This window comes from Paramisgurnus dabryanus, chromosome 20, assembly GCF_030506205.2.
Source record: "Paramisgurnus dabryanus chromosome 20, PD_genome_1.1, whole genome shotgun sequence".
Lineage (NCBI taxonomy): Eukaryota > Metazoa > Chordata > Actinopteri > Cypriniformes > Cobitidae > Paramisgurnus > Paramisgurnus dabryanus.
This window is the reverse complement of record NC_133356.1, coordinates 13182244-13243191: the sequence shown is the minus strand read 5'-3', so window position 1 is coordinate 13243191 and position 60948 is coordinate 13182244. Positions and strand designations below refer to the sequence as shown.

Below are 60948 nucleotides of genomic sequence, written 5' to 3'. Positions count from 1 at the left end.
GCGTACCTACCTTACCAAAATAAACAGTGCAATGACCCTTTAAGACCCTGTTTGCATCTCATGACAGCTGTTTGCATCTCGTGGTAAAGCAGTAAAGTTACAGATTTTTTGGGGGGTTTTTGGTTTTTGCTGATCCAGGCAGTTTTTGCTGTTGTCGTTTTAAACATGTATTTAGTTTTGTGGCTCCTGTGGTTGTCAATTCAGCAGAAAAGTTCGCCATTCTCCCTCTGTTTACAGACAAAAGGTGAGCGCATGTGAACGCGCCGATGGCGTATGTTGTCTGCGTGAACAGGCTGCGCAGTGGCATTCAATACGGATGAGGGACAAAAAAAGGTAATGCACGTTCGGACCGAGATCTATGATTGGTTGAAAATTTTTTGGTCCTACGCCTTTCACAGATGACATACATTTCTATAAATAAAACTGAATTGAATTAATAAATTGAGATAAAAAAATCACTGCTACCTTTAACGGTGCTGTACACATACTGACAAGTTCCCCCACACTCCTCTGCCCCCTTACCCTCACACACACACACTTTCTAATTTTAAACATAATTCACTCTACTCCTGTGTCATTACTCAGTGTTTCTGAGTTTAAAGTTAAATGGCACTTCCTTCAGATAACTGATAACGATCTCCAAGTGCACATGGGACCTGTTTACACTGGCACAGCTGATGGATCCTGTGAATGCACCTGCACACACATGCTTATACAAAACACTCTCATGTTCACCATTAAAGGTTTGTTGCACACTGAGAGAGAAAGTGTCTGTGTGCGTGCATGTGTGTGTGTGCAATCCTTGACATCAATCTGGCTACTGACTGAGCCCATACAGATGGGACTGATTACTACGCACACTCTCCACAGGTAGAACACACTCGACATCAAACATCATACACGCATACATACATATGTACTGTACTGTACGCACTACATCACACTAAAGGACACACATATTATATGCTCTTCATCAGACTTTAAAGCATGCCAGCTTGCACACACATGGACATATTCATTGTACTTTCTACAAAGAAACTTTTTGTTTTCGGGGAGAGAGTTTAGCTTTGAGTTACAGTAGGGTTAGTTTTATAGTACTTATAATCGGGCTTATTTGATCAGGCTTATTTAAATGCTCTTTAGATATGTGTATATACTTTTGTGTCAGTAGTCAGTAGTAGAACTGTTATCATTTAGGAGTGTTTTACTGGTTTCTAATGCATGACAAAACCACACCAAGCTCCTCATTTTTCATCTGGTAACTGGGCGCATAAGAGCATCAAAACATGATTTACAAGCGCTGCTATTGCCAACAGTATAACCATTTATTATGCTCTACATGCATGCCAAGTTCTGCGCAAACACACGCATACCACCAGGCCTTTGATGATCTGAGACTTACATACTCTGAGCTTATGGTTAAAGATTTATTTTGTTAACTTACTGATATCTATACTGGTAGGTTTAAACTCAACACGAGGGTGATCCATGAACTATCGCTATTGAGCTTTGATACACATAACCTCAGGTGAAACATCCTTAAAAATGAAGGAGCTTCACAATGCCATAGAAGAACCATTTTTGGCTGAATGGTCCCATAAAGAACCCGTAGGACCTGAAAAATCTTTCTTTTTTCCAAAAATTCTTTGTAGTGAGAAAGGCTCTTTAGATTATAAAAAAGTTTAAAAGAAATGGTTCTTGTAAGAACCTTTGACTGCATGGTTCTTTGAGGAACCAAAAATGGTTCTTCTATGGCATCGCTGTGAAGAATGCTTTAAGCACATTTATTTTTAAGAGTGTAAATTAGCTCAAAATAAATGATTGCAGAAATTTACGTAATCTGCCTTGCTGTCAATTCTCTCATCATGTCTCAATTTCTTTTCATCAAATTCAACTTGAATCTGTCCAGGTATCTTGCATTGGCGGCCGGTGACTTCTCTTTTCGAGGGTGCTCGATGCGAAGTTCATCACAACATGTATGTAGCCCGTCATGTGTGTGGTTCGTAATTTCAAAATATGTGTTCTGCACGTCGAGTGATCCTATGTGCATCACGTGTCTTGTCAAAATAAGTGCATGCTGCAGACGCGTCTAAAGGGTTTATGATAAAAGAGACGCTCGCATTTGCCAGATACTCGCATAATCTCATGCGCAATCAGAGTTTACTGTTAAGGGAGTGTCTTGCGTGTTTTTTGTAAACGTGAGCGTCTCTTTTATCATAAACAGTTTTGACGCGTGTGCAGCAGGCACTTATTTTGACAAAAAATGTGATGCACATGGTTCCCATGACGCAACAAACACATATTTTGAAAACACAAGCAACACACGACACTCCAAACACATATTTTGAATATGCGCCCCTCGGATGAGCAGTCACGAGCCGCCACTGGTATCTTAGCATGTAATTGGCTACATAAAAAAAGCTTTCACATTAAAAGCATCCCTGTTGCCTTTAAATAGGAACTCTTCTGCATCTAAAGAGGAGGGGAACTCGAGGACCAGGATTGGGAAGCATTGATCTAAAGCACTGTACTCCATTAACGACTTCATTCCAGTTTAATTACAGTAAACCCAAATCAAAGCATGCAATAGCAACTGAATTTCTACAGCAGTGATGTCTGCAAGATTTAAATCCTGATATACATGCATCAAACACAAGTGATTATACATGATACATTGATTGAAATTGTGCCATTTTATAAATATTTGGGTGTCTCTGTTGATGCTACTTTATCTTGGAGAGCACATATAGAGTATATCTGCTGTAAAGTACAGTACAAAATATATAGCCTGGTTAGCCAGACCTACATCAAGATGTAAGGTCTGGCAACTCTTCACACAAACGGCTCAATGCAAGGGGCGGGATATAAGGTTGTCCCTCAAAATGCCTCTGCACGCAATAGGATAGCGCTATGACGGATCAGAGCAACGAAGAAGGTGACGTAGTTACCGTAACCAGTCGGCAAAACTCCAAACACATCTTTCTTGCTTAAAAAGGACTTCAGTAGGGTTTATTTGCTCTTCTCTCAAAGAAAAACATAAGTCTAAGTCCTCCAGAGTCGCGGCCAAAGCCGCTTCAAAAGATAGCTGTTCGCCAGCAGCAGCAGCCATTCTCTGTTTTCAAGTAGGAACCGTTGCAGCTCTGTCGTCATCATGTTAAGCCCGCCCCACAGACGCTACACACGATGTGATTGGCCTGACCAAATTTTGGTTTTTGGACCGGTTAAGTGTATTGTGAGTGCCTAGACTAAACCCTGGCAGCAAATATATTTTGCGGCCGCTAGGGTGCGTCTAGATTTCTAGGCTACAAAATATATATTTTCTTGGGGAATTAAATGGGACATACCATATGAATCTGAATTTTTTCATGTTTAGGTGCTACAAATGGTTCCCTGGTGCTTGTATCAACCTAGAAAATGTGAAAAAGAACAACTCAGTAACTTAGCTTAGGTAAACCATTCTCTGCAAGCATGTGAAAAAATAGGTCATTGAAATTTGGCTCCCCTTGTGATGTCAGAAGGGGATAATTCCGCCCCTTAATCTGCACTATCCAACCACAGCACTGCGATTTAGTGCAGAGAACAATTCATTTGCATTTTAAAGGACACACCTACAAAGTGGCAATTTTAACATGTTATAATAAATAATCTATATGGTATTTTGAGCTAAAACTTCACATACGAACTCGGAGGACACCAAAGATTTATTTGACATCTTAAAAAGTCTTGTGAAATGTCCCCTTTGAGGTCCTTTGGAGCAAATAAACAGATCTTGCTCTTGATTTTTTTCAATCGGTAATACAAAGTGTTACACAATATATGTGTATGATATAGTTGTCTCTCTGTTCAAACCAAAGCTAGATTGGTCAGATTGATATCGGTGTGTTCTAGATTGTGGGCCAAATGCTGGAGCCAAGTTTTAATATGCTGTATGAGAAAAAAACACTGTCTCTGACAGAAGAGATCCTATCGGATCCTTGTCATACTTTAAAGAAGAAATATCAATTGTTGTCATCAAAAAGAAGACTCAGAGTACCATACTGTATGTTAAAACGAATAGATTGCGGAAATCTTTTACCTAATAGTTGAATAAATGACAAGTGCGGATCTAAGTAGGCCTGAGGATTGAAGGAAGGGGAATGTAGTTGGATGTGTATGAGTTTGTTGGTATTGTTGTCACTGAGTAATATTGTAAGACAGAAAACGCTATGGGCTCATAATTTTGAAAGGAATTTCAATAATAACGTGGAATTTAATTAAATATATTACTAATAAAATTGACATTACATAATACCAAACATATATTTTCAGAGTCCAAAGAAAAAAAAAACAGAAACATTTTAACGCTCTCTCTGCCTCTCACTCTCTTTTTCAAAATATTATGCTTCATTCTTTTCGTATTTATTACTTAAAACTGTCACATTTAAATGAAGTAAAGAAAACAAGAGAACGCAGGATTGAAAGGGAAAATGGGATAGACTGCCGTGAGAACTCAGCATTGCTGTCATTTATTAAGGGTGAGACTGTTAGGGTTTGGTCTTATTCTATATGAACCAGCTATTAAAACTGCTTTTTACACACCTAATAGTTGCTGGCTGACATCTGTTGAAAGTAAAATCAACTTTGTGAATTATGAGGTCATGTCTATCGTAGACAATATAAAAGTTTTGACAGACGAAGGCGTTATTTTGAAAGATGATATGTTTTCCTAAATCTTTCCTTAACGCCAATTTCTATAATTAATGTTTTCCCAAACCTCTCTACTTTAATACAGTATTTTATGTATTTTCTGCTTGTATAGAGAGCTCACTCACTAACTAGATAGTAAAGTTTGAAGACAAACTTTATGTTGGCTTGAGAAAGCGTAGCCTGAACGTTTAAAACGGTTTGACATAAGTTTAGTTTAGTAGGCTATCTGGCTGTTAGTATGTTTAAGTATGAAGGTAGCATGATTAGCATGAAGCTAGCATGAACCTAGCATGATCAGCATGAAGCTAGCTTGATGCTAGCATGATTAGCATGAAGCTAGCATGATTAGCATGAAGCTAGCATGATTAGCATGAAGCTAGCATGATTAGCATGAAGCTAGCATGATTAGCATGAAGCTAGTATGATGCTAGCATGATGCTAGCATGATTAGCATGAAGCTAGCTTGATGCTAGCATGATTAGCATGAAGCTAGCATGATGCTACCATGATTAGCATGAAGCTAGCATGATGTTAGCATGATTAGCATGAAGCTAGCATGATGCTAGCATGATTAGCATGAAGCTAGCATGATGGTAGCATGATTAGCATGAAGCTAGCATGATGCTAGCATGATTAGCATGAAGCTAGCATGATGCTAGCATGATTAGCATGAAGCTAGCATGATGCTAGCATGATTAGCATGAAGCTAGCATGATGTTAGCATGATTAGCATGAAGCTAGCATGATGCTAGCATGATTAGCATGAAGCTAGCATGATGCTAGCATGATTAGCATGAAGCTAGCATGATGCTAGCATGATTAGCATGAAGCTAGCATGATGCTAGCATGATTAGCATGAAGCTAGCATGATGTTAGCATGATTAGCATGAAGCTAGCATGATGCTAGCATGATTAGCATGATGCTAGCATGATTAGCATGAAGCTAGCATGATGCTAGCATGATTAGCATGAAGCTAGCATGATGCTAGCATGATTAGCATGAAGCTAGCATGATGTTAACATGATTAGCATGAAGCTAGCATGATGTTAGCATGATTAGCATGAAGCTAGCATGATGCTAGCATGATTAGCATGAAGCTAGCATGATGCTAGCATGATTAGCATGAAGCTAGCATGATGCTAGCATGATTAGCATGAAGCTAGCATGATGCTAGCATGATTAGCATGAAGCTAGCATGATGCTAGCATGATTACCATGAAGCTAGCATGAAGTTAGCATGATTAGCATTAAGCTAGCATGATGCTAGCATGATTAGCATGAAGCTAGCATGATGTTAGCATGATTAGCATGAAGCTAGCATGATGCTAGCATGATTAGCATGAAGCTAGCATGATGCTAGCATGATTAGCATGAAGCTAGCATGATGCTAGCATGAAGCTAGCATGAAGTTAGCATGATTAGCATGAAGCTAGCATGAAGTTAGCATGATTAGCATGAAGCTAGCATGAATTTAGCATGAAGCTAGCATGATTAGCAGGAAGCTAGCATGAAGCTAACATTTATTGCGTTGCTAGGGTACTAAGTTTGGTTGCTAGGGAGAAAATTGGCATCCCATAATGATCACCCTTCAAGCCACAAGTAAAACGGTCCAACCCCCGTGTCTCTACAATGTTCTGATGCGGAGATATAAGGCTTTGTTTATTCCGTTGCTAGGGTACTAAGTTTGGTTGCTAGGGAGAAAATTGGCATCCCATAATGATCACACTTCAAGCCACAAGTAAAACGGTCCAACCCCCATGTCTCTACGATGTTCAGATCCAGAGATATAAGGCTTTGTTTATTATGTTGCTAGGGTCTTCATATTTTGTTGCTAGGGGCGTGGCTTAATACCTCAATAAGAATCCTAAGAGACTGATTGGATGCCTGAGTAAAATGAGCCCACCCCCATGTCTCTATGACACTCTGGTGCAAAGATATCCATCTGGGCTTTTTATAATGGTAGTCTATGGGAGATGTTGCTAGGGTACCCAAAATGGTTGCTAGGGGCGTGGCTTAATAGCTCTGGGCTGATCCTAAGAGACTGATTGGATGCTTGAGTAAAATGAGCCCACCCCCATGTCTCTAAGACACTCTAAAGTGAAGATATTCCATCTGGGACGCTTTTATTCCCTTTTATGGGCATGTTTCCTGCCCCATTATAAGTCAATGGGAAATTTTGGGGGCCTCTTACATCCCAGGGGTACAGCTTACACCCCATTGTGAGGTATGTTCTTACACAGCCTGTCAGCCTCCTTAAATGTGGTAAGCCACAAGTTTCTACCAGTTTCTCACTCGCAGCTTTGACCCGTCAAAGTTTGTCTCAATGTTAAGTCAATGGAAATTTTGGGGTGTTTCAGCGCCCCGTTTAGGAATTCGGAAGGTCCCATCAGTTAGAAAAGATATAGCACACCTCGTCAGATCAGACCGAAAGTCTGTCCAAAGTTTGATGGCTGTAGCTTGAAAGCTCTAGGACGAGTTAGAGTTAGAAATTTTAGTCTCAGAAGAAAAAGAATAATAATAATAATAATAATAATAATAATAATAATAAGTTTAAGTGCAACAACAGTATGTTGGCTTTCTCAAGCCAACATAATTAGACATACTGAAGTTAGATATAAATTTGAATAGAGAATCCAGTTAGAACTCGTTCCCTGTGTTTTTCTTAACATAACATTTTTGATTTACTGATAGCTAAATTAAATCCTATTTGATTTGAATTCTGCACACCAACACAAATGTGTGTGTTTCTAATGAGGCCTCATGAAATCATGCAATTTCCCCCTGTAGCTGCACTCTAGAGAAACGCTTTTCGTCATTTCACAAGTAAGGGGCTCGGAACAACTGATGCAAAACACCAATTTAATAAAACATAATTTAAAACGATGGATCTCAGGTTACTTTGAAACACTGCCAAGGTGACAAACTAAGAAAGGAAGGAAAAGAAAAAGAGAGAGAAATGTTGGAAATGTTTCAATAAAACGTATGTTCCAAGTTTAAAAGTCCCCTGTGCTTGTAGGTCATTTTGCTAAATAAAAGCAAAGAGGAAGAGAGAATTTTCAATAGTCCATAAGAGAATTCTCACATTTCGTGAGCTCACAGACATGCTATTCTGAGCAATGGAAGTAAAAAAAATCTGTGACAAATCTATTCAGTGATCTTTGAACATGTATTTCACATGTCTGTTAATCCCACCAGCCTATAACATGACATGTGAATGAACAAGTGAGAGGGCAGTTGTCAATCCCACCGCAACAAATGTAGTTAGCACTTGCTATCCAACATTATCAACTTCACAAACAAATATGGGATAGTGCAAGACTAATCTTAAGAACAATGAGGATGGGGAAAACAGACTTTTATAAAAGACTGATTTATTAATTAAAAGCCTAACCATAAATAATGTGGCTAGCAATAAATTAAAGTTAGTAACAGACAGCTGAAGCTTTCAGAAATCGTGTAATAATATTATATTTCTATTAAACAGGCCATTCATTTTACACTACCATTTAGACAACGGTTTACTATGTTGGATTATGTAACGACGTTGGAACTGTCGTAAATTCGCCATCTAGTGGCGGTCAAAATTAACTTGTTTGTGAAGCCTTTGATGTTTCGGTTTCCGGTGACACAGCAAGAGTAATCTCTGTTATTAACCATTGTGTGATCATTCAATCAGTAATTGAGAAATATCTACTCGTATAGGAAACAATTATGGGATAGATTCAGACATGCAGGTATGTACTTACGCACATGAATGCATAAAAACCATAAACTGATCCAAAACTGCAAAACGCCGCCTTTTGCGCAGCACGTGTGAAGCTCCACTGGAAACAGTTTAAGGGCAGGCGGGGGATGACGTAGAAATTAAGAAAATTATTATATTAATTTGCATCATTATGTTTTAACAGTATTTAAAAATGAACTTGCATACCTAAAATAACAAAGCAGAATAACGGTGTTAATCAAATGCGGCGATTGTCATTAAAAAGTACCGCGAGAGTGGTTAACACGGAAGCTTTCGAATCTCTCTCGCGGTACATTGACGTCATTTGCTGATCGTTCTGCGCATTGTCGCATGAGGTGACTCGGACTGCACTGTCAGACTGCACTGTCAACAGCCAAAATTCAAATATGGAATAACAAAGTGTAAGGAATTAAACTAATATAGATAATAATTGATAAAAAATGAAAAAGGAGTAAAACATAAATAAATAATAATAAAATAAATAATTAACTTAAAAAACATTGATAATACATGGGGTTACAAGTACTTATTGGGTACAAAGATTTGGTATAAAGATGTCTAGGATGAGATTTGGACACACTGGCTAGTACTTTATTTCTTTTAAAAAAGCATGCTGATGGAAAGTGTAGTGTTACTGTAGTGATGCTGCTAAGAGACTGTAGAACATGTTATAGAACACTGTATTAAGTTTAACCAGGAGAGAGAGAGAGCAATTAATTCAAGAGATGGAGATAGAAAGTGAACATTTAAAAATAAAAGTAATTCTTCAGAAAAGGTCAAGTAAAGTTTGTTTTAGGCCTTTGTTTCATTTTTTTGGAAGAAACTGGTCTGATTAGGAGAATATAGAGTAGGTCCTGTGTATATGTTTGTGTGGGGGCAAAGGAGAGTAGTGGCTCACTGCAGAACACGACATCCAAGGGGCGGGGTTGGATCCAGATCTAGGGGGCGGGGATGGATTCAGATCCAGGGGCGGAGCTGGATCCAAATCCAGAGATCTCTTCCCACTGCATTTTGATTGGACGGCAGTTTTACCACAAGACACGTCATACACGTGTTGTTGCGTTACCATTTCCGCATTGAGTCATAACTAAATTAAGTTATTATTTTGACAGAAAAACAAACTTTACTTATGACTACAATAAAAGTAGTGACTTTAAGGTGAAATGTAAGTGTTTTTGCTATAATGTTTTGGAGTAAAACATTTCGGGCACTACGAGTAATCTTACCACATGCAGTTTAATACCTATGAATGTATACAGGATAAATATGCATAATTATTAACATATATATGGCAAGTTATTTAGAAATTAATAAATTGAATGTTTACCTTGTAGGGACTTTGAACTTGTTTTAACGCGTCTTTGCTTACAGCCATTAGGAAATAGGTTTCCTAAACATGTTTTACGTTTTTAAAAAAAGTGCTAATAAAAGATATCAAATAAATGTGTGTTTTTATGTGTAATAAGTGGGATAATGTACAGCCATGCGGGTCGCAAACATATAGGGTGACCATACGTGCCATTCTTCCCGGATGCATCCCGTCCAGGATTTCGCTGTGTCTTCCGGAAGTCGTATTTGTTGACCGCATACGCCATTCAGTTAAAAACATAAGATATACAATCGTAGTTTCATTCTTACCTTAAAATGTAACGGTTGCTTTTCTGTAATAATAATAATAATCCTTTATGATGTATGCGGTCGACAAATACGACTTCCGGAAGACGAACACAAAATCCTGGACGGGATGCGTCCGGGAAGAATGGCACGTATGGTCAACCTACAAAGATATCCCTTCAGTGATTTTACCCTGTCAGGAATGTGTCCCTTACCTCCCCTTACACTAACTGTGATCATTACTTACAAAATTATGAATCATTCTCGACTATATTATTAATCAAACGTACACTTAGAGCAAACGTTGGCAACCACAGGATGCAACTAATTGCGGGCTGCAACAACGCAAATACACTGGTTCATTTGGCGGAACAAAGTATATAAAGTGGGATGTTGTGTTCTGCAGTGAGGACCATCTCGCAAATGAGGCGCTGATGAGCACACTTCAAAGTGTAAAAATGACAGATGGGACACCCTACGGACTCGTAGACTAAGCGAGAACGCGCAATTTAAGGCCACGAGACTGAAAGTCCACATGAAGTGCACCATTTAAGACAGGGCCATGGTTTGCAAACATTTCAAGTTCTCTGATGAAGTGAGGAAAGGAGGAGGGGGGGTTAAGAAATCTCCACATCTAAAAGTTTTTTGTACACCAAACTTAATTTGTTTGTATTCGAGGGGATTCATACCTATTATAATACTTGACATTTTACTATAGCCTACAAGTGAGCTCAAAATTGCTTTGTGTTGTTACAATTAAAGAAAATATGCTCAGTGGTTTAAATTTGATACCTTTAATGAACTCAAACGCTACAAACCTCTGGCATATGTGTATTTTTGATGCGCCAGTGAAACATAATGTTGAAAAGGAACCTATTTGTATAAGCATGCGATTAATTTAACCTAGGCATATAATACGAGCTCTATACATTGTAATGACATATTGTGAGCCTCAAACGCTGTTGTTTCCTCGTTCTAATGTAAACCTTGTGCATGCAAGACAGCTGGAAAACAGGCCAACAGTCGAGCCGTTACTCCCCCAACATTAAATTACACATTAAATTAATTACAAAGTTGTACAATGCTAAAACTAAATTGTGATTGCTGAGTTACGGCTATATGCTAGTTAATGCTGTATCACTGATCTATATAAATGACTGGATTGCGCATGACGTCACACTTGTGAAGCCACCGCGCCGCCATGTTGGTATACCCAAACGTTCTATTAAATCAATGAACGTTATCAGATTTTAATGATAAAATATCACTTTACTCGTCTTCGTTTTTATATGTGAAGTTACCCTGTACACAGAGGCGTCATGCCCATTCAAACTGAGGGGGCACCTGCCCCCTTGTTTTTTTTGAGCCAATGGATTTTGCATCCAACCTCAAAATCAAATAAGCGTCCATTAATCTGTTATTTGACTTTTAATCTGTTTAATATGCACAATATTATACATTCTGTGCTGCATCCATGTCACTTTTCGGAGATTTTCGCCGTTTTGATAGTGTTCTGATCATGTTACATTACTTTTATTCTGGCGGCAGCTGGCGCTGCAGTCAGAGCGCAGTCGCAGACGTCATCAGCGTCTGGCCGCGCTCACGAGCTCTCTGCTGTTGCTGGCTAGCTGCTGCATTTGGCTATCTGAGGAATTAAAACGTGTTAGAAACGCTCACAACATTTCCAAACCCCAGTACGGTAATGTGCAGTTAACCTTCTCTGTGTAGAACATGTCTGGTTTTAAATGTGACCGTCTCAACGTTATATTAGTAGAGATTCATCTTCTTGGCACAATGCCAAAGTTCACCAGAGTTCACGCGGGCGCGGAATCTCACATGCTTACATGAGGTAAAATTTAATGCAAAAATTTAATCCGTTCCTCTAATAATTTTATCTAAACATATAATTTAAAATCATTATTGAACATTAAACTCAATCACGTGGATAGCTTATGTCATTTTCGTTGTTTATATACTTTATGGATTTAAAATTACATTAATTTTATATGATAATGTAGTTGTTGTGCAAAATGCATTAATGACACAATTAAACAAGCCATTAAGACTTAAAAAAATAAAACATGCCGTTTCAGATGTAAATATGATGCAAATGTGTCATTATTCCGATTGAATATTTGATATTAAAGTTAGTCATCAATCTTATTTGGGAGGTTTTTACATGAAAGCGGGGGTTTTCAGATTGTTAGAAATGTAAGTGCCATGGAAAAGTCTGAAAGCTCTATAATATTTCGTTTGATGTCTGTGTATGCACAAATTTCTGTGAGCTGTTGACACTGTGCCCCCTTAAAAAAAATTGGTGCATGACGCCCCTGCCTGTACATTATTACAATACAAACGTCCAAAGCATGTAAATAGTTATTTCCTGAAAGTTGTACATTTTGCGTTTTAATCAGTTATTATACATTCATCTTTATTACAGTATCAGATCAGCAGACAGACCGCAGCATATTTAGTATTAATGACAATAAACGTGCTCATTCTGAAATCTAAATAAATAATCATGCTTTGTACCGTATGTGCATGCAATAATTTGCTAGTTTTGTAATTATGTTGTATAAACGTACAAGTTACCTAAACATATTTAGAGAAATAACGCTGACCGTCACTGTGTAGCTGAATGTCAAAAAAAACTTTATTTATACCCGTGTCATTAACAAATGCAACAGACACACTCACCTTAACGTTTTTTTATAAATCCATTATCCTGCCCGATTGAAACCTACACATTGCAAATAACACCAGAATTAACAAATAATTAACGTACACATATCCTAAAAATTAACCTTGTGTAACTGATACGCTGTAAAGGGGGTCAATTTTGATCATGATTTTGAATGGAAGTCAATGACGCTCTCTGCCGGTTGGGTATACCAAGATGGCGGCTCGAACTCTGCGCTGGCTTCACCACACTCAGTTACGTCAAGCGTTCTATGCGCAATCCAGTCATTTATATAGATCAGTACAATTGTTGTTATTTTCTTTTTCTGTTTAAAAAAAAAAAAAAAAAAAATTTATATAGATCAGTGTGCTGTATGCTAGCATTTAGGCTGAAGTTCTATTATTGACGCTACAGTTTCGTTTTTCATGAATTTACCACTCAGAGATGACCATTAACAATCTACAATTGATTTTTCCTCAAATACAGGCTCAAACATACAGTAAGGTCTGTTTAAACATGCACGCACACACGCACGCACGCACGCACGCACGCACGCACGCACACACACACACACACACACACACACACACACACACACACACACACACACACACCTATTAAAAGAGCTGCTCTGAGAAATAGAGCATCAGAGCCAATCAAAGCAGAGCTCAACATTATTATTCATGACCCTTTCAAAAAAGGTAATAATAGACCATTGTATTTTAAGGCCAAATCCTAGGATTGTAAATGAACATGTAAAACTGTCTCTGGATAATTTCTGCACATAATAAAGCCACATACCCTCTATGTCGATATCAAAGAATAATTATCATCATATCTCAATGCATTATTTGACACCGTTAATTCCAATAACAAATGTTCATTCAGTTCCAGATCAGCATCAAACATTAGACCCTTTATCGAAAGATAATAAAGACTGAAACTATGTTCCAACAAATTTCTACAATGTAACATTTTAACCCTTAGCTGTTGCTACTACTAATCCTAGATAATGGATAACATAAACCAACCTGTTAACAGTTGTTTATGTGCCATGAAGATGTCGAAACAGCTCAGGGTTGGTAAAAAGACATGGAACAGCTATCCCTGGTCTCACCCAGAGCAATAACACTAAGCCAATAACACTGTCATAATATCAGAGAAAAAATAATATTAGGTGGAGAAACAAATCTGCTAAAATGCAACAGCCAAACCTCACAGTTAAATCAAATGTGCTGAGAGACTACTTGGTCTCTTCAGATCTTGCTCAGTGTTTACAATGATGTGAGGCACCAGGGTCAATAATCAATGCCAAAATGTTTAGTACCGTTACCAAAATGGCCCTGATGGGATTACACTGGACCTTTCGAAGGTCAAAGGCCAAACCGTATAAAATAATTTTTGTACAGAGTTTAAAACATGTCTACAGAGTTCAAAACAGCGTTTTGCTTTTGGCTACATTTTTGGCTAATTTAACGCTTTGAAGTAAACATCTGGAAAACATCTAATGCTCAAACTGTTGAGCTTCTACAGGGTACGACTAATTTTAATTATGCAAATTTGAGGAACCATTCCTTTAATGTTTATGTTGTTTTTGTTCATTTTTCCAGCTTATGGCTCCCTGTTGGAAACCCAAAGTGTGACTCAGGGTCCATCGGCAGATCTTAAATCATCAGCAGATTAAAAGAAACCAATCGACACGTTAAAACCTCAACTGTGAGACTTTATAATAAGTGCAGTGGATTTTGCTGTTTTCCCAAGCACAGCTGAAATGCTCATCAATAGCTCCCCTAATGGTCTAAAGTAAGTGTGTGCACACACTTCACACACACCTTGCTTTCTAAAGTTAAGGTTGACATACAACACCCCAACCGATTCCTAGTTTTATACATATAGAGACTTTTTCACTTTGTGTTTAAAAATAGACCAGTCAAAAATCTGATTTCTCTTGAGGCTTGGTGGGTGGGCAGAACAGACCTTTACACACACACATTTATCTAAATCTATCTAAGTGTGTAAAAAAATGAAGTATTTTTATAATCCTTTCATAGACTACAGTGTGAATAGAAACTCAAACGGAGTCTGGTTCACAGTCATGACCTCTGAACTTATTCACAAACTGCACAATCCAGAGGAAACTTTTATTGCTTTTCATAGCTTAAGAGATTTTGTGGAGTACTTAGTTGTTTTACTCAGGTATCGACCTTATTTCAAATGTTTCTTTTACAATTTCTTAGGAGAAATAGAAATATACATTTATGTACGCTGTAAATAATTTCTTGTTGCACTAAAATTTTTACTTTTAAACAACTTGATTGTTGAGTAGTGAGAAGTTGACATAAATAAAAATTGAAGTTAAATGAGCTTAAGTTATTGCAAGTTTATTTTTATAGTTTATAGCAACTTCTAACTAAGTTAACAAAAAGTTTAAATGACTTATAAATTCAAGTTGTTTAAACTTAAACATTTAACTGCAAGGAATTTTTACAGTGTAGACAGACAATTTGCATAACTATATTCTCAATTTAATCCGATTGCTGTCTAGGAGGAGACAGTTAATATAATGAAAGCATCTCAAATGTGATTATAGAAAAATGCTTGTGTTTCTCATAATCATGTGACATGTCAATGCAAAAACACAATTCCTCAGGTAAACATTTTAACCGCTTAACACATCAGTTGTGGTGCTGCATGTTGACTGAAAGTATCTGCTTTCATGAGAAATGTGAAGTTTAATGTTGTTCTAAAAATGTTATGAACATCATTTGCATAAATCTGGGACTGTGAGTGTTTTGTTGAAAGCATCAGCTGTTTAATTTATGGAAATGCCGCTTCATTCCTCCCCTTGAGTTTGTCTAAGATCTGATAACACTGCTATTTTACAGCTTTATTGAAATGTTTTGCATTCAGCCATTCTGGTTCTCTGGCACAGAACGTTCCCTCAGCTCACCCAGAGCCTGACCCGTGCTGACATATCTGCTCAGCCGTGATAAAAACATTTATCACTGACCCTACAGAGGTCAGAAAAGTGACTAAGGGTGTTGCACATCTATCCTTCGAGCTCTCTCGCTCTCCATCGTTTTACCCCTCCCTCGCTCTCTCTCTCACCTCAGTGTCTCTCCTTTAGGTTGAAGAGAAGGGAAAGAGACCTCAGCCATAGATTGTTTGTTTTCACAAAGTCCCGCGGATATTTTTTTAAAAGGTCAGATGCTTCGACTGATGTTATTTCTGTTCTTTACATGGTTGGTAAAGATGAAACATTAAGTGAGAGAGATATACAAGAGCAAACATGAAGAACTCTGTCATAACTGCTGGCCGCTAGAAAAAACATTTTAGCTTACTGTATATGTGCACTTTGGTCGTGACATTTTGATAAATATCGAAATGTAGAAATAACACATAACCACTACATTAAAAAGCTATTTGTTTAGTAGGCTACTTGTTTATCTAATACATGACAAATTAAGAGGATAATGTTCTCCTTATCTTGTGTATGGGGTTCATTGCATTTATCGGACACATTATGGTCAGTAGTACTCGACTGTGTTTGTGATTTTGCAATTAGTGGTGTAATTTCCGAATGATCGAACAGTGTGGTGCAAATGTGGTTTTATAATCATCACCATTTCCTGTGTATTATTTTTTCTTGATAATTATATTACATCTTACTACTACTTATTTAAAGTAATATATAAAGTAATGTGTTTTGCACTAAAGGAAACTTATTGATTCAATGAAATGTGAGGTTAGATCACCAAAACAACTGGATTTTCTTAAGGAATTTATATCTGTTAAAACAAGTCCTTCTGTGGAAATGAGGATAAAGATATAATGTAACAATCAAATTAAAATCGTCCATGATTTTGTTCATGCTTAATCGATGCTCTAATGTTGGCTTAAACTCAGGGGTATGAAACTCAATAAGGCAGGATTAGGATAAGAGCATTGGGCTCATAAATTTCACCGTAGACTGTTTGTAATTATTTAACAAAAACTTTGTAAAAGCAGAAACAGGCCAAACGTAAAGCCTTCGGTTCACACCCTTTGCTTAGGGAACTGCGGCCTCATGCATTCTTACTAGAGTCTAAACCCTTTGATGTGAACTCTTAGGAAAAAAAGATCTGAACATATTCACCTGTTTCGGAAATGCAACATGCCACATTCATTGCATTTAATAATAACATCATACCAGGCTAAATCATATTGTTCGTGTGTCTTTCTGTCAAATACATAACCATTTCCTCCATAAATACCGTGCGGCGTGTGTCACCATTGAAGATCTGTTAAAAGATGATCCTTCCTAAGTCTAAATACAGCCGTTTACCCCGCAAAGCGTTAGAAGTGCCTATGAGCTCTTTCAATTATCTCAATCACCTACAAAGCCATCTGAGCTTAAACACAACGGTTTCACGTAACCGTGATCGGTTGAGAGAAGCTACACCTCTGTTCTTCATTAGCTATTAAAAGTCTGTTGTTTTTGTAAAAGGAATAAGTGACCTAAAGGGGCTTCGTTATGGCTTTGCGGTTTCAGTTTGAACGTAAAGCCGTGCTGGATTACCTCCCGGAGACACACCAAGCCCCATTCCATCCAGCTGACTCACAGCCCAGCCCTATACATCTCCCTCTCTCTCTCTCTCTCAAATATATGAACAGCTGTGATTGCTTTTATTATGGGGGAAATATACATGCTAATGTGTGGGTCTGATTTCTTATGCATGCCAGTCACAGCTGAAAAATGAAACGGGAAATGAGTAAAAAGGACAGAATAATCTGACCACAATTAATAAATATATAAACATGGAATTTGAAAATCCGCAATGATTTCATGAGAAGTAGTCATGGTAACCATGAAACTTGACTTATTGAGACTGGAATCCATGTGACTGGCATCTGTACATGCATCATGCATTTAAATGGAAAGTAATTTTAACTCTCTGTGTATTAAGTGAGGATATTTATGTGTACAAGTTTTACAATCCATTTCCACCGAGTGTGATAGACACAGGCAGGGCAGGGGCCTGTATTTAGACAGCCGTCAGCAGTTCAGACCTTGAGAGCAGCTCTTTGACTTCACTGACTTTGAAATGTTAAACTTTCAGTGGCTGAAGTGTTTAGATTAGCAAAAGTGATGTAAATAACCGTGATGAAATATGTAAGTGAGCTGTAAACAGTTCTTTTTATCTTTACTCAGCCATGTGTGCGCGTGTGTGTTCGTGAGCGTGCACACGTTAACACATTGTGTGTAGAGCCGCGCTTCAAACATGCGCACCCTGCTCTCGCACCGACTCTGTTCTTTACAGTTTGTTTTCTTTTGCCCTCCAAAAATGTAAATGATGTCTCACTGCTGTTTTTTATTATATGCAGTGAAGGAGTGGGCGCATGGCTTCTGTGGCAGGGTTTGCTGATTAATTTCCTGAGGTCAGGGCTATTGCGCTGGGCTCAGTGATGCAACATAGACTCACAGACAGCCAGAATTTTCTCATAAAGTCAACAGAGCAAATTCAGCCGGATTAAACTGCATAGGCCTTTTCACTCGACACTTCACGTATCTCTGTGCAACTCTTCCTGAGCCAAGGGACAAAAGTTGATTGCAGTTGTTAACTTTGGTTAAAGGATAATTGTTAGGATGTTTATGTGTAAAATGCATTTCATATCATCTTCCTTATCTATAAAGTTAAGGAAGAGTTATTAATACCTAGAGAAAGCATATAAAACATCATTCCATTTATATACACATAGTTTCTATTTATAATTTTTACTTAATTATTTACCAGGCTTTTCAAACACATCAAAAACTGTATCACAAGTGCTCAGCTTGTTGGAGTTATACCTGGTTTAAATTTAACTCTGGTTAGACCTTAATCTGTTAAAGACTTGGGCTTACACCCAAATTGCTTAGCACTAAGCACCCAAACTTTTCAGAAAGGTAGATTAGGTAAGATGAGCTCCTCCACTACAGCCGGATTGTAATTTTACGTTTTGTGGCCACCAGGTGGCGCGTATTGAGCGCTTAACGGACGCGCACCGGGGCTCTGTCCTGCTCAAATCCAGTGAACGCGCATCTGCTGCTCACACAAAGGACCTGCTACCAGCATCTCAGAAAGCAATTTATGCGCACAGACAACACTACAAATCAGTATGTTAAATTTGGAAGATGTCTATTAGCCTACTTTACATTATTTCCAACATTAAAAAAAAAAAAAAAAATCAGTTTAGACAAATTTACACAAGAGCAACCGAAAGAAACATGAAAATGTGCAATACCTGCAACAAAATTAAAACTAATTTTGTTTTAATTTCGAATTGCTTGTCTCTCTTTTAAATTTGCACAAAAATATGAAATTGTTTAGCGATTTCTTTCACCATTACAGTTTACACTAACGTAGGTGTGTTTGACCCCGGGAGGAAAAGTTTATAGCAAGAATTTCCACCGCACTTCACATCGTATCAAAGACAAGTATCCTTCTCACATTTACTTTTTCCATGTAACAAAAATGAAGCACTTAATCTGTCTTCACTGAGGTCGGGGTGACAAACTGACTAATGGTTTTGGGACGTTTAAAATCAGTCTCTTATTTCTTTCTCACAGAGTGCTGAAGTTAAAAGTGACAGCTGTATATTTACCTTAATTAATACAAAGCGACGCTTGATTTGTTGCTGGCCTAACCTCGCTCAGAAGCTCAGAATATTAAAACAATATTTTCTTGACTTTCTATTTTATGTTAAAGCTATGCTACATTTGTCTGTTTTGTTACACAAAGTTTATCTTTGTTTTTGTAATTATTAAATTATCATTATTAATAATAAAACTGCTGTTGTGCAAAAAATGATAAATTCTTATACATTGGGCCTACATTTTGTTTTACTCTACAAATTTTACATTTTATTTCGTTCAATATGCGATTGGTCGAAGACGTACAAACTTTATTTCCAGGATAAAAGTTTACTGTCTGTATTAAGTCTACACATTTATGGTGCTGCTTTGGTCCTTTGGCGTTAAGCGCTGCTGTATCAGTGGAGGAAACTTCACTCACTTCAGTATATTGGGGGTTTGGCTGTATGACGTCGCGGGTTGGGTTACAATAAAGAGGCGGTTTGACTTAGGGACCACAAGACAGAGCAAGAGAGTAAAAGAGTGAGAGAGAGTTTGTACCCCGAGTAACCAAATTCTCGCACAGCACAACCGCTGGAGCACAACTGTGCGCACTTCGAGGGTTTTCCCGTGTCTGTGCTGCGAGAACATGCTGAGGAAGACGAACATTTCTCCGATGCGCCGCACGCTTTCGCACTGACTTTTACAACTTTTGCTGCAGTCGCTGTGGAGAGACTTAAGTGACTCTAAATCGTTCTTGGGATCGTCCTGTTTCACCAAAATATCTGGTAAATACTTTTTCATATTTTGTAATAATTTAACAAGCATTTACTCTGAGCAGATTGCAATAAATAATATGTGTATTGACAAGTAGGCGTAAACAAGACGTGTGTAATGTTCAGCGAAACTAAAACATTGATAAAATGTTCTCTTAAATATTGTAAGCGCAATTTGAACACTTTTGTGGTTCAAAGAGTAAAATTACAATAGTAATTGACCTAATGGCGACGTATTGCAGTGACATTATTAGAATAATTTGTTGCTGAAAAGAAAAGCATGCAAGACCACAATGTTTAAAATGTTAAGCTGTAATGGTGATGTGCTCAGGTCAGTGATCAACAGGTGGGATGCCTCAAGAGGTGCGCGAATTTAAACTTTCGTTAGTGAAATTTAGTATTGATGAATTTAAAATATTTGCTTGCCAGAATACATTGCTTTCGCTGTATTAAACTATATTATTAAAAAAGGAGGTTTGAGAAATCTGGGTGTAGAGTTGGGAAATCCTTAAAACCTGCTTTCAGAACAATCCATAAGATGTGTTTTTATTTTAAAAATTGTAACAAATACGATTTCGTTTTTGATAGCTTACTACAAACTTTCGATTTTATCACGAGCCTAAAACATGCGTGGCCTTGTGTGGTCAATGGTTTGCGTCTTAAATGAACACACACTTGTACAATGATGCTCGGTGCTGAGAAAATCTGGAGTTTTTCGTTTTTAATGTTTAGTGTATGCTCTTCAGATTCAGCACAGCTTCCAAAAATAAAAATTTAATTTTTTTAGAAGTATGAATGTTAATCATATAAATACTGTTTGACATTAATAATACGAAAGCGAAATAATTTATTTTGAAGTCACCATGACTTATACGGTTTCTTAAATTATGTTTTAAGTATTTATACAGTGATGTGTTTATTTTAGAATGGATAATAATTTATTTTTACATTAAAACTGTCACTTTGTTTTAACATTAAAATAAATTAACAAAACACACCGAAAAAAAACACAATATTTATAAATAATGTCACGACGCTGGTTTAAAGTATTATGCTTAAATGTTTAGTTGTAGTTGACCTGGTTAATTAATGTTAAAAATGATCACAGCGTAATTTACTGGATGACCCCATTTGATATGATGGGAAAGAGCTTCTGTTAAGAAAACATTTCTCAGAGTTGACCAGAGTTTTTGTATTTCAACATGGAAAATACAACGAATTTCAAAATAACACTAAGCTTAAAATAATGAAACTAAAATAATATAAGCATATTCAGTTTTGTACCCGTGACATTTTCGGCTTAATTAACAGCTTTTCTGTCACGATGTCTCAGTCTATATCTGGCACAATATGTTCTGGTCATTGTCGATAATATAATATACAATATTTTAAAATTCTACAGTGTCCAAATTTTACGTATTGTGCAGTTAATATGGCTTTACATTAAACTCAAAAATCTTTACTGCAGGTAGGTCCTCGCCAAAATAGTTAAATATATTTGTATATTTAGTCAACTTTTGTCCACGGTGTTTAATGAATGGTTTGTTTCCCTCTCTCCAGGGTTAAGTGATCACATCCTCTCGGGGGGCTGTGCGGAAAAAGAAAACATACACTTACTTGATAATCGTTGCACAATTGACCAAAGGCCCGTCGTTAACGCACAGATCCCGAGACCATGATTAATTCCTGTAATACACGTCGACATTTCTCTGTGATCTCCATAAGCGCGATGGGCGCACATTTACACCTACCGAGTGCGCACTTCTGAAGAGATAAAACACTGATGACCTCCGCGCGCTCATTGAGCCACCGATGAAAGCTTTCAAAGCGATCACAGATATTGATAGGGAAGTTACTGATAGATGATCATTTAACAGAAGCCACTATCAGTGCGTAAATTGGGTGCGTTTGAAAATATAGGCCTATTCTTGGCTGCTGAATAGAAGAGCACAGACGTGTATGTTTTTTTTTATAAGGGACAAACTTTATAGTTTTGCTAAAATATTTAATTAATTGTGGCGTGGATGTGTCACACTTTTCCGCCTACGATCTACACCCCTGGATAAAGGGAGGTGGAACTGAGCAAATTGTGGTGTGATTTTTGAGACTCCTTTCATCACCTTTTCTAGACGTCTCTGGCCTCACAACCCTGATTCTGCCTGGCGTGGGGGGCAAAATCTGGTGTGATTTATCCTACTTATCCAGACACCGTGCGCAAATCCGGCTAATTAGCCGACAATGTCGCGGAAAAATGTCCAAGCACTTGTAAAGTCTCAAATTATACACTGCAAAAATGTTTTAACAGCTTAAATTTACTTTTTAAATTTTTTTCAAAGTATTTTTTAATAAAAAGTAATTTACTAAAGTTCTTTAAAGATTGGGGTGTCTGATGGATACCCCACTGACGTTTAACGTTTAAGAGGACAGTTCAGGTAACAGATTTCCCCTCTACCGCTCGTTTTAGAGGTATGTGGACTTCAAAGGGTTAAGAGTAAGAGCCTGATCTCCTCTAATGACCCCTGTAAGTAAAAGTCAATTACTTCTGCGCCATGATCAGAGCGTCCATATCCCCGGGGAGCTTTGAGCTTCACAAAGACTAATTAGAGCTATTTCACTTTTTATTTACCACAGATCAGACTCACAATTCGCATCCTGAGCATTCAAGACTCAAATACACACGTTAATTGTCACCAGTTACTTTCTGAACAAAAATGCTTGAAAAAAATAGTTTCTTTCTTTCTAATCCGGTTTAACTTTTGAAACATCATCACTGTTTAAACTTTATACAAATTGTGCACCCCTTTTCCATTATTACCTGAAATCCTTATAGTGGCGTTTTGTTGTCACAGTAATGTAACACACAACACAGCAGTTAAATTCACATGGTTAAAAAACTGTGAAAAACATCTTCCAGACTACATGAGTAACACTGTAAACACACCAAGCCTGTTCAAGTGTGTGTGTGTGTGTGTGTGTGTGTACATAAAGTTCATGATGAGACAAAGAGCAGTTATTGTGCTTTGTGTCTGTTCTCATCAAACCTGATTAAACAGCCGAGGCAGGTATGTCACCTGCTGTCTTTCTCTCGTCTTTATGGCCATGGGCATATTTTTGGCATGCAGAAGACGCCTACGCCAAAACGTACATGTGCACACACAAACACGCTCACAATCACAGGCACTCATCTGGCAGGCTTGAGCAATGCTCTGTGTTCATGTTGGAGTGTTATTTATTCAATATGTCAAACACGAGGTGCCTTGCTTGACAAGTGCAGTTTATGTCCTGACGCGAGTGTGTGGGTGTGTGTGTCTGTTTTGTTTGGGGAAGTTCCTTCAGCATGTACGGCCCTGAAACGATTTTTCCCACAAAGCAAGGCAACTTATAAGGTGTTTAAACAATATAACCTGTGAACAGATTCTCAATTTTTGCATTTTAGAGGCATTTTTTCTTTGTGATGTGAAAATCTCAGGGTTCATATGCGGATATGATAAACGTTTAAGGATTTTAGCTGTTTGGACCTAAGGCCCTTATGACGCAGTCATGCGAGTGTTAGCTGATGTTTCCTCTCCACTCATTTCTCTCTCTTTTTCTCCAATAGAAACTTCCTGTCATTCCTGGAATTCTCCACATCCCGTCTATCCGTCAGTCATGGGCAGTAAGACACTTCCAGCACCAGTTCCTCTTCATCCCTCTCTGCAGCTGGCAAATTACTCCTTCCTTCAGACATCCAACGGGCTGCATCTGCCTGCCGACCACATGCCCAGCATCTACAGTTTCAGCGCCCTTCATGCGGTCCAGCTGCACCAGTGGACTCTGGGTTACCCTCACTTCACTTTTCCGCGCTGTACCATCTCCAAGCTGCCCGGCCTGGTGGACGCCCGCTTTCCTCTACCCTCGATTCCTCTGTTCCCCCACCTCGTCCAGCCCGCCAAGCAGGATTCCCCTGGGCCGAACTCTGGAGCATCTGCAAAGTCCAAACCCCGTTTTGACTTCGCCAACCTGGCAGCGGCCGCCACGCAGGATGACGCCCTGAAGGCAGAAGATCTGAGCACTAACGGCGGCCACATGCGCTCGCCTTCATTAGGCTGCCTGCTGGATGTGGCCAAGCTCTCCTCGCCAGAAAGGAAGCCCAGCCGAGGACGACTCCCGTCCAAGACGAAAAAGGAGTTTGTGTGCAAGTTCTGTGGCCGTCACTTCACCAAATCCTATAACTTGTTGATCCACGAGCGCACGCACACAGATGAGCGGCCCTATACTTGTGACATCTGTCACAAGGCCTTCAGGAGGCAAGACCACCTGAGAGACCACAGGTAAAGACGCCAATCTTAAATTATACATATAGTAATAGAAACACTGGCCCACACACAAACTCTTCGCTACCTCACTGTACCTGGTAATACCCTCCTACTGTCCCAGTTACAGAACATAAGAAATAATAGGCTACGTGCTTTTTTACATAAAGTCAAGGAATGAGTTTCGCCTTACAAAGCCTCAAGCACAAAAGATATGCAGACAAACAAATCAGTTTTTTATTTTCATAAACCACACCTGCCTTGGTGATTTATGACATTTGATATTCCAGGGCTATAAGAATGATTTAAAGTAGTTGAGACATGCCGCACAATCTTCTCACAATTCTTAAGTAATGATACAACCTTGGCTCTTTTCGGACTAATAACGATCACAAGTTATACATCACGTATGTGTTTTAATTAACATTTGCAAACCCAAAACATTTGTCATGAGAATATGGCTAAATATTGCAATAGCTCGGTCACGGCACATTTTTGGGCAGCATACGGAAACTTAAGATATTTAATCCTAGAAAAGCTCAGACAAAACCCATGTTGTTTACATTGCAAAAAATGTTCATGTCCGTTAAGCAAACCACACCCATTCTTACTCATTTTATCTTTATCTTTCTTTCCCCAAAGGTACATCCATTCCAAAGAGAAGCCATTTAAATGCCAAGAGTGTGGAAAGGGTTTCTGTCAGTCCAGAACACTTGCCGTCCACAAAACATTACACATGCAGGTCAAGGAACTTAAACCGGCCAAGATAAAGTGAGACCAGCTGCCTACATTGATGGGACAATAAAACTGAACCTAGTGATACCAGCCAATGATGCTGACATTCAAAGACCACAGATTGTACATCTGATGGCTGTGGACCTATGCACATGGCTTAACACATCAAAGATGGATTAGACTTGACCAAAGATCTTTCTGAAGACCACCATATCCTACAGCCATGATGCCTTAATGTTTGACTGATGTAACAGAATGGATGAAAAGTCACGGACTCAGCAGAAGCTAAAACATGGATATGAGAATGTCAGACTGATTTATGTTTAGGAAAGAAACCAGATGAAATCCAGACCAGCGACACCAAATAGAACAACTAGTGAGATATGTGATTTTAGTCTGCACTGCTCCGTTCTGAACAAACTATTGTTTTATTTTTGTAAACAGTGGGTTTTTTATAGATATGATGACGTTGTTGTTGTTAATGATGAAGGTAAACTATGGAACCTATGCAGTTAATGGGTGCCTACAGCAGCTCTACATTTAAAATCCAAAGACATTTTCAAATCATGTAATTCCTCCTTTTGTACAGATTCCCTTTTGTATAACTAATATTTGGCACTTTAATCTGAGTATTGATTATTTACATATATCACTGGATTCGTTAAACTTATTTTTGAAAATAAATAGTCATTTCCTTATCAAAAGCATGTTTATGGTAGTCAATGCAAACTCGACACCAAATGCAAAATTTCCACCACACAAGGAGAAAAGACATTGCATTGAAATTTATTCAATTACATCTTAATTGAAGAGTACAGTTTACAAATAAAGGGGATTTGTCTTTACAGACTACAATTCAACTTTAAGCAATAAACATGGATAAACACTGTGCTCCACGCTTAACTTAACAAATAAATAAATAAATAATGAATGATTGAACGACATCAGGGATTGACTCATATTTGCCTCAGGAAATGACATCTGCCGCCGTGTTCATTAGCATGCTGATGAACGAATGAACCAATTCTTTTAAATCACTTTAACTTTGTGTATTCAGTGTCAGTGGAGGGCACAAATGTGGACGTATTAATAGAGATGAGAGAAAAAAATCACAGTTCACAGATTAAAGGCTTTAAAAAGATAAAATAACATTCAAAAGAAGGATTGAGTATTAGGCCAAATTCACATGTGAATGTTTTTTTTAAATCCAATCTTTTTTTCTCCCGTAATCATAAAGTCGTCCCAAGAAATGTGTAAGGTATAAACAAATGGCAGAAACAAAAGGGGCGTGTCGTAGTAAGGACGCGTGTGTCATTGCAACATGTTACCTTATATACAGTACCTAAAATATACAGATTGGCTGTACACACAAAGACACAAAGGCGTCAATTTCAGATTTATCCAATCCGGGACCAGGTTTTAAAAAATAGCGGATGCAGGCTTCCAAAATGCTAATTCAATAAAACATTTGTATGTACACAGCTAAACGTGGCTCGTTGTGTTCTCAGATCCTGTGGCTCCACAACTAAACAAGGTGAACTCGGACTGAACTGTTTAAACAGAACTGAGCTCCAAAATTATCCCTGGAAAACAACAGGCAGACATCAGGGAACAATACTGTAAAAAGGTTAATGACAGGCAGTTTCTTACAGGCCCAAATGAATTGGTTCATTTCCGAAATAAAGTTTCTCAAGCCGTACTCGAACCCACACACATGATGAGGGTGCCAAACACTTTCACAACATCTGTGTCGCAGCTCTAATTCTACAACCAGAGCATGTCTCCTGGGTTTGTTTGTTGGAATTTTAAAGTGCGCATTTGTGTGCCGTGTGTGCTTGTGTGTGTGTGTGTGTGTGTTTGTGAGGGTTTTTGTATGATGTGAGTTTCCGTGTACTGTCATGATTATTTTAGTCCTTACATCATTTGCTTTGGCTGAAGTATGCATAAGATTTAATATTCTTCTCAGAATCATTTTATTGCGTCATTATAATTCAACATTTTAAGAAGCATTTAGATTTTTTTATGTATTTATTAATGAAAAGAAATGTTTTGGTTAAAGTGAAAGGTAAGGAAAGAAGCATTAAAGGATTAGTCAATTTTCTTAAAACCAAATCCAGATAATTTACTCACCACCATGTCATCCAAAATTTTGATGTCTTTCTTTGTTCAGTCGAGAAGAAATTATGTTTTTTGAGGAAAACATTCAAGAATATTTCTCATTTTAATCGACTTTAATGGACCCCAACACTTTAAAGTTTTAATGCAGGTTAAAATTGCAGTTTCAATCGATCATAAGGGTCTTATCTATTGAAACGATTGTCATTTTTGGCAAGAAAAATACAAAATATGCACTTTTGAACCACAACTTCTCGTCTTCCTCCGGTCGTGTGACGTGCCAGCGCGACCTCACGTAATTGCGTAATGATGTCGAAAGGTCACGTGTTACATATATAAAACGCACATTTGCGGACCATTTTAAACAATAAACTGGCACAAAGACATTAATTTGTATCATTTCACATACAACAACGTCGGAACGGTCCTCTTTCTCCGGACTTGTAAACACTGGGGCGTAGTTTTGCATGCGTCATCCGTGACCTCTTGACGTGATGACGTTTTACGTGAGGTCGCACTGGCGTGTCACACGAACTGAGGAAGAAGAGAAGTTGTGGTTAAAAAGTGCATATTTTTAATTTTTCTTGCCAAAAATGACAATCGTTTCAATAGATAAGACCCTTATGCCTCGTTTGAGATCGTTTAGAGTCCTTTGAAACTGCAATTTTGAACTGGATTAAAACTGTTAAGTGTTGGGGTCCATTAAAGTCCATTAAAATGAGAGAAATCCTGGAATGTTTTCCTCAAAAGACATAATTTCTTCTAGACTGAACAAAGAAAGACATCAACATTTTGGATGACATAGTGGTGAGAAAATTATCTGGATTTTTTTTAAGAAAATGGACTAATCCTTTAAGACATACAGTATACAGTACAATGATTAAAAAAATATATTCAATTGATTTTAACTGTAACCTACCCAACAAAACAAACATTTGCCAGTGTTTAAAAAAAAAAATGTTTAGAAATTAAGGCGAAGCATTTTCAACTGCACGTTATGGGTAAATGTTTTATTATACATAAACACATCCTTCCCTAAAGTTCAACCTTTCTGTCACCATAAAGAGAGAGACAAAAAGTAAGAGACAATACTTCTTGTATAAATACTGTAATCTAAAACACAGCCCGCTAACCTAAGTAAAAAATATCTCCAAAGCAAAAGTAAATATGTTTTTCTTTATAATTACATACTTCCCAAGTTGACTGCAATCTCAAAACCGCTGTAACAGTCAACTTTCTCTTCTCAAGACCTTGAAAGCTCTGAGGATGATCACAGTTTAATATGGGACGGTTTGACGGGTTACGATATTTCACGACCTATCAGGACTTTTGCTTTGCAAATGCTTTTGGTATTGTAAGCTTTGGAAAGTCAGGACCGGTTGTTCATAAAATCTCATTATAGTGTTTAAAAGAAAATCAGACTGGAGCATAAAATGGGTTTTGACAGACGTATACGCCTGTTCTGACATTTATCATATACTTTAAACAAACAACAACCTCTATGATGCCTCAGATATGGTATGAATTACAACAGCATAGCAACGCTGCTTGGTTCTGAACCAAATTCATGATCTTACCGCTATAATCACTGTTATAATCTGTGCAAGATTTTTTTTTAAGAAAGTCAACTGAGGGCTAGGGAAAGTCACAGGATGAGAAAGATGGGGGGATAGAGAGAGAGAGAGGCTACAGGATGGAGATGTGCCCCGTCCTTCATTTTTGTGGCTGCCCGGAACACATCAGTCCATCAGCATCTCAAACTGACCCTCCACCAGAACCAGGGACATGCAATCACGCACATATACGTGCATATTACACCCCATGAGTGAGAGCTGGCGCAAATGGAACAATTCCTGTAAATCAAAATATTCATATTTACAAAGCATCTTCGCAATGGCGAATTTCTGGACACAAGCTCACACAGCAGGGAGGTCATTCTGACAATTGATTTAGGGAGATGTCCATGGAGGTCATGTGGAGGGGCAGACAGTGGCTCTATGATGACACATTTAACACACACAGGAGCAGGTGACACATACACACCCAGATGAGTCAGGAATGGACCACAGTGCACAGAAACACACACGTACATGCACAGGATAGGGTGAAGTGCAGGGCAGCAGGATGGAGAGAGGACACATTGACAGACAGACGGACATACACACAGGCCTCCTGAGTCCATGGCTTCCTCAGACTGGAGGAAGAGGAAGTCAAACCAGCAAGATGTGGACATTAAAACACACACATACAAATGCAAAGATACACATACACATAAGGATCATTTTATCTATTAAAGGATTAGTCCATTTTCTTTAAAAAAATCCAGATAATTTACTCACCACCATGTCTAACAAAATGTTTCTTTGTTCAGTCGAGAAGAAAATATGTATTTTGAGGAAAACATTCCAGGATTTTTCTCATTTTAATGGACTCCAACACTTAACAGTTTCAATGCAGTTTAAAATTGCAGTTTCAAATGAGTCTAAATGATCCCAAACGAGGCAAAAGCGTCTTATCTATTGAAACGATTGTCATTTTTGGCAAGAAAAATAAAAATATGCACTTTTTAACCACAACTTCTCTTCTTCCTCCGTTCGTGTGATGCGCCAGCGCGACCTCACGTAATTGCGTAATGACGTCGAAAGGTCACGTGTTACATATATGAAACGCACATTTGGGGACCATTTTAAACAATAAACTGACACAAAGACATTAATTAGTATCATTCCATATACAACAACGTCGGAACGGTCCTCTTTCTCCACAGTTGTAAACACTGGGGCGTAGTTTTGCACACGTCATCCATGACCTCTTGACGTGATGACGTATTACATGAGGTCACACTGGGGCGTCACACGAACGGAGGAAGACGAGAAGTTGTGGTTTAAAAGTGCATATTTTTATTTTTCTTGCCAAAAATGACAATCGTTTCACTAAATAAGACTTTTATGCCTCGTTTGGGATCGTTTAGAGTCCTTTGAAACTACAATTTTAAACTGCATTAAAACGGTTAAGTGTTGGGGTCCATTAAAGTCCATTAAAATGAGAAAAATCATGGAATGTTTTTCTCAAAAAACATAATTTCTTCTTGACTGAACAAAGAAAGACATCAACATTTTGGATGACATGGTGGTGAGTAAATTATCTGGTTTTTGTTAAGAAAATGGACTAATCCTTTAAGTTTGAAAAATATGTCATTTATGCAAAATGTGACAAAGTCTTACATTTTCTTTTTTTTTGAACTTCTAATTATATTTGTACATATTTTTAATCCAAGGATTCAAGTGCACTCATACATTTTCTCACTGTGTGCATTCTCTGTAAATCAAGCTTGTGACTTTTGTTTTGCTATTGCAATGCTTTTTTTAATCGAGCTACAGGGACCTTTTATTAAAATAAAAGGTTTAGGTTATGTTACTGTCTGGAACAATTTTGAGAAGGGCCTTTCTGGGCTGTGTACTAAATATTAAACTTTTTGAGACACACCCTAAATATGTCCAACTTCATTTGGGAAAAAATCTGAACTTTTCAAAGACCCACGTCTTAATATAGCCAACACTCCTACACCCCTGAAATAACCTAAACAATCAGTGACACACACATATTCTCACAGTAAACATGATTAAAAACCTTAAAGCATTAATAAGTCATACATCTCATAGCAATAAAATAGCAATCCTTAAAGAAAAAAACACCCCCTCTCGGACTCTGCAAGTGCGGCCAACAACGCACCTCAACTCGGTCAAATATTTCTCTTAAATTCGATGTGACTTTTATTTTATGCAGAGGTGCAAGTGAAAGCGAAGCTCTCATTAGAGCTGATCACACTGGGAAACATTCAGACCTGTAATAGCCCAATGATTTCAGAACAAACCTCAACGTCTTTGTTTTCGGTTATAGACTCAATTTAACTTGGCATGGATTGAGGGTCATATCTGAGGAAAAAATTTAAACGGCGGTATTTGAATCCTGTATCATTTTCAATCCTGAGTTGATTTCATCTGTGAAGTGCCTTCATTGAACATAGAATCAAAAGGATGACATTTATTGGAGAAGCAATAGCCTAAATGAAGACAAATTACTGTGCTCCAAAATGAGGTTTGTGGCTCTGAGATGCACGCAAGCTGCTTAATTCCCTTTATGGTTATTTTCTAAGTATACAGTAAGTAAATGTAGACCGAATCTGAAACTTTTATTGACCAGGAATTTCATCTCGTAAAAAGCGGGCAGAAGCAGCGAGCGTAATTGCAGAACAGCGGTCTGATAATAATACACACAAAGCGCCCGGCTTCTGTTGGGCCAACCACAAGATCAAGACCATATCCCAAACCGCTCAAGTACCTTCACACCACTGTGGTACAAAAAGTCGAAAGTTTCACCTGCAAAGGGGTCTAACTCTGCCCTCTAATTACTGAGCTATTCATAGAGAGACTGCAATTACAAATCAAGCGAATTGGGTTTTAGAGTACAGTATGTGTATTTCTAAATGTACAGAGGTAAATGAGCAGGAAAATCCTTATGGGGCCCACGTGAGAGGCACATGGGAAAGTCATGGGTAGAGTAGATAAAAAAAGACAAATTCCTTGTGCAACAAAATGGTAAACATATACGAAAAATATGAAACAATATGCAATCTGACAGACTAAAATATTGCAAGGGCCTCAAAGGAGCAATCCTGATCAACCAATAAGCCCCAATAAAGTGCAGATCAAATACACAGTTAGCGAACGTGAGAGATGTTTGTCCAACATTGCACATTACCTCAGTCTCCTCTGATCCAGAGACAGAAGTGTTTCCATGCCCAAGATTCTGTTTTATTTGATGAAATACAAATTTATTGCAATAAAACGACTTTATGATATAATTTCATGAAACAAGGCGGAATATAAATGAAGTATGACTTGACTGGGTGCGGGGCCTTGAGAAACGTTCGAGTATGCCAAAGAGAAGGAAAGCAATTACCCCTGGAGCGAAATCCGAGGCATTACTGGTCAAAGACTGCAGGGTGAAACGGCCCTGTTTGCAGTTTGCTCGGTAATTTCAGCTCGTTTAAAGATCATTGTGCCGAGCCTTTAATTTATCAAGCCTCCATATCAAAGCTGAAGGCCTGATATTATACATTTGGACAATAAGAGACTATTTGGTTCCAGTTTTAAACCACCTAATGGAACTCTCCCCTATTAACCAAGAACCACTCGTTTTAAGGTAAAAATGCAGGCGAGGTGGATAAGTAAAAAAAATTATATGGCACTATGTTTCGGCTAGGCTTAAATTTTGTTTACAATTAATCTTTGCCGTTTGATTAAATTTAACCATTGATATTATCAAATGCAAAACTTGTGTGCAGTTTGTTTCGATTAAGCAAAAGTTTCCTTAGTGCCCTGTAGGTATAAAGTTACATACTGTGTAGTTTCATCTAATGTGACCCTGTGGTCTCGATTGAGTTTGTTTCTGTTTAAAATGTCTTTTGGGAGCCCAAATCAAATCTGTGTCCCACACGGTCCTCGCTTGACGAAACACATTATGATTATTTTTAGTATGATAAAATTGTCCTTACGAAACGACTGACAATGATTCACCGAAGCCAGATTCTTCTTCTAGCTCATAAGCTATTGATTTAGCACATTATTGATAGAACCCCCTTTGTTTTTAAATGAATAGTGTCATTTTTAATAAACACTCATGGTTTTATATATTAGCTGTCGTATTTCGTTGTATTATTTACCCAGTGTCCGAATAACTGTACAGAAAGCATTTAAATCAGCACACAGAGTCCTCTCGTAAAACTCTTGACATTTTTTCCACTGGGACAAAAGACTTGCACTGATATTTAAAGCACTACCGCACCAGTTTCACAGACCTTTGGAAGGACCCTTTATTGTGTATGAAGTTATTACACCCCCATACTCTCTGGCTCAACACATTACTGTTTGGCAGGTTGAACTGAAATAAGGCAAACGATTAAATAAATCGCTTAATTGGTCATTAGGGACAAGCAAACGTGAACTCTGGCTCACCGGTGTCATTTGCTGAAACTCCACCTGTAAATTTGCCCAGCAAACAAGGGAAACAAATCTTTTTATTGCCTCTCGAGTGGCTGGATTCATGCTTAAAATAATGATTACTTTTGTGTGAGACGCAAATGGCAAATATCTTCACCTTGAGCAATTCAAGGGACAGCGATCCAGTGGAGTAGGTCATGGGAACTATGAACGCAGGGCTGGATTGCACCTCATTCAGAAAAATGAGGATTGAAATGAGATCCTGAATTGAATCAAATTGTGACCATGGATCACAAAACCACGTCATAAGTCACACAGGTATATTTGTAGCAAGTGACAAAAATACATTGTATTACAGATTTTTCTTTTATGCCAAAAATCATTAGGATATTAAAGGTACAGTGTGTAATTTTTAGAAGGATCTCTTGACATAAATGCAAAATATTATACAAAACTATATGATCAGGGGTGTATAAAGACCTTTTTATAATGAACCGTTATGTTTTATTACCTTAGAATGAGATGTTTTTATCTACATACACAGAGGGTCCCCTTACATGGAAGTCACCATTTTGTGCCGCCATGTTTCTACAGAAGCCCTTAACGGACAAATTTTTTTTACTAAGTTTTACTAAGTTTTACTAAGTAAGTTTTACTAAGTATTACATGTTTGTCTGGTGGCAGCTAATGTAGCTTCTCTATGCATTTCAAAAGCAAGGGGTGAGCAGTGGACTGAGGAGTTGGTTGCAATGCATAACCTCACCATTAGATGTCGCAAAAATTTACACTCTGCACCTTTAAGTAAAGATCATGTTCTAAAAACATATTTTGTAAATTTCCTTCAATAAATATAAATTATATATATTTATAATTAGTAATATGTGATGCTAAGGACTTAATTTGGACAAATTTAAAAGTGAAAAACACAGTCGGTTGGGTTTTAACCTATGGGTTGTTTCACCCCCAAAATGTTGGGTTGTTTTAACAATTATTGGGTCAAATATAAACATTTTATGTCCTTTTTGGCCCAAACGCTGCTGAAAATAACCCTGTCACTGATGTCACCTAACCAGTAAAAACATTATATGTCTCATGTGTGAAGAGTCCAAAACATATTTTTCATTCATATTCATTTAAACCTCCTTAAAACAAGTAGCTCCGGTCCTGGATGCTGATTTTCTTTCTTACTATAAAATAAAGCATCACATTTTTTCAATGAAGATCAATAAGGATGCAAATTAATATAAAAAAAATTATGAGGCTTTGAACTAAAATACACAAAAAATTAAAATTGCCTCTCAGACATTATTAAAATATGGCATCGGCATGTCCTACAACGGACATATGTAACTACTTGCTACATGCATTATGATTAAAATTATAGCAAATGTTTGTAAAAAGACAAATGAAACAGATCATATAGAGCAGAAAGAGAAATCCGAGATTTGTCATAACAGTATTGTACTGTTTGCCTGACTCATTAAACCGACAAGCATATTACAAGACCATTTGAAATAAGAGAGGTATAAACAATTTTGCCAGCTTTACGCTCTATAATCTTATATGTTTTTAAGACATATTTTTGCACTCGGGTCTTCAGAGAGAATCACGGTGCTCTGCTGGCCTCTTGTTGAGTGGTTTGGTCGATTTGTCACAGTGGATTTGATTACATGGTAAAGATGGTGTGTGTTGTATTGAAAATACAAACTAACAGTACTGCGGTCTGTTCATTAAACCTGAACACAGTCACTTTCAGCAGACTAATCAGAGACCTGACCAACCGCAAACTACTCTGAGCACAGACGAGATAGCTAAAGGTGATCAAACATGATTTTAGCGGTTATGCTCTTACAAACTCATAAAGACAGATTTCATAAATGTATCTCACATATCTCATCAATGTCATTCAACCCTGTATTACGAAATGATGTACTTATAGTCACGCAGTGTTGTTTTCGTCAACGATGACAATAACGAAATGATTTTGTTGACGCACCTTTTTTATGACGATAATGCGATGATGACTAGCTAAAAATGGCTCTATGTTGACGAAAACATGACGAGACGCTTTCAAGTTTTCGTTGACAAGACGGAACGAAAATGATTATAAGTCTGAAGTAAACAATGCATATCATTTCTGCCTATTTTGCGTGAAATCTGTTTGTTTTTAGCTAAAAAGTATCAGCAATGCTGCCGCTTCCTATCCGTGTTTTTTGGTACGCCCACCACCCGGCTGCCGCCATGCCGCGCACGCGCACCAGATTTCACACAACAACAACACACCTGCGGCTGTGGCGAGTTCGAAGGACCGTGGCGGTGACGCCAATAAACGGAAACGACGAGATGATTTATGGACATACTTTCAGTATAATCCATCAGAAAGAAAAACAGAATGCATATTGGGAGACGACGGTAAATAGGGCCACAAACTAGGTGGGAAGAATACCACCAACCTCAAGCGGCACCTGAAGGCTCATCACACTGATATTTTTTTTAAAGGTAACTAACAAGTCATGCTGATAACATATCATACATTCAATTTACTCGACTACTTTTTTTTAATAAAATTGACTTAAACTTGACTTAAAACCTTTTTGCGTTTTCATCGACTAAAACTTGACGAAAACCTTTTTTGTGTTTTCGTCGACTAAAACTTGACTAAAACTATGAAGTTTATAAGTGACTAAAATGTGACTAAAACTAAAAAGCATTTTCATCCAAAAGCCAAAAACAACACATTGTCACTTGCTACAAATATAGTCACGTAATTTTTTGTGAGTGTTTTCCATGACACTGACAAGTTTTTTACGCCTTTTTTGCGTGAACATGTCACGTATTTCTGTTTACGTGTCACTGTTACGTATTTGTTACTTAACTGTTTTGTCCTATTTTCAAACTATTGACGCTTCGGTTTAGGGTTAGATTTGGTGTTTGCGTTACTTAGGGTGTCACTTTAAGTATTGGTTTCAACCTTTTATTCATGATTTATTTTTTATATTTTATGATTTTTAAACCATTGTCACATGGCATTTAGGGTTAGAGTTGGATTTGGGCAGGATGTCATTTTATGTAAATCTAACCCTAAACCGAAGCGACAATGGTAAGAAAATAGGACAAAACAGTTGAGTAACAAATACGTGACAGTGACACATAAACAGAAATACGGTTCACGCAAAAAGGCAGAAAACCGTGTGAGTGTCACGGAAAACACTCACGTGACTGTAGTCATTTCGTGATACTGGGTTGTATCATTTAAGCCTGAGAAAAGACATTTGAAGAGCTCAGATGCAGATGCTTTACATACATATTTAATCCAATTCATTTCTGTGCACTTAGAGGATTTTGTGGCGTTTCATGGATTCTGCCAATAAACTGCTATTTTTAAATGGCCTTGATTAGGCGGATTTAAAGCAAAAGTATTTGATAATTTTGAGCATTTGGTCCAACACTCATTTTTGATGGCTTTTGCATCTGAAATCTTCATTGATTTCCATGACATTCTCTGTGAAAGCTCAGGATGTCTGCAAGAGCGACAGCATCTCTACTGGAGGCAACCTGCTGACTCCATACAGGAAAGCGTAAATTCTAACGCTTGAAGTTTCTTGTTCCGCACCAGGCCTTTTTTATAAATAGCCGATATCAACGTGAATAGCATTTTACCTTGTTGTTTGGACATTCTGGGTCTGTCGAATGTTTAGCACATTGCTTAAGAATTTAAACTCCAGCTTGGCTGCCACTGATGGTTCATATTTTGGCCCTCTAATGCAGAGAGGAAGTACATATGGAGTCATAAAAATAAAAGCCAAAATAAATCAGAGCGGTTGCACAATAATGTAGGCGTTCAGGCGTTTTACAAGACAGCAAAGAGGCCAGAGATTTTCTTGCTCTTTTTTTCTCCTCTTTGTATCAACAGTTTTGGCATGCGTTGGCCGTAATGCAGACAGATATTAGACTGAGCTGTGCGCGGAGATGTGTCAGTCATAATAAAAAATATGAAACACGTCAATGAAGCTTTCATTTTGCTGCAATATGGCTGTATGAAAATTCATTCTGAAACCTCCAGCTGTTTTAGTGGTGTAAATATTACTGCACCCACTTGCTTTCTGTTGCTTACTGCATACGATTTTTATTCATATTATTTTATTAAATTAACACATTTATATTTAGCTTGTTTGCTGTACTTAAAAACCTGAACAGTGAAACCAAAAGACGTTTTTTTTTTTTTTTAGGTTTCTGTGCCGACAGTAAAACAGGTGGGTTTGAATATAAGGGTCATAAAGGGTCATCCTGAAACGGTCTATTTAAATGTTTCCATTGAACACAGTGAGCTGTTGGAGTCCTGCGGGTCGATCTGAACAGAATTGAAGCTGACATTCTGCAGGTTTTGGAGTTGGCTAGCGGTGGACAGATTACTGCAATACCGACATGTTTGTTTAATTATGTTTAAAAGTACAGGAAGCCTATCCCCGCCAAGAATATGCGCTGTTTTTGAAACTAAATAAGAAAAAACTACCAACAAATAAATACTTTCGCCTGAATGCAGATGATGCTTGGAAACATAAGATCTCCCAGCATCCGTCATCTACAGATGTTTGTTTCTACATGCGTGCGTCAGCACGTCCAAACTCAGAGCCGTAATGAAGACTTCCATCATCACTTTCTGAGCACTGAAGTCGGTGGAAACCCTTTTAGTCAGGCGGCACCTTTACAAACAGAATAAACCTGCTGTATAACTGCTGTCACAATTGATAGATAATGATCCGTCTGTGTCTCACTGTCCTTCCCTTGTAAATTCATGTTCGTACAGAGCAGATTGCATTTTCATTTTTAAATTAGAAGCAGATTCGGTGAGAAGACTCAGCCGTCCCGTTGAACCACAGGGGAATGTTTTCCTTGCTGCTATTCACTACGAGAGCTCTGCCCTCCTAGTGGGGCGTGTTTGCGTGTTTTTGTAGGTACAGCTTAAATGTAAATACGACCCCTAATGTGTGAGCGATATCTCTGGCTCCGAGTGTCTGCTTCTGTGTGTGTGTATGATTTAGGGCTACTCTGTGATTTGCCTGATTGGGGTCGGCAGTAGGGATGCTTCCCCGCTGACAGCCCCCTCCACCTCTACCGGGACTCTGGGCTGCTCCTGTAGAGTTTAAAGAGAGGGCTGGGGTGCAAGATGTGAGTAATTACTGTCTTATTATCAAAAACTTAAGGCATGGATGAACAAAGATCCTCTTAGAAAATAAACAGGCCATTTTAGAGCTATTATATATATATATATATATATATATATATATATATATATATATATATAAAATGTAATATAAATTATAATGTATATACAATTTATTTTATATATAAATAATAATATATAATATATTATATGTAATATAAATTATAATTTATATACAATTTATTTTATATATATATATATATATATATATATATTCTCAAACAGTTTTCAGTTTTAAACATATAGGGGCAGTTTAGCGAACAGGGATTAGACTAGTCCTAGAATAAAATAAATGTAGGAGCTGTCCAAACTGAAAACAACTTGCAGTGACATATCTTAAAATACATAAGTGCCTTTTGTTTTGCCTCAGAATGCACACCAGTAATGTTTTTAGTAAGGTATGTTTGTTAAAACTAGTTTTATATTTCCTAATTAAACTAAGGCCTAGTCCTGGTTTAAGCTAATCCCTGTCCGGGGGATTAGAGTATAATTGTCATGCATAATGCACCCTAGGTCGCATTGGATAAAGCATCTGCATAATGCATGAATGTAGATTAAGATTTTTTATTATTTGTAATTTCGAACAACGTATTTAGCGATTTCGGACTCATTCCGTTTTGTATTTAAATAAGACATCAACTGAAAGATAATAAAAAGACGCACATCTTTTCACCAGACACTTCAGTTCGACATCAACACACACAGAACTGACGTCATCTTTTCAACAAGAAAGATGATAAAGTGTTCAATGTTTTTAAGAGTTGCAATGCTTTGCCAAGTCTTAACTCTAGAACAAACCAAAGAGCAGGAAGGGAGAGACCCATTAAAAGAAGGAAGACAGGAATAAAAAAGTGGAAGATAAAGACAGTATACTTATTCAGAGAGAGAGAAAGAGAGAGCGAGAGAGAGAGAATGTGAAGAAAGCGGGGACTGTGATGAGAACGCAGTAAAAGATCAAAGACCCCAAAAACAGCAAAATGAAGATCACAGTACAGAATGTGTGTGTGTGTGTGTGTGTGTGTGTGTGTGTGTGTGTGTGTGTGTGTGTGTGTGTGTGTGTGTGAGAGTAAGAGAGATTAAAGAAAGAAGGCAGAAGAACACAAATCAGATTTTAATAACCACATAATTGCTATTATCTTTTTTAGTATTATTGTAAGTTATTCTTTTTCCTCCTCCTTGCATATCTGAGTGAACTTTCCTATTTCTCTCTCTCTCTCTCTCAATGAAATCTGGCACTACATCAGCCACACTGGCACACTTCCCAACACCAGGAACTAGAGATAAAAAGACAAAAAAAAAAGAGTGTGGGAAAAGGTCTGGACAGGTCTACCAAAGACAGAAGACAGAATTCAACCTAAAATGCGTGTTCAGCCAGAATCTACCATACGCACTTAACAGTCCTGAGACACCAAGGAAAAGGGACGATTTCAATCCCAGCCACCATCAGTTTCTGTTTAGCGATTTCAAACTTTGCCATTGATCATCCATCCAGAACTTCCAGAGATCTGAGAAGTCACGAGCGGCCTGCTCCCATCAGAAGCTGCTCTGGCGTTCTTCAGTCCATAAATCTCTGCAGCTTTTATATTTCTCTGTTCATCAGAGCTCTGAAACTGTTCCGTATGTCTTTTTCCTTCACTGCTGTTAAACGTCATGGGCCTATGATATTCGTGCTGAGACGTCCAGTTTGTGTTGTGCGAATGCAAGACAGCTGGACAGGGTTACACACATAATAGCAAGCAGGGCGCTTTTGGGTGGAGGGCACTTGCTGAGAAGAGATAGCTTCAGATTGGACGTTTTTTGGATGTGACGAGAATACACAGAACTGGGAAAGGTTTTTTGGTGGACGCAAGAAGGTAGGGGGGACTGGAGAGCTTTTGTAACTCTACATTGTTGTTGATGCGTTATGTGCTTTGATATAACGTTCCCATGTTTATCTGCAACAAATTAAAGTAGTTTAGAAATCCACTACTTATCCCAAAACAAAATTACTGTCAAGAACAAAGAGTGCTGTTGTTACAACTTACTGCTCTACTGGGGTGGTTTGTAACTGTAATAGAAAACATGGACATTAGGTTACATTTTGTACATGATTTTGCTGTGGTAATTAAATTTACTTGTTGTAAATAATTGGTATGCATTTTCATTCCAAATGGTAAACATATAAAACATTTGTCATTTAAAACAGCAGACAAATAGGTAACAAATAAAAAATATGCTAAAACAACCCTAAACAACATTATGGGTGGGTGTGTCAGTCAATTTTTGGACAATATATACTTGCATATAGTCTTTTTGGGCCTAGTAGCCTACTTTAAAAACCACAAACATCCCTTTTGGTTTAACAGTGATACTGCTAGTACAGTTCGGTCATTTTACATCCATTAACACATTATGAATCAAAGATAAACCACGTGTGATAAAAAAGTGCTTTCAGCCTGTAGCTAATTTTAATTCATTATACTGACATATACTGTGCTACAACTCACTCCTATTCTAAACACACCACTCTTAGTATTTATATGAATCACTTTAACACACTAAGATAATGTAAATGTATTACAGAATCTAAAAAAAGTTAATGTGTTCAAATGAAAACCCTATCTGCACCACAGTAAAAACGTACTGTGAAATTGAAAAACATTAAATATTTTGGCTGCCAAAAAATCAACCTGATCTCACAAATTTCCGTGAAATAGTCACAAATTATTTTGTTCAGTTTTGCGTGACATTGTCACTTATTTCCACCATTTTACGTGCCCCTACCACGACTTTCTTTTCCGTGACAGTTTTAAGTATGGGTTACTCAACTGTTTTTCCTATCAATTGTCGCTTCGGTTTGGGGTTAGATTTGCTGTTTGCGTTACAATGTCACCTAAAGTATTAGTTTATACTATTTTTTCATATGCTTTTTAAACCATTGTCACCTGAGGTTAGGGTTAGAATTGGGTTTGGGTAAGGACGTTATTTTATGTAACAGAAAGTTGTTCTAACCAAACCAAAGTGACAATTGTAAGGAAAACTGTCATGGAAAAGAAGTCGTGGCAGGGGCACGTAAATTGGTGGAAATATGTGACAATGTCACGCAAAACTGAGCAAAATAATGCGTGACTATTTCACATATTTTGTGAGATCAGGCTGCAAAAAATTGTGGTTGTATGTTTCACAGTACATACAAATCTTTACGATGCAGCTTGCCAAATATTGTGTTTAAAAAAAATTTGGAGTTCAGATGCAAAACTCTCAGAAGTGCATCTGACTTTTTTTGTAAACAAGCATTGTTTTATTAGACTCAAAACTTTGTTTAGGTTTAGTAATTTTACTATATTGGGAATAAAAAGGTTATTATTCAATTATTGAAATGCCTTATTTACACAATAACTTTAGTCATGTCATTGGTTTTTAACTAATGTAAGATGTATTTTGCTGCAAAACATTTGCTCCAATAGGACCCAATATATCCCAATATATTCAATAAACCTCCTTGAACTGGGTAAAAAAACTTTTGCACCATGACATACGTCCACACCACTGTTTATTCAATTCTACTTTGTGCGCTTAGAGGACTTTGATGAAAAATCGTTTAACGGATTCTCCCAATAAAGTGTTATTTATGGCCAGGATTAAGCAGATTAAGTATTTGATGAACGTAAAACATGTGCCAAAAACATTTAGTTTCCTATTTTTGACAGTAGTGGTGTTTAGCGGCTTTTGCATCTGAGCTCTTCATATATTGATAATCATAATAGGTGGTACTATAGAAGGTAACATGATGGTAAAATCAATTTAAATTGATATAGCTACAGTATAGACACTGTGCACCATGTTATCCAGAAACATGACAAACCACATGGGACTAAAATAATACCTTATACATTACAAATAATGCAACATACATTTAAAATAAAATAATGTTAAGTATAATATTTTTTTAATAATTAAATGTATACATAAAAATTATTTTGATGTATTTTATTTGATGTAAAGTAATTTATGAGATGCTTAATTTCTTATAAAAGGGAGTGAAACAAAATACATCTATAAGCTATATAAAAACTCGATATTTATTCTTTAATTTCACTTATTGTATTTTTTGTCATATTCTTAAGCTTTATTTACTGTTATTGCACAATACACCTTATATATATATTTTTTTTTTTTCTTACTTTATATTAAAACATCCCTTTGGAAATCATGCATATGCAATCATTACATGTGACTGATCTCTGTTGTTAACAAATCAGCTTTTCCATAATCTATGAATGAGCATTTGCGTTCAGGTTTCTTTGGCTTGTGAACAGTATTCGTGTTGCAGGTGATGTTGTCCACCGCAATAAGTTTTAAGAGGAGGCCATATGACACCCGATACAAACAAATGCTATTTTAAAGAGGAAACATTTGTTACAGGAGAAAAGCCTCTGGGACTGTGGTGCAGGAAGCCGAGCCTTATTTCTCTTGGTTGAGTGGAGACAGTGATTTGTAAGTTGGGGGCAGAGTTGGGAAAGTGTTCTCAGGACATCCCATAAAGTTTGGTGATATCAGTCGTTCTGATCTAAGTTCAGATGTTTGGGTGGGTTTGACCTGCAGGTCATTTTCACCCCTTAATAAAGTAAATAGGGACCTGTGGAGTCATCTTGTTCAGAGTGCTTTGAAAAACAGACTGTGTTAGATAAAACTGTGCTTTAGTGAGGATGAGCTTAAACTCATAACTCCAAGTTTATGGGGATACGATATGAATAAGTACATGGTCTCCCAGAAGAAAATGAGGTTGTTCTTTCAAACCTCAGGAGAGTTAAATGGAAGCAACTTTTTTTTAGTTGATTTTTCTTAGAAAAAATGAAATAGGGAATTGTTGACATAGGTAAAGCCTATACATTAATGAAGATAAGCTATCTGAGATAATTTGGTTTTGGAAAATGAATAAGAAAGTGTTCCTCAATCTCTATACGAGACAAACAAGATTACTGGGGTCTTTTTTCCCAAAGACACAAAATATTTTATGCAGTTAAAGAGATCACACCTGTAATTTTTCCTTCCTAAGGGAGAATATTTTCATTCAAACTTTTTATTTTTTTATACGATGCAGCTTGCCAGTACCATGACAACATCTTAATACTACAGTACCAACATGTCTGCAAACTGACGATCCATCCACCAGCTAACAAGAAGCAACATAAAGCCCAGCTTTAACGCTAAGACTTTTCCATTATGTTAATAGCTACCCAAATACTAACAGTCTAAACACTTCATTTAATACCTGGAATAGGTGCAGGAAAATCGTAATGCTTCCCATTTGAAAGCCGAATTACAGCTTCTTGCTAATCAGGACTGCTCAGTGATAATAATCCTTAAATAAATACACAAATAAAGAAGCCCTATATTGGCTCAGCTATGTGACAGAGATCGATTGTACGGCTGCCGTTTGAAGACCTGGCATCCACGCTGCCTGTTTCTGATTCTGTGCTTTTGTAATTTTAAAAGGCTGTTCTCCAGGCGACCGGCCGCTCCAGTTATGGACATGCTCGAGATGGTTTTGGATTTCCTCTGGTTTGATCAGAATGTTGGCTGCTACCCTAATTTTGAGTCATCTCAGAGCTTTTCTCCTGCCGGACTAAAAATAGCCGCCCGGACCTGTCTCCACTCTTCCTGATCGCAGGAAATACCGGCGAGACGTACATAAAAATATTTTATGGTAATGGTATTAAACTTCTCAGAACATAAAGAACCAAACTGGGGGGATTTGTTTCATTTTCCGAGTGTGTGAAAATGACATGATGGGGGTCGTGTAGCCCAGCAGGTGAGCTGATAAGTTAAACTAATCAGATGATGTTCGAATGAGGGTGAAGATGAAAGACTTTGATGTCAACACAGTTCACAAGTTACTGCCTTGGACTGGTAGCATTCAGATAACAGACCCAAGGATGGTAATGGGGGAAGGCAGATGCTGATGGTGGGGGGCTCTTATCAAATCTATAGCTTAGAGTTTTATTGCAATCGCAAAGGAAAATTTATAAATGTTATTTTTTTCTACGGTAAAAGAAAAATGTTTTTTTGAGAGTTACGCATCTGTCCACAAAGACGATAGCAGTTAATATTTCAGAAGTAAATATTTCATCAGCCATGTAGAGCTTATTTTGTCATCACTAAAAAACACTGAGATATATTGAGGACTGACAAACAGAATTATGGGTAATCCTTCACTGTTATAAATAAATCACAACATGAATGGATATAAATGGCTTTCTAAGATGCACTGTAATATATGTCTGGCATCATAGCGCTAAATAATTTGACTTTAACTTTTATATGAGACAGTAAGTAATGTTTGACAACCACCAGATCTCATCATCATGTGTTTCAAATATTATTGTGCCAATATATTGAATGCACTGATAAAGGCACAATAAAAAATGAAAAGAAAGATACGTTTGCATACATCTACAGTAAAACTAATAATTTCCTGTAAGAGCCTCAGGTATAAGCATGCTTCAGTGAACCTGCATCAAACACGCATGTCCACTTCGGATTCAAACTTCCTATTGGTTCTGTCAGATTCAGTAAGTGTGTGAGCACTATGAACTGTTATTTGAGACGTGTGCCCTCTCTCCCTTCAGCAGTAATTCTGTACTGATAAGGCTGAGGTGAGGGAAGAGTCAGCCAGATTACAAGCTTTTGGTACAGACCCCAATATCCAAACTTTATGCCAGGAGTCTGTGAGAGAAGGCATGGATGGGTCAACCCAGTCTTAACCATATTTTTTCTTACATTCCTTATTAATGTTTTTCCATATTTTATAATAATAGCAAAACTACAGACTAACACAAATGCAATTTGAGAGGTATGTTATGACTAAAAAAATCCAAATAAATCAAAGCTTGTTTTCTGTGAAGATATTAAAATATAGTTTTGATAAGAAAGTATCTATCTTTTGCCATGAATTTGCAAAAATGTTGGCATCTTATCAACTTGAGGTCTTACACTGAAATGCTTTTTAAACAATATTGAAAAGTTTTATCTATTTTGCGCTCTTACTGACTGCTTATTTTTTGTATTATTTCATTATTTGGTCCAAGTCATCAAAAAGTACATTTTTTGATCAAGTCTTTGATAATTTTTGATCAAATCTACATAATGTAAAGCTTGATATCTTTGATGCCTATAAGGCTATTTTAATGACTGAAATAAATGTGAAAACAATAACTAAAATTAAACTTTGTTGTTTCAAATCTCATAATTATGAGACTTTATCCTAAATTTCACAGAGGCTCATGTTTCATTAAATTGATCCTAAACCTTTCAGCAGTGTGCAAATAACCCCCCCCCCACACACACACAATAATAATAAACTTTGGATTACTGTACTACACATCGTAATCAATTTCACCACAGCGGCAGCTTCAATGAACTCTCAAACTAGATTTGTAGCAGTAGACATTGATTGTATGAGAGCATTTTTATGAGATAATTGTGTCAGTGTTCAGCTCCTGTGTTACCTTCATAGTGCTGGGTTTGGTTTGTTAAGGGGCAGTTTGACTCAGATGGTGTGACCTCCCAGGGGCTTGTAGTCTGGCTCTGACCCCCTGATGGTTTATGAAGAAAGAAGGAGGTGTTTGTTTATACAACTTCCATTACAGGACCCCCCCATCCAAACAAATGAATGTCCTACAATCCACTTACCGCCTTACGACACCCAACCCCCTTGTAGAACTTTAAGAGGCTGTTTACATGACACTGTTTTTCAACTAAAAACTGAGAACTGAAAGCAAGAAGTTTGCTTTTGACATTTTGTGGTCCTGAAAATACAAACTTTAAAAAAGGTTTTTTAAAGGATTAGTCAATTTTCTTAAAAAAAAAAAAAAATGCAGATAATTTACTCACCACCATGTCATTCAAAATGTTGATGTCTTTCTTTGTTCAGTCGAGAAGAAATTATGTTTTTTGAGGAAAACATTCCAGGATTTTTCTCATTTTAATGGACTTTAATGGACCCCAACACTTAATAGTTTTAATGCAGTTTAAAATTGTACTTTCAAATGACTCTAAATGATCTCAAAAGAGGCATAAGGGTCTTATCTAGCGAAAAAATTCACTTTTAAACCACAACTTCTCGTCTTCCTCTGGTCCTGTGACGCGCCAGCGCAACCTCACGTAATTGCGTAATGACGTCGAAAGGTCACGGGTTACATATGTGAAATGCATATTTGCGGACTATTTTAAAACAATGAGCTGACACAAAGACATTAATTATTATCATTCCACATACAACAACGTCGGAACGGTCCTCTTTCTCCACACTTGTAAACACTGGGACGTAGTTTCGCATATGTCATCCAAGACCTCTTGACGTAATGACGTATTACGTCAGGTCGCGCTGGTGCGTCACAGGATCGGAGGAAGAAGTTGTGGTTTAAAACTGCATTTTTTTTTTGCCAAAAAGACCCTCATGAGACCCTTATGAAACCCTTATGTTTGAGATCGTTAAGAGTCCTTTGAATCTGCAATTTTAAACTGCATTAAAACTGTTAAGTGTTGGGGTCCACTAAAGTTCATTAAAATGAGAAAAATCCTGGAATGTTTTCCTCAAAAAAACATAATTTCCTCTCGACTGAACAAAGAAAGACATCAACATTTTGAATGACATGGTGGTGAGTAAATTATCTGGATTTTTTTTTTTAAATTGACTAATCTTTTAAAATAACACCATTTTCGTCTCAGTGTAAACAATAAATATGCAAATTCGTGAAAACAGAGATGTTATGTGCATGCATATTACTTGTGTGACATTGCCAACTACTGGCTTCGCATACATAATGCAGTGTTTTTAGTCATTTGTGGATCAATGTTGTTTGTACTTAATTGTTTGTAGCACATTGTTCTTGTGTAAATGTACCTAGTTAACTCTACCTAATAAACTAAAAGAAATCACCTTTAAGTTGGAGAGAGAGAGAGAGAGAGAGAGAGAGAGAGAGAGAGAGAGAGAGAGAGAGAGAAAGAGAGAGAGAGAGAGAGAGAGAGAGAGAGATAGAGAGAGAGAGAGAGAGAGAGAGAGAGAGAGAGAGAGAGAGAGAGAGAGAGAGCAAGGTTGTTGTGTGAGCACTGTTTTCCTTCAGATACATCAGATACATGAGATTGCTGCTCACCACAAGAGCCCTTCACAGTGTCTTTACTTGGATTCTCGCCCTCTTATTCTTTCTCTTTTTAAAGTATTCTCTCTTCGCCATCTCCCTGTGTGACCAGGAATTAGGTGGAGTTCATATACTGTACTGGGTGCATTCCTATATATGTAAATAAATATTCATGTGTCTGTGCACCCGTGTGTGTGTGTGTGTGTGTGTAGGTGGATATGAGAGAAGGGTACTGGAACATACAGGCAAGCATCCCCAGAATCCATCAGCTTGGCCAAAGTTAACAGACAAGAGGGATTCAGTATCAAAGCACTGATATTTCACTCCACACACACACACATGGATGCTGGCGGGGTCGTGAGGAGGAGCCCCCACTGACTATCTGAATACAGAACCCTTTAATTGTGAGAAACAGGGATCAAGGTTTCATTGGATATATGTTAAATATATATACACAGTTAACCTCAAATGTTTATACGTACTGTAGGCATTTCTAGACTTTAAAATTAACTTCTCATGTTAAACTCAACCCCCCAAAAAAGCAAAGAAATCAGCGATTAACTCAGCTGTCAGCACCCTTTAAAAGAGTAACATTAAGAATTACCCTTCGCTGTAGTCAGTAATGTTGGACCCAGTCATAGGTGTCATAGGGCAAACAGCAGTTATGGATTCGATTCCCAGAGAACACAAAAACTGATTAAATGTTTACATTGGATGCACTGTTAGTTTGCCCCATAAGACCGAAAGTCTAGAATCGCCCCTCCATATACATTATAAAATTTTCCCTCAATTTCTCTTTAGGCCTGCCTGAAATGTGTTCTTGCTTAAAGCATTCTTGGCTTGTGTTTAAAAGTGACATGAAGCTGCATTAGAATATGAGATGAAACAGTGGTGTGCGTTTTATTGTTATGAGTAAGTGCGCATCTGCGTGCGCTGTTAAGCGCACAGGGACCAGCGAGGATCTCCAAGTTCGACGGTCCCAAAAGCGAAGGTTCTAATTGACTAAAGTTCTCAGGGTCATAAAACACAAACACAGTAATCGAAGACATCCAAAGCCAGAAAATGAACGTAACATGATGACTTTTGTTCTGCCCTACACAATTTTTAAGTCATTTTCATTTTTTCCTTTACGATTTTTCCTTCTCATAGTTTGAGCATTTTTTTGGACACTTTGAACTGGAATATTTCAAGGGTGTTTGTGTGTGCTTTTTTTAGTGTACCATTACAATGTTATGTTGATATTTTGTCTCAGGGCAGGTGTGCCGGGTGGCTTTGGTTCCCCCTCACTGCCAGCCGCAGTACACACGTATTAATCAGCTTATGAGCGCCCCAGGACCAACTATTCATCATCAAGTCCCGCTCTCATACAGACGGAGTCCTGATTTAAGTATTGTTAGGTTTCTGTGTAATAGAAAATGACAGTAGAGTAAATCTACATCCTCGAAAGTGAATACAATGTTTATGTCCTGAAACCGCATAAGTTGAGCCGTAACACTATGAGGAAGAAACATGGTCTGCCAGGGTCAATCATCTTTAACATAATTAGAGGTGCTTTACCTCAGCTTGTGTCTGAACCTCATAAGGGATTTGCCTCGATTTTCTTCTGCACGGCTCTGTATTCTTCCGTTCTTAACCGAAAAATAAGCCATCATTTTATTCCATTTAAATTGGGCTTATTTCATAGCTGCTGTTTTTCTCAAAGCTTGTGAATTAAAGGCTTCTAAACTACTCCTCCTGTAAAAGCCTTTTAAACATTCACTGTTTTTAAGTGCTCCGGTCGGTCTGTTTCTGCTTTCAGTCGACTGACTTTGAATTAAAAATGGGTTCGAGTTGGTAATACAGATGGCACCAGGGCTGATGGCCATTTTCTTTGAGGGGGAGATCTTTTCTTCCTTGCTTTCTTTTTCCTCCTTCGCTTTTAAATTTTTTATTGTTTTTCTTCTCCGTGAGAGACTCGCAGTCAGCTACTTTGCGACGTCAAATTACTGATGACATGTTATGTTAATGCAACAAAGAACAAGTCAAATGGGACATAGCAAGAGAAAGCACATAAACGCGCACACGCAAACACAGGGGTCTCTGCTTTGATGTTCCTCTGCCTGGTGTTCGGTGGAGTAACGCTTTCTGATGTCAGACTAAGTTTCTCCATCCTGCTTCATCTCGTGATTCAGCCCAAGATTCAGAAAAACAGAAGATTGTACGTTTCTCTGCTACGGGCCTGCAAAACACAGTCACTAAGGGCGTGTTGCGAAAAAGCATAAATTCACTTCCACAATCCCAAACATCATTCAAAGACGTGGGTCGGTTTTGACAGGTTTCACTGTAATTGTGCACATTTTTCATACAAATGTATAATGGAAGAATCTCTGTAATCCCCTACGTGTGTTTTAATGTTGTTTTCCAAGTAGTATTTTATTTTGCTTATTACGGACTGTGAGAGCATGCTGTGAGTAATCGTATGGCTTTACTTTGTCATGAACACCCTCGAAGAATAAAAATACTCCATGACTTGGGAATGACCTCTGACTTTCATTATATTATATTAAATTGATTTTATGCTCGGTTTATTTCGCAGACTCATTTTTGTTCTGTCACTATATATTCTTGTCAAACTATTCCTGATTATGTTTGAAGTTTAACTCTTCCTTACTGGTTTTATGCAAAGGTTGTTCTTTCGTAGCTCGGGAGTCTAAACATCTTTATTAAAAGTGTTTACATACGAGTAGGAATTTATGCAATGAAAATGGAATCTGAACACATGTTTATTCTCTTTATTCTCAAATACAGATCTGTTTTGGAAGATGAGACACGTGTGAGATTAATGTTAGTCTTTCTCTTTTTTAGCAAGTCTCAATCTCAATCTCACAGCTGTCTAGGGCCCTGTTTACACCTGGTATTAAGATGCATTTTGGTTGATCGGAAAACAAGTGATGCTCCACTTTTAACCACATCCAACATTTACACCTGGAATTAAAGTTCACCCAAAAATTAAAATTCTCTCATCACTTACTTACCCTCATGATGTTTCAAACCTGTAAACATTTCTTTGTTTCGATGAAAACGAAGGAAGATATTTTGAGGATTGTTTGTAACCAAACCGTTCATGAGCCCCATTTACTTCCATAGTATCCTTTTTCCTACTATGGAAGTAAATATGGCTCATAATCCACTTAGTTACAAACATTCTTCAAAACATCTTTTTTTGTGTTTATCAGAATGAAGAAATTTATACAGGTTTGTAACAACATGAGAGTGAGAAAATTATGACAGAATTTAAATTTTTGAGTGAACTATCCCTTTAAGATGTGTTTTGGTTGATCGCATCAAAAGTGGACGAAAGAGACACATGTTCATTCCAATCTGATCTCACAAACTTCCGTGTTATAGTCATGGAATATTTTGTTCATTTATCTGTGTCATTGTCACGGATCTCCACATTTTTCCATGTTCGTACCACGGACTTTCTTTTTCGTGTTTCACGTATTGGTTACTTAATTGTTTTTCCGATTTTCTTACCATTGACGCTTGGGTTTGGGGTTAGACCGACTTTCTGTTACATAAGATGAAATTCTAACCCAACTCTAACTCTAACTCCAGGCGACAATTGTTTAAAATCAGAAAAAAATAGTATAAACCAATAATTAAAGTGACATCCTAACCCAAATCTAACCCAATACCAAAGCGACAATGCTTTAAAAATAGGAAAAACAATTGAGTAACCAATAAATGAAACTGACACGGAAAAGAAAGTCCGTGGTACGGACACAGAAAAAGTTTAATTAATGGTAGCCTAAAGACCGTGCCGAACTAGAACTCAGGACTGATGAAATAACACTGTGCTCGTACATCACACATTAGATCAATAGGCGAAGAGTAGGCAGTCTTTTGCGGCTGTTCAAACACATTTGACCACATTAGTGTCTACACTACAAAAGCAATCCGGTCGAATGCGTTTTCGACTACCTGAACATGGTTGAAAGTGGACAAGCTCAAAACGTTTCACACCCCGTTTACACCTGTATTTAGCATTGCCCACTTGTGATCTGATTGGCCAATACGCATCTTAACACCAGGTGTAAACAGAGCCCCAGAGGTAGTTGAAAACACATTCGATCGGATTGCTTTGGTTTTGTAGACAAATGTGTTCGAACAGATAAAAAAGACTGCATACTCCCTGCTTACTGACCTAATGTGTAATTTACAAGCAAAATGTTTTTTATCTGTCCCAACTTCTAGAGGGAACCCACAGTGTTTCACGTGGTCTTTATACTTTCATTGAAAAACTGAAGGGGCTGCTCTCCACCGCTTACATTTTTGTTTCATTGTGCGTTAGCTTATTTCATGAATTGTTCTGAAATTTCAGAGAAAGCTCTTACATATACATGCACAAGTTGTTGTACAACATGTATACTAACAACACAAGCAGCAGTACTCTTTAATAGTAATTGTCCGTGATAACAAAAGATGAGGGACTCGCCCATCCCCTCGTAACCAGGACAGAAGTGGTTGCAAGTGGACAAATGAGACAGATTAGCTGGCCAGACTAGAAGACCAGCTGACCATCCAGTGCCAACCAGCCTGACAAAGCTGGTTGGCTTGCCTTAGCTGTTTTAAAATGGAATGTAGCTGGTTTAAGCTGGTCCAGCCAGCCTGGAAAGCTGGTTAAGATGGTTCTCCAGCTACAAAAGTGGCAAAAAAACCTCTAATGACACTTTTCCCTTGCAAACCCTACAGGTCAGGTCGGGTCAGCTTACCTCACTTTGCCTTGGTTAGCTTTTCCATTGACTTGTGGGAGGGATTGTAGGGGTGTCGTTATATTTGCGCTGCCTACAGCTGTGACAAAGCTAAAGTTAATTTTGCCTTTAGAATGACGTTCGTCACGATTCTCTAAGGCAAATCAGTAATTTTCAGTGTTTTCACGTCACATTTTAGTATCAGCTTGCTTGGAACACCAACTGAGGTGGTACTAAAAAAAGTATTGGGTACTACGTACTGTACCCATTGGAAAAGCCCCCAAAAACCAACATGCTACTCTGGGGCGGAAGTGGCTCGTGTAGGTTGTCTACAAACCGGAAGGTTGGTGCTTCAATCCCCAGCTCCACCTGACCAAATGTCGAGGTGTCCTTGAGCAAGGCACCAAACCCCAGCTGCTCACGACGAGGTGGATGGTGCCTTGCATGGCTGACACTGCCGTCGGTGTATGAATGGGTGAATGTGAGGCAATTTGCAAAGCACTTTGGATGGCCATAAGTCTGTTAAAAGCGCTATATAAATGAAGACCATTTACCATTTACAACAGCTAGGCTTTTCAGTAGGGCAGGTGTCTCTCTCGTCCACTTGTGATCCGATCGACTCAAACACATCTTAATACAGTACCAGGTGTAAACAAGGCCAAGGAGAAACAAAAGGTAAAAATGCTGTTAAAGTTTAAAACTGTTCTGTTCCACTATACTCAGTAGTACCCCCTCAAGGTAGATCTGTATGGGCTTCGAGAGCGTGAGATGTTGAGTAAGGTCACATTTTATCTTAAACAGCACAAAGCCTGTTTCAGTAGATCTGCTCCGAGAGGAAGAAACTCTAAATTAAAAGGCTGAGTGGACAGAGTTAGGTTGTCACCTGTCTGCTGTACATTAAACAGGAAGTCAAACAGAGGCCTACAAGGTGCATTCAGATTGTTCTGGTTTTCATCCTTCAGTAGATGCAGGAACTTCTGTTTTGAGTGATCGCCCCATTTCCCCACGACAGATTTCAGGAACAGCTCACCAGAAGGGTTTATGTCTCGGTGAGCTCAAACAGTCACGGAGACACATTTTTTCCATAAATTTGCTTTTCTTAAAGCTGGTCCGGCACTATTTATCATAACAATGATTTCCTGTAAAATGAACTACGGCGGACAGAAGTTATCAGAGGATACGTTGACACCTTTTCATCTTTTGCGCAAAGTGGCAGACGGCCGAGTTTCATATAAACATCAAACACGTTAAAAAGTTAAAGCACACAGTGAATCACACAACACAAGGGCCTCGGATTTTGCTGCGTTTCTGGATTTGTACCTGAATTCTCTCTAATCCATTCTCAAATACCTCAAAACAGTTTGGTGTTATTCTTGCAGCTTAAAACTTGGCAGGTGTGTAACCGGACCCACGTTAACAGCCTGACAGATTATTGCATTTCTCTGCAGAACCATTTTTGAAAGGAGGATGATAGAGGGAGCAAGAGGTGGTGGAGGAAGGGAGGATTTGGCAGATGAGTGTACTCTGCAGGTGTTGGGTAATTGGATTAACAAAGGGCAGAAAAAAAGGAATTCCATTTTTTTAAAGAAAAAAAAAGAGAGAGAGTTTAAAATAACTTACTGCTCTCATAAGAATGAATTTTATATGCTGTGATACAGCGAGATCTAAACGTTCCCTGTCCAGATCTCTGAATGTTTTAAAACCATCAGGCTCTAGAGGCTGGGGAAGAATGCATGATGTTAGAAAATAACCTTTCTTTCTATCTATCTTCTTTTCCCTCTCCTCTCCTCTGTTTGAAAGTCTTTCAAAAGATACACCAGAGAGTAAATAAAGAAAAAAGCGGTCGCAGCGAGCAGTCGCGCCTCCACCGGAGCGGGAGTTTATCTTAAACTCTAACCACAATAAAACTGGCGGGATGTACCGAACGACAATGAAGACCACTGATGCCTCACACCAGTTTGATTGTTCTCCAAAACCAACACCCCCCCGAGACACACACACACACACATCTCCCTTGCACCCTCTCAAGTCAAGGTATCTGAGTTAAATTGCTACATTGTGAAGTTCCAGACAAAACACTTGTAAGCGTGTTGTTTTGTCAGTGGTGAGGTGGCACTGACGTTCGAGTGGAAACCTTTGGCCCTTTGTTGTGGTCGCATCGCACCGTGAAAATGTTTTTGTAAAGCTCGCTTCACACAAAGTTGGAAACACACAGCTGTATTATTTAAATGTGAGAGATGGGAATCTTGTTACAGGTGTCCGAAATGGGAGGCCACCTTCCCGAGCCGTGTGAATATGCAGTGTTTGAAAATGAGCCGTGTTTCGATCCAAAATACATTTCGGAAAATCTTACATGACCTTTCTCACAACGAAGCATAAAAATCTCTGTCAGACATCTAATTACACGAGTCTTTGTGTGCACCATGTGAGAAATAACATTTACAGATATTCCATCCACCTATAAAAACAAAGCGAATAATGAGCTTCTTAATCTTTAATAGGAAAATTAAATGAACCTGAAAATGTACTCCTGGTCAAATGCTCTGAAGATGCACCAGCTCAGCACCATGGAAACATTTTAAAGGAGTCCTATTATGCTTTTTATTACTTTTTTACTTTAGTTCCTATGTAATGTTTTCTTTGAGCATAAAAAAGCTATGCAATGTTACAATGCTCAAAGTCCACTCCAAACGGAGATATTTTCTTAAACAGTTTCAAAACACTTCTTTCAACACACGTTTCAAGATCTACATGCTTGTTCGGACTACAACACGCTTTCTCCGTATAGTTTTGCTAATTTCTATATTCCCAATCAATATGCAATCATATATATAAAGAAGTGGGCCAAGGCTTGGATTCTTTAATAATGAATTACACACTGCACACCAGACACGCCTCCAGTGTGCTTCAAGAGCGATTCAAAAGCAGACTGCTCCTAATATGCTTAAAAATCTCTCAGGTTGTTATTTCATGTCATAAACCGATCAGTCTGCGCAGCACCACATGAAGTCGAGCACAAATGCGGTGATACACGGCTGCATTAAATCGTACTGCACGTATCAGAATATTTTTTACAATGATAGCTGAAGTTGATGAAGGATATAAACAGTTGCTTAATTGACATCAACCTTTTAAAGATTCGTGCTCTGGCACAGTTCATGCCCTCACTATTTCCCCCAAACCAAAGTGAACCCTGGTACGTTACAGAGTGATCATACAAACCAAACAAACTGTACGTTGGCGGTCAAACAATGTCAAACGTACTCGGGTACCGTATGGTATACATAACGTGGGTACGTCCTAAAAAGCTCAAGATCACAGTTATGGAAAGGAGCAGGACATTTACAGCACCAATCAGGGCATTTTAGAAGGAAGTTTTTCACAAAGTTTGAAGTGACTTATAGTCAGAATGGAAAGAGAGAATGCTTATTTTAAAACCCATTCTAGTAAAAAAAATTAAACCCTTAAATAGCACCCTTTTAATTTAGTGCAAACAAGCTATAAATTAACAATGATCTGTGAAAAAGGTAACATGTTATTTAATGCTAATGATACGGCATGCTTTTGGGATATAAACATGTTGTTCTAGTGTATCACATCTGCATGTTTTCTGATGCTATCTGCTTATCATCATTATCTTATTTCACACCTCAACACACAAACAAACAAACAAACAAACACTTGTAAGATCACTCGCCCCCAAAAACTCCCCTTAAAATTATTTTGCCCCACATTAGCCTTCGGTTATCTATAAAAGAAACTTAATTGTATGTTAACTAGAATAGAAACTTTATTAAATTGGTATATAGACAAACAAAAACAGGAAAAGTAAAACCGAAAAAAATCAGAAAGATTCTGAATAAAACAAATAAAATGTAAACAACACTAATAACGCACTAATTTAAAATAACGTTATAGGGACAAAAAACTTATGAAATATGTTTATTAGGGTAAATTTATCACTGGGTATACCTTAAATGCATTGCAAGTCTATTTGAAAAATGCATAAATGCATAAAAGTATATTAAGAGTTTGTTCCAAAATGCAATAAATCCATTTTGACTAATAAAAATGTGGTAAAAACGTGTTTTCTCTACCAAGAAAACGACAAGATGAAAACCAATATTTTCTGTTACAAACTTTCACATATCATCTTTAGGCTATAATAAGATGAAAAATTCAAATCCACGTTTTTTTTCCAAAATACTATAAATCTATTGAATCAATATATAAATGTGCCAATATATAAATCTTTGCCATGTTATATTAATTTAGTTGTCTATTGGTATACACAGATTAAAAAAAGAAACATTAATGGCATTAATCAAACATCAAAATCGTCATATTAAAAACACTGTTATAGCTGATGTCATTCTTGGGACGTTATCGCTAAACTTTTTTGACAGCGATCAGCTGTAAAATGTTTTAGTCCTGCTCGATTTTCGGTGACTTTGAGTAAAATAATAAAAAGTTTTTCATAAGATCCCCTGGGGTCAATGTGTTAGCATGACAGAAGCTTGATTTTTCCGTTGGCCGAGTGGCGTACGTTTCTTCCCCGCAACAGAAAACCACCACAGGTTTATCAATGCCATCAAAAGTATTATTTTGTTTTTGTTTGTTTGTTGATCAAGAAGTTCAAAGTAGAGGAAAACTAGGATTCTGTTGTTTATAATGTGTGGAATGGTGCGCTGTGATTTGTTGAGCGGATTTATTGCATTCTGCAGAGAAGGAGGACTGCCATTTATCGCGTTTTGGGAATAAAGGGAGAAAAGATGACAGAATAACATGGCGGATATCGGATTTTGCATAAAATTAAGAATTTACTTTTTAATACTGACCAGATACAATACTGATTTTGGTGGTAACAAATTTTTTTGTTAAAATGGCATTTATCGCATTTTGGAACCAAACTCTTCATATATTGTATGATGCAAATGTTGGCCATACACTATGGTATTAGCGATAGAGAGGTTTCTGTTTTCATTTATTTTAATTGATACATTTTCAAGTTGTAAAACAGTCCAAAAAACTGTTCAATTCCATAGCCAATCCACAATCCACCATCATCTGCCATGGTGTACATACCTGTGGTCTCATCACTTAAATGTTCACTCCTGAAATGTGCAACAGTTATCGCACTGAAGGTTTTACTTGGACTCAGACCCCTGTGAAAAAAAATGCTGTTTTATTTTCCAAAACCTCCTTTAATTAATCACACTCTCAATTTTTTTAACGGAAGCTCCCTAGGACACCAGGGAGTGAAGAGAAATGTTTCGCCTTAAGTATATTTTAAAAGAAAAGTACTGCAAAAGTTTGAGGCTATTTATACAGTGATAACTTTGGTATTTGATATTATTAAATGATCAGGGCCCCTCAATTGATGTATACAGATGGAAACAGGACACTCGAATTCCATCACAGTCAACACAAAAAAAAACAGATTTGCTTATAAATCTTTCGAAATTTCGTCAGGGTTAGAAACTGCAGAAGGATTAAAGCGCTGGAAAGTTTAGTCCAAAGCAAAGACAGTCATCAAAATAAACCAAACGAGGAACAAAAATGTACTGCATACCAGACTGAGACAGAACTACAATGATACATGAGAATGTAACAACTCAAGGACACAACCACACATATACACAAACTTGACAGGAACTGATTTATGACAGAACATGGGTGTGTATGTGTGAGAGAGAGAAAGACCAAGCCTACTTACTCATGTACTTTCCCCAATCTTTTGATTGACAGCTGCATAAAAGTAAGGGCTTTGTCTCATTCATAATTCAATAAAGAGATAGTTTGCATTACTTCTCCAACGACATGAGTAACATCAATAAAATGGATGATAAAATATGTTGTTGTTCTTTGAGAGCTTCCGTCTATGATTCTGCCCGGCCTCAAAAACTGACGTTTCATTGTATAATGATGACTTACTCACACTTTATTACAATGCTAATTTTAAAGTGCAATTACATACATGGGTACTGAGTAATAATAATTACTTTTGGGCATAATTTTATGTGTGTGTAATTATTTTGTGCATAATTATGTTTATGTGCAACTAATTTGTGCATTATATGTGCAATATAATTATCTTTGTGTGTAATTATTTTGTGAAGTTGTTTTGTGAGTCTTATTTTTATAACTAAGAAGAACAGGCCTACAAACAGCCTACACTGAAATATGTTTTAGTGAGGTATGACTTTTAAAATCATTTGGATGCTGTTCATAACAGACCAGATTACATGATTTTTATTTATTTGGCTGCTAATGCATCAAGGGCAGACACTGACACAAAATAGCATGCGGGTAACAAATAGTACAGACTGCGAATTTATCAGTGGTTGGACCAGACATCGCCGCTCCGTTTCTGGTCTTTGAAATTCACTACCAAATGAACGGTTAGGTTTATAAAAGGAGACTGGCTGATTTAATAGCCAGCTGCGGTTATAGTGTTTTGTGAAAATAGGACTCCTGTTAGTTTACATGGTGGAGAATAACTTTGATTTTCCCGATTCAATCTCTGTAAAGTTGCTCCGGGTCTCAAAAGAGGAAATGAACACGTAAACGAAAATGTATAGAAGAAAGTTTCTCAATGTCTATCTAATTAGTTAAAATAACACGGGCTGTTTCGGCAGATATGTTAGCGCTGGGTTACTAACAGTAATGCTATTAGTCTGTTGGCTCTTTAGAGAGGTGACTGAGGTGAGAATGTGTCACAGTGACATGTTGTTTGTCATTTCCCTGTGTGAGGTCACACACCTGAGGTGTGACGTGCATGTGTGTTCAAGCCACTTAGAGGTACAACGGCAACAGCCACCATCAAAGACGAAGGCTTTGATCTGATTGGATAATTAATTGGGTATCCATTAAGACCAGAAAACACAAAACACAAAATCAATTTAGAGAATCGACATGAATTCATACCTAATTGTTACATCAGACAAGATTTTAATTAATTCTTATTTTTTAGCAGAGAAAGTTATTTAGATTTATTTTTAGTGTACCACATGAGTGAACCATCTGGATTCAAAATGAACATAAGCAGGGCTGGAAGGGGGGGGGGCTTTTTTAATGAAGTAAAGATCCAGTTTATAATGTAGAAGATTTCCAGCTTTGATCCATGCAAAAGCCTCCAAATGCTATGCAAATACATGAATGCAGTGGGTACATTTTGGTTAAGTCCCCATAGATATGTTCCTCTCAGTGAATCTTCACCATTTCCACCACTGTGTATAGCAGCGCAGAGTTTACAATTAAACAAATACCCACTGGTCTCTCTCCCTCTCTCTGTCTTCTTTAAAGAATTTCGATCATAATAAAGTTTGACACAAAGTTTGCTTTAAAAACCAAAGAGGCATTTGATGAGCATTGAGTAAAACGAACCTGTTCATTAAAAGTCCGCTCATAAGTACAGAAACTCGATCTTATAATGCTGGCCAGATTGGCTTACAGTGGCCCCCATATCACATACAAGCTTTCATCTTCCAGTCGTGCGATGCCATACTTCTCTGTCCACACCACTGCCTCTGCATGCACGCCTGATTAATAAATTGTCCTTGATAAATATTGCATTTTGTTCCATAGCCACATCTGGAAATGATAATGGTGCTTTCTTTAAACTGTGCAGCAAACCAGCAAACGGCCTGCAGAGCGTATATGCTGGTGCATCAATGGCTATGCAATGTTCAAGCGTGTTATCAGCCAGGGTAAGAATTTGTCTTTTGTAAATTCGAAACAGGCTTGAAAGTGGGGGCTCACAAAAAAAACTTAATCATCATTTCAGACAGGTCTGGTCGTCCAGACCTTTGTTCAAACCTCTCATGTGGCAATAACGTTGTGTTTTCATTGCACAAGGGAATATAATTTGCTGCATTCCATCTCGAGAGGTTTCCGCCATGCTGTGTACGGTTTCAGCGTTGTCAGCTCCATCAACTGGCAAACATTACCTTTCCCCGCTGCTATTGTGTAGAAGTTCATCCGCGCATCTGTTCTTGGCCCGAACGCACACACGCTGTCCACTCCCCTCTATTCATATTAGCCTATCTCAGACAGGAAAATCAAATTAATCTGAATAAAAATACCAAGCCTAATGTCATTAATTGTGACGAATTACTCGGATAACACAGCTTTCCTGGAAACCTAAATAAATAAATAAATCACAAACTAGTCCTGAATGTAGTTTCATTGCATTTTCTTTGTAAAGGTAGTAGTTAAAATTATGCTTGGGTTTGTTGTAGTGAAAAATTTAAATGTGCAAAAAGAATACAAAAAAAGGGAGACAACCTTGCATGTGTCTTTGCTAGAAGTTCATTAAAAATCGCAAAAATGTGCTCAGGGCTCAGTTGAATTCCCAAAAATCTCAAAAATATATCAGACTGCGCCACCGTAGTCTGGAAACAAATGTAAAAAAAATGTTATAAGAACTCCAACACTTCTCGTTAAACTTTTTCAAGGTTAGTTTATCTAGGATATGATATTTAACAGTATGTTAACAAAGCATTTAAAATTTCTGAGACAAGCTTAATGCATTAAACCATAATTGAGAACTGAAAGTGTCATGAGCAATAAAAGATCAATAAGAGGGCATTACGAATTTTCCTCTGGAAAAATAAGGAATGTATTTTAGGG

General features: G+C 37.6%; 1 protein-coding gene across 1 annotated transcript; it reads left to right on the top strand.

The window, feature by feature from the left end:
* Positions 1-19853: 19853 nt before the first annotated feature.
* On the top strand, positions 19854-26527 carry osr1 (odd-skipped related transcription factor 1). Its single transcript, XM_065296493.1, has 3 exons — positions 19854-20106; positions 23693-24404; positions 25029-26527. Exons 2-3 carry the CDS (start codon positions 23743-23745, stop codon positions 25159-25161), a joined length of 795 nt encoding a protein of 264 aa, XP_065152565.1. The 5' UTR covers positions 19854-20106; positions 23693-23742; the 3' UTR covers positions 25162-26527.
* Positions 26528-60948: the final 34421 nt, after the last annotated feature.

Coding starts and splice junctions, on each gene's coding strand:
- osr1 (XM_065296493.1), top strand. CDS start 23,743: ATGGGCAGTAAGACACTTCCAGCACCAGTTCCTCTTCATCCCTCTCTG. Junction 24,405..25,028: donor GACCACCTGAGAGACCACAG/GTAAAGACGCCA, acceptor CTTTCCCCAAAG/GTACATCCATTCCAAAGAGA.